The sequence below is a fragment of the Botryllus schlosseri genome, chromosome 6, assembly GCF_051294905.1.
Source record: "Botryllus schlosseri isolate E-star chromosome 6, Bs_hap1, whole genome shotgun sequence".
Taxonomy (NCBI): Eukaryota; Metazoa; Chordata; class Ascidiacea; order Stolidobranchia; family Styelidae; genus Botryllus; species Botryllus schlosseri.
This window is the reverse complement of record NC_137241.1, coordinates 13,973,600-14,045,688: the sequence shown is the minus strand read 5'-3', so window position 1 is coordinate 14,045,688 and position 72,089 is coordinate 13,973,600. Positions and strand designations below refer to the sequence as shown.

Genomic DNA, 72,089 nt, shown 5'->3' with positions numbered 1-72,089 from the left:
CTAAAAAGCAGAAACTATATTTCATGTCCTTTGTCCATAAAGCTTCAAAGGTTATCTGCTAAAACATGAGTATCGTTCAAAAAAGCTGGATTTTCCAGATTAGCAAGACACCTAATGGGCTGCTAAATTACGATATGATTGGTAATTGCTATATTGCGAAACGGTAGCTTCAAACGTTATGGTGGGCCATATTTAGTGCGATTAAACATTTGATATGGGAGACAATGCGGTGTGAGCGGAACCAAGCAATCCGGCACCTAAATCATATTCACTGATATTTTGCTGAAAACATATTTGTCACTCCGTAACTACTGTGCGCGAAGCACAACAAAATTTCTGGGCTTTACTTGACCTTTATGGATATTAAATGTTGGTACTCCGTGAAAACAGCCCAGAAATTCCTCATCCTTTTTTTCGTATTAGGGGATTAAACTTGACAAACTGAAAATAGCGAAAAGTAAGTAAGTAGATCACAAAATATTACGAAGTAGAAGTAGAAGTAGAAAAAATCAGATCCACTTGAGTAAGTACCAGAAGTAGAGGAAAACTACTCGAGTACTTCAAAAAAGTAGAAGTACTTCGTTACTGACCACCTCTGGTAGTTTCTGAAATCACCCGCCACCCTCCTGCCCTAGGCGATGTAAAAAGGAGGCATGCACACTGAATGAAAACTAAAAGAAGATGGTATGAAAGGACAGGCGACAAAAAGACATAATTGTGATGAAACATGTCATGAGGGACAATGCAGTGTGAACAGAGCCACGCAAACCACTACCAAATTATACTTTGCTTTACCTAATTTTTGTGAAAATTAAATTCTTGTTGGTACGCCGGGAAACAGCCCCAGCATTCCTCAGTCTCTCCCTCTCTCTCTCTCCCTCTCTCTAATTAAAGGGGCATGATACTTCTACTTCGGTTCGGTTCGGTTTTATCAATTCACAATTTTTATCAGTCCACTACAGGGACATCTAGAACTTCCCTTTTAGAATATCCCTGGTTCAATACACCACAAGGGAGGTGACGAAACGACTAGGAGTATTCTATGGAATCAGACACCCAACTTGACCTAGGCGATGTAAAGAGGAGGCATGCACACTGAATGAAAGTATAGAAGATACTATAGAGAAAGAAAGCGACAAGAATAGGGTGGCATGTCATGGGAAGCGAGATCGATAGGTCAGTCGTGGCCCGGTAATCTTGAGGATGGACTGTATTTATTTAGTAGTAATTGCTTGTATTTCGACTTGAATGTGGACATGCCCGTCGACTGTCGGGTGGCCGGCGGGATACTGTTCCACACATCAGGTCCGGCATATTTGATAGAGCGATGATCTTTTCGGTCTATCATATGATATTTGGACGACATGGATGCGCGTGTGTTGTACTTGTGCGCTTTTGATTCCGAGTTAAAGAAGTCATTGAAATATTCGTGGCGCCGACGAATAGCAACGACGATAGCATCGCAAATAAATACAACAAAGGTTTATTATCGTTCTGATGATCCGTCCGTTCTTGTTAATGACTAGAAATTTTACGGCTGACTTCACTCCAGGCAGTCGAGTCGTTTTGTATACCATTTTTGTGAGACTGGCCGCCGACCACTGTGATTCTGCCAGAAAATGCTTACGTCACATTTCCGAAATCGCCGAGTCATTGTTGTCGCAATGATTCACTTGTGCTAAAATCAAATATTATAACCGGAAAAACAATTTCGCGACAGTTTTGGAGTGCAAACGAACTGAAACACACGAGTTTTATCACTAAATGGCGCAAACGGTATGATCAATACAATATGTCATCGAAACTTGGAAGGAGTGCTTCATTTTACAACCGCCAGGTAGTAATTATGGCATCTAAATTTTCAGCCGTTACGTAATCTACGGAGGCGGACCTACTTCTATTCTCGCCTGTAGCCGAAGCATCAGAGGTTAATTTGTGTTCCTTCCCCCATGTTTGACTAGTTCTTACGTCAAGACGCCCGAAGTAAGACTCCACAAAAGATTATATGTGATATCGAGCAGAAAAAAAAAACAAATAATAACGTTTAACGAAGACAGCCTATCCCACACTGTTACATCGGCCAATTGGCTTTAGTCGTTGTTTGATTAAAATACCATAATATGTAAATGCAACATCTTCTTGCCGGTTAACTACATCGCATTGCACACTATGTGTCTTGAGCACATCAGAATATAAATGATTACGATTATTGCGATCAACGTCATGTTCGTGTTTGGTATAGGTCGACTGTAATGCCGCAATTTATAAGTTATTCAATAAACAATAAAAACAAAAAAATGCAATAGCGTTGCTTCTGCTTCGGGCATTTTATATATTCGCAAAATTATTTCATCGTATGGTTTTACGTAGCCTACTTTATGAAGATCAAAACGCGCGATTTTGCGTCAAATACGACTTTTCGTCAAATTCGATTTTCGGTCAAATCCATTTTTGGTAAGTTTCAATTGACAATTAGGACACTCGAATTGTAATGTCGTGCCCTCTGCTTCGGATATGTTACATATTGGGATAAGTATTAAATCATCATGTTAATGACATTATCAAAAAGTTGAGAAATTGCGTACTTTTTTAAGATCAAAATGCATGATTTTGCGTCAAATACGACTTTTTGTCCAATTCGATTTTCGGTCTATTTCAATCAACGATTTGGACACCCTAAATGTAACGGCGTGCCCTCTGCTTCGGATATGTTATATATTTCGTTAAGTATTAGATCATGATATTAACGATAATATCAAAAAGTTGAGAAATTGTGTACTTTTTTAAGACCAAAATGCATGATTTTGCGTCAAATACGAATTTTCGTCCACTTCGATTTTCGGTCAGTTTCAATCGACAATTAGGACACCCTAAATGTAACGGCGTGCCCTCTACTTCGGATATGCTATATATCTGGACAGGTATTACATCATGATATTAACGATAATATCAAAAAGTTGAGAAATAGTGTACTTTTTTAAGATCAAAATGCATGATTTTGCGTCAAATACGAATTTTCGTCCAATTCGATTTTCGGTCAGATTCAATCGACAATTAGAACACCCGAAATGTAACGGCGTGCCCTCTACTTCGGATATGCTATATATCTGGACAGGTATTACATCATGATATTAACGATAATATCAAAAAGTTGAGAAATTGCGTACTTTTTTAAGATCAAAATGCACGATTTTGCGTCAAATACGACTTTTCGTCAAATTCGATTTTTGGTCAGATTCAATCGACAATTAGGACACCCAAAATGTAACGGCGTGCCCTCTTCTTCGGATATGGTATATATTTCGATAAGTATTACATCATGATATTAACGATAATATCAAAAAGTTGAGAAATTGTGTACTTTTGGAGGATCAAAATGCATGGTTTTGCGTCAAATACGAATTTTCGTCCAATTCGATTTTCGGTCAGATTCAATCGACAATTAGAACACCCGAAATGTAACGGCGTGCCCTCTACTTCGGATATGCTATATATCTGGACAGGTATTACATCATGATATTAACGATAATATCAAAAAGTTGAGAAATTGCGTACTTTTTGAGAATCAAAACGCATGATTTTGTGTAAAATACTACTTTTCGTCCTGTTCGATTTTCCGTCAGTTTCAATGGACAATCAGGACACCTAAAATGTAACGGCGTGCCCTCTGCCTCGGATATGTTATATATTGGGATAAGTATTACATCATAATATTAACGATATTATCAAAAAGTTGAGAAATTGCGTACTTTTTTAAGATCAAAATGCATGATTTTGCGTCAAATACGACTTCTCGTCCAATTCGATTTTCGGTCTATTTCAATCAACGATTTGGACACCCTAAATGTAACGGCGTGCCCTCTGCCTCGGATATGCTATATATTGGGATAAGTATTACATCATAATATTAACGATATTATCAAAAAGTTGAGAAATTGCGTACTTTTTGAGCATCAAAATGTACGATTTTGCGTCGAATACGACTTCTCGTCCAATTCGATTTTCGGTCAGTTTCAATCGACAATCAGAACACCGAAAATGTAACGGCGTGCCCTCTGCTTCGAAAATGTTATACATTTGAATAAGTATCACATCATGATATTAACGATTATATCAAAAAGTTGATAAATTGTGTACTTTTTGAGGATCAAAATGTACGATTTTGCGTCAAATACGAATTTTCGTCCAATTCGATTTTCGGTCAGATTCAATCGACAATTAGAACACCCAAAATGTAACGGCGTGCCCTCTGCTTCGGATATGTTATATATTCGGATAAGTATTAAATCATGATATTAACGATAATATCAAAAAGTTGAAAAATTGCGTACTTTTTTAAGATCAAAATGCATGATTTTGCGTCAAATACGAATTTTCGTCCAATTCGATTTTTGGTCAGTTTCAATCGACAATTAGAACACCAAAAATGTAACGGCGTGCCCTCTGCTTCGGATATGTTATATATTCGGATAAGTATTAAATCATGATATTAACGACAATATCAAAAAGTTGCTTAGCCGTTGAGAAATTGTTACAATGCCGGCTCAGATCTCCAATCATTAATTCCGAAGTCGTTGGGATTTTACTTAAAATAAATTTTACAACGATGTCGCAAAAAATGCCATCGTTGTATACATTCAACTGGCGTGACGATCCGGCAAGTTCTGATGAATGAGCTATGTAGTCCTGCGATTCTCGGAATGCTTCTGTCATAGTCCCATACCTGTGACGAAATGGTGATCGGAGCTCATGATACTCATCTTGCTTTTTAGATTCAATCAAAATAGTCTCGCTAGAGTCTGAGTGTGCGAAGTCTCTCGGGAACGAATCTATTCCGTCTACATTGCTTCGATCTTCTTTCATTATATGGTCGAAATGATCATCAACAAAAGTTGACGAATATCTGTAAAATATGAATATATATTCGAAGATACCATCACTGAATGACACATCATTTGCGTACCATATATGTAGGAATATGGGGGCACATATATGTGAAGGCTTGTGTTCGTGGAAAGGACGTATATTGTTTATTTTTTTGTCCTTGATGTTTTTGCAGCATATACACCGACTCATGATACACATACACACGATCTGCGCATATGTATACCATGAGTGCATGAATGTGTGAACTTAAACTTTTGCAGAAATGGTTCTGAGTGATCAGAGTGAACTTACGACGCCACGCGGCATCACATCACTAAGGTGGGTACGGGTAGAAGGATTTAGGTTTGTGATTGATCCTGTGAGGGATCCAACACGATGCAAGAGTAGACTATACTATAGTTTCGAGAAAATCTTCACATTTCTGAATTTTGTTTCTTTTCGCAAGGACTAACTTTTAAATTAGCAACGTTCGCAATCTTACTTGCAATTTGTAACGATGATGAAACTTTTTACAATCGAGTCCAATTCTTCAATGGTTTTCGCTCGAAACATTTTGGAAATCCAACACATGGCATGTGTTTTGAGGCGCTTTTTATAATGTTTGACGATCATGACTTTTGCAGCTTTCATGGCATGTGCCAAGCAATTCTGAATAAATGGCAGTTTAAGGTCATTCGCATTTGGCATTCCAGATACTACGCGATAGCAGCGGACGTAATATTGCAGTCTTGTTTCGTTGCAAAACGATCTTAAAATTGCATTCCACATTGCAGGCGATCCATCGATAATAATCCTTAGCGGAGCTGATTGAGCTCCGGTCAGGCGAAATCGTTCAGATAGAAAAAAATTCAGGAACTGTGAGATAGATATAGAGTCGTGACTTTTTGTAATGCAGGAAGCGATAGGAAGAGAAACTTCTCCTTTGATAGGATTCCGCACCAACAACGTATAAATTTGGAAGTCTTCGCCTCTTTTCAGGCTCCCACTGGCGTCGCAATAAATCATGTCTATCTTACATAAGGTATTAAACGCTTTGATCCCGAAAATTGTAAATATAATGATTTGCGGGGGATATGTTTGAATGGATCTAATAAATCTTGTGGAATCCGCCTCTTCATCCTTCATTTTCTCCAAGTTGACGTACCATTCGCGTTTGACATCAATTAAAGTCTGTTCGCACTTGAGTTTTCGAAGTACGTTGGAGCTTGGCACGTCTGTATGGTAGCCGAGGATCCTCTGCTCAGCGGTCAAAGTATCGTACAACTCGTTGTGGAGCGATGCCGGCTTTCGGTGCTCCAGTTTACTTCTGATCATTTTCCGCTCGCTTCCGCGAACTGGACGTGATCGTACGCATTCTCCTGTGTGACAACGAGTTCCGTCGATAATAATTCTCCCTTCAACATCTGGACAATTTTGACGCTGCATAAAGGTTACACGATACGTAACGTAACATGTTTTGTGCGAGCAATACAGATTTGCATTACCGACTTCATAACAGTCACTCCCTCTTTCGTTGACGACATGTCGCAAATAATGATTGAGAAAGGCCGGAACGCATTCGTCGTACAAAGATTTTATAGGGTCCAGAATAACATTCCTGTACTCGTCCTTATCGAATCTGTTATTATCAACACCGACGATGTATTTCCATTTACTTCCCTCAATATTAAAGTGACCTTCGATTTCAATTGTTTTAGATGTAATAAGGTCGAATTTGCTGCTGGTCATTAATGAGCCAAGTCCGATTTCCCCTTCGTTATCCGACAGTTCATCAGAGAATGATTTGTGGATCTGCGCAATGCCATCATTACACGATGGAATCTCTTGTACATCATGAATGCTATCGGTTTGAGTCCCTTTTGTCAATAGCTCCACCGATGAGGTACAGGTACCGGCATCTTGAAGAATCTTTGATTGCATATTTCCATCAACACGGTGGAATATTCCTGATCCTGATTTGGTATGTACGGCTACAGTGGCGTGTTGGCACAGTAATGGTACTTTTTCCCACTTTCCCTTTATAAATTTACGCAGATCAGTGCCTTTGAAAATACAGATATCATGAAACCACGACTCACACGTGTCACATTGAACTAGCTCCTCCCCGCGCCACTCTTTGCGACACACACAGTACCTCTGACCAGCAAAATTTGTCAACTCATCAACTTGTTTGGAGTTGTGTTTTTCAACAATACAGCGGACATCGACGTCATCACTGGTTGCCACATCATCTGTTTCGAAACGAGACATTCCTTTGAGAGCATTCTTTATCTCCACGTCTTGAAGTTTACTGAAACTACGCAGAAGTGTTTTCCGCTGCGTCGTGCTTTTCCCTTTACAATAACTGCAGCTATCCAGAAAATCATTTTGGAGTTTATCAGTTCTTAGTGATTCTACTCCATTACGATGCAGAAAATTAGCTATAGTCCTCACTAGATATTTCTTTTTGGTACTTAGCTGCTTGATACTTGACTGCTTGGTAGTTGACTGCTTGGTACTTGGCTGATGGGTACTTGACTGATGGGTACTTGAATGCTTGGTACGGGTAGAAGCCCGACCCATGACCCTTGATAGAACAACGCTTGCAACATACAATTCTTAACACTGCACCGTATTGGTTTTGCCAAGTGACAACACTTCTTCTTCATATAGTTCACAAGTTCAAATGACATGACGAGCTGGTTCATCAACTAACGTAATTGTGGCGCGGGGGCCCTTAATAATCTTCGTGTCTACGCCGCAAAATACCAATTATTGATCGTGAACTCAATTGACAGCCATTATAGTCGTTAGCTACCGAGGTCGACTCAAGAATTCCAACTTTAGTGTTGGATGTTCATCAAGGCCCCTCCTCGCTATCTCATCAGTGTAATCGGTCATATTCGGACCGTGCTACAAGTCGGCAGCTACGGATTAAAATGAACAAATGGCCTTGTGTAAATGACCATAGTAGTTGACAAACACCATGAACACCCCAAGTAAACAAAGACAAACCATATTGAAGATCAACCTATTACCAACGCCGAAAAGGCCTAATATCTCGAAGCTTTGCGTTTCATTTCGAGCGTCCTAATTGTCGATTGAAACTGACCGAAAATCGAATTGGACGAGAAGTCGTATTTGACGCAAAATCGTACATTTTGATGCTCAAAAAGTACGCAATTTCTCAACTTTTTGATAATATCGTTAATATTATGATGTAATACTTATCCCAATATATAGCATATCCGAGGCAGAGGGCACGCCGTTACATTTTAGGTGTCCTGATTGTCCATTGAAACTGACGGAAAATCGAACAGGACGAAAAGTCGTATTTTACACAAAATCATGCGTTTTGATTCTCAAAAAGTACGCAATTTCTCAACTTTTTGATATTATTGGTAATATCATGATGTAATACCTGTTCAGATATATAGCATATCCGAAGTAGAGGGCACGCCGTTACATTTTAGGTGTCCTGATTGTCCATTGAAACTGACGGAAAATCGAACAGGACGAAAAGTAGTATTTTACACAAAATCATGCGTTTTGATTCTCAAAAAGTACGCAATTTATCAACTTTTTGATATTATCGTTAATATCATGATGTAATACCTGTCCAGATATATAGCATATCCGAAGTAGAGGGCACGCCGTTACATTTCGGGTGTTGTAATTGTCGATTGAATCTGACCGAAAATCGAATTGGACGAAAATTCGTATTTGACGCAAAACCATGCATTTTGATCCTCCAAAAGTACACAATTTCTCAACTTTTTGATATTATCGTTAATATCATGATGTAATACTTATCGAAATATATACCATATCCGAAGAAGAGGGCACGCCGTTACATTTTGGGTGTCCTAATTGTCGATTGAATCTGACCAAAAATCGAATTTGACGAAAAGTCGTATTTGACGCAAAATCGTGCATTTTGATCTTAAAAAAGTACGCAATTTCTCAACTTTTTGATATTATCGTTAATATCATGATGTAATACCTGTCCAGATATATAGCATATCCGAAGTAGAGGGCACGCCGTTACATTTCGGGTGTTCTAATTGTCGATTGAATCTGACCGAAAATCGAATTGGACGAAAATTCGTATTTGACGCAAAATCGTACATTTTGATCCTCAAAAAGTACACAATTTATCAACTTTTTGATATAATCGTTAATATCATGATGTGATACTTATTCAAATGTATAACATTTTCGAAGCAGAGGGCACGCCGTTACATTTTCGGTGTTCTGATTGTCGATTGAAACTGACCGAAAATCGAATTGGACGAGAAGTCGTATTCGACGCAAAATCGTACATTTTGATGCTCAAAAAGTACGCAATTTCTCAACTTTTTGATAATATCGTTAATATTATGATGTAATACTTATCCCAATATATAGCATATCCGAGGCAGAGGGCACGCCGTTACATTTAAGGTGTCCAAATCGTTGATTGAAATAGACCGAAAATCGAATTGGACGAGAAGTCGTATTTGACGCAAAATCATGCATTTTGATCTTAAAAAAGTACGCAATTTCTCAACTTTTTGATAATATCGTTAATATTATGATGTAATACTTATCCCAATATATAACATATCCGAGGCAGAGGGCACGCCGTTACATTTTAGGTGTCCTGATTGTCCATTGAAACTGACGGAAAATCGAACAGGACGAAAAGTAGTATTTTACACAAAATCATGCGTTTTGATTCTCAAAAAGTACGCAATTTATCAACTTTTTGATATTATTGCTAATATCATGATGTAATACCTGTCCAGATATATAGCATATCCGAAGTAGAGGGCACGCCGTTACATTTTAGGTGTTCTGATTGTCGATTGAAACTGACCGAAAATCGAATTGGACGAGAAGTCGTATTTGACGCAAAATCGTACATTTTGATGCTCAAAAAGTACGCAATTTCTCAACTTTTTGATAATATCGTTAATATTATGATGTAATACTTATCCCAATATATAGCATATCCGAGGCAGAGGGCACGCCGTTACATTTTAGGTGTCCTGATTGTCCATTGAAACTGACGGAAAATCGAACAGGACGAAAAGTCGTATTTTGCACAAAATCATGCGTTTTGATTCTCAAAAAGTACGCAATTTCTCAACTTTTTGATATTATTGGTAATATCATGATGTAATACCTGTTCAGATATATAGCATATCCGAAGTAGAGGGCACGCCGTTACATTTTAGGTGTCCTGATTGTCCATTGAAACTGACGGAAAATCGAACAGGACGAAAAGTAGTATTTTACACAAAATCATGCGTTTTGATTCTCAAAAAGTACGCAATTTCTCAACTTTTTGATATTATCGTTAATATCATGATGTAATACCTGTCCAGATATATAGCATATCCGAAGTAGAGGGCACGCCGTTACATTTCGGGTGTTCTAATTGTCGATTGAATCTGACCGAAAATCGAATTGGACGAAAATTCGTATTTGACGCAAAACCATGCATTTTGATCCTCCAAAAGTACACAATTTCTCAACTTTTTGATATTATCGTTAATATCATGATGTAATACTTATCGAAATATATACCATATCCGAAGAAGAGGGCACGCCGTTACATTTTGGGTGTCCTAATTGTCGATTGAATCTGACCAAAAATCGAATTTGACGAAAAGTCGTATTTGACGCAAAATCGTGCATTTTGATCTTAAAAAAGTACGCAATTTCTCAACTTTTTGATATTATCGTTAATATCATGATGTAATACCTGTCCAGATATATAGCATATCCGAAGTAGAGGGCACGCCGTTACATTTCGGGTGTTCTAATTGTCGATTGAATCTGACCGAAAATCGAATTGGACGAAAATTCGTATTTGACGCAAAATCATGCATTTTGATCTTAAAAAAGTACACTATTTCTCAACTTTTTGATATTATCGTTAATATCATGATGTAATACCTGTCCAGATATATAGCATATCCGAAGTAGAGGGCACGCCGTTACATTTAGGGTGTCCTAATTGTCGATTGAAACTGACCGAAAATCGAAGTGGACGAAAATTCGTATTTGACGCAAAATCATGCATTTTGGTCTTAAAAAAGTACACAATTTCTCAACTTTTTGATATTATCGTTAATATCATGATCTAATACTTAACGAAATATATAACATATCCGAAGCAGAGGGCACGCCGTTACATTTAGGGTGTCCAAATCGTTGATTGAAATAGACCGAAAATCGAATTGGACAAAAAGTCGTATTTGACGCAAAATCATGCATTTTGATCTTAAAAAAGTACGCAATTTCTCAACTTTTTGATAATGTCATTAACATGATGATTTAATACTTATCCCAATATGTAACATATCCGAAGCAGAGGGCACGACATTACAATTCGAGTGTCCTAATTGTCAATTGAAACTTACCAAAAATGGATTTGACCGAAAATCGAATTTGACGAAAAGTCGTATTTGACGCAAAATCGCGCGTTTTGATCTTCATAAAGTAGGCTACGTAAAACCATACGATGAAATAATTTTGCGAATATATAAAATGCCCGAAGCAGAAGCAACGCTATTGCATTTTTTTGTTTTTATTGTTTATTGAATAACTTATAAATTGCGGCATTACAGTCGACCTATACCAAACACGAACATGACGTTGATCGCAATAATCGTAATCATTTATATTCTGATGTGCTCAAGACACATAGTGTGCAATGCGATGTAGTTAACCGGCAAGAAGATGTTGCATTTACATATTATGGTATTTTAATCAAACAACGACTAAAGCCAATTGGCCGATGTAACAGTGTGGGATAGGCTGTCTTCGTTAAACGTTATTATTTGTTTTTTTTCTGCTCGATATCACATATAATCTTTTGTGGAGTCTTACTTCGGGCGTCTTGACGTAAGAACTAGTCAAACATGGGGGAAGGAACACAAATTAACCTCTGATGCTTCGGCTACAGGCGAGAATAGAAGTAGGTCCGCCTCCGTAGATTACGTAACGGCTGAAAATTTAGATGCCATAATTACTACCTGGCGGTTGTAAAATGAAGCACTCCTTCCAAGTTTCGATGACATATTGTATTGATCATACCGTTTGCGCCATTTAGTGATAAAACTCGTGTGTTTCAGTTCGTTTGCACTCCAAAACTGTCGCGAAATTGTTTTTCCGGTTATAATATTTGATTTTAGCACAAGTGAATCATTGCGACAACAATGACTCGGCGATTTCGGAAATGTGACGTAAGCATTTTCTGGCAGAATCACAGTGGTGGCCGCCGCCTTTACGTTTGATCTGAATCCTTGCGGCGGTGGTTTTGAAGGTTTCTAGTAGTGGTAGTGGTGACTAGGCGAATGTACACTGGTACTAGTTTGTTTACATCTTCTCTATGTTATGATATTTTGACTCTTGTCCTTTCATGATGAAATGACAAATACGATGTCTTGTTCTTTTGAAACCCTGACTAATTTGCGGTCAAAAGTCACTGTGAATAATCACATGGCTAAGGATTGTGACAAATCGAGACATGTTTTGAAAAAATTGATTAACCGCAGCTCCCTGCTTCCTAAACCATGAGACCTTCGTGGATACCGACTCAGCAGACAATTGTATAAAATTATGGCAACCTATAGGCTATAAATGGTCCATAGACGAGTGTTGACATGCCGGATTGGTACCGGGTGGAATTGGTGGTAACGTCACGCGCAACTTTCCGTTTATTGCTTAATTATTCTATGTAAGAAACCCTTCTTTCACGCGCAACTCATTGCCGAAAACCACCACTGTTTCCAGTCTGACCAGGTTGGAATGGTGGTAAGTTTAGCGCAATATATTTGGTGTGCTAAGACATACAGTTACCAGTGTCACACCTGTGTGCAGTGAGCAGAATCTTTGGTGTGCAGTGTGCACGAGACACAAATTCCAAACTATTGAGATTGGTACAGTTACCGCGGTCCCCTATGGAATCTCGGCTGTTTTTTCAAATGAATCCAGCGTGATGAGAGCTTTTCTGCATAGACTAATTCAGTAATTGAACAGAAAGTTCTGTGTGACGTTGCCACAAATTCCACTCTGGCCACGGTATTATTATGTTTCTGTCATAAAGTTAAGATGTAATAATCTGATATTGTGAATCCTATAGAAGGATTGGAATCGTTTATCGCAATCTGCAGGCAATACCACATGGCTGTAGTGAAATTTGCCCAGCATTGAGTCTTAGTGAACCATTGTCAGTTATCACATAAGGAAGAGGGTTATCTTATGCTGGTGCTGACAATATAGTTTGATCATGCCTCATCATGGCCCATGGGGAATAATTACTGTCGAACTCGGTTGTTGAATTGTGATTGTGAAGTTCACATATGAGCTTTCTGATACTGCAAGTACATACATTTCAGCCCCATGTTCCCACTTATGTTGTTCAGTTCATGAAATTGTTATCAACCCATGGCCATATGGTTTCTCGGTCAATTTTTCCAAATAAATCCTGCGTGATGAGAGCTTTTCTGCATAAAATAATTAAGTAACTGAACAAAAAGTTCTGCGTGACGTTGCCACCAATTCCACTCTGGGTTATCAACCAAACATGTAGCTTATACTTGAGCCAGGCTTTATTTTATAAAATTCTGACTGATGCTGGCAATCAGGAATTGGCGGAATCTATATCAAATAAGATGTGACATAGAATACCCAAGAAGACATTGAAAACAAAATTATGAGGCAGTACATGCGGTGCACCCTGGATTAGACTGGTTTATCATTGTAGTGCAAACGTCCCCAAACTATAGGGGTTGTGGCCCCAATGGGGTTGATTGCCTACTCTCTGGGGTCACGGAGACGAAAATGAATTACCAATGGCGACTTATAGAAGAATGTCAATATAGTGGATGCTATCAGCGGCTCATTTCTGAACATTTTAGTTCGTGTTTTGAAATAGACAAAAAAACTACTGTGGACCTGGCAAACAATCAGTCGAAGCTTCATTTAAAGCTCTACCTACTATAACGGAAGGATGTTGTGTGGTCATTAATATGATGATTAAAGTGTGGAGAGCATAGAAGCCAATACTACGGTTATATTTCATTCCGGCAAAATTACAAGTGACCGGTGGTGCGATATGGTAACAATATAATATATACCCGGGACGTACCACGCACACGTAATAGTCACTCAGATGAACATGTAGTAATAAATTTTAACCAAATCGAGAGGTGGGGTCCTGAAACATTTTCAAATAGAAATCTTGGAGACTCCTGTTGTAGTGATAGTGAGTGAATAGGCTATTCAAATCGATACAGGTGCTGTTGATAGGTATGGTTGTTGGAAATTAATAATGTTCAGTTGTATCTCCTTTTTCTTTGTTCGGTTTGGTAGAAATTCCTCTGTGAATCAAGATGATCGATGGTCTTTAACTTTATTATTCGAAGATTTTCAGCTCACTGATATCATGATTTATTCTAAATAAGTTTACTTTAGCATGTGACTTTGATTCTACGTGCGGGACATTGATATTTCTTGAGGCTGCCTGTCCATGCTTGGTTTACAAAAAGGAAATTTAGGAACGAAACAATGATAAGATCGATAAGAAATAGCTTCCGAAAGAAAAAGAAGCCAAAGGCCGCCACAGAAAGTGCTACTCCTGCAGAATGGCAACAAGATGAGAAGACGGTCCAGTCAGGAAACTGCAAATTTCGTGTCAAAGTATGTGGACGAAGTCTCGAAGTTATACTTCTCATTGCCAAAATAACTGTATAGATCAGTGGATCACAACCTGGGCGATATCGCCCCCCCAGGGGGCGATTTGGCGGTCTAGGGGGCGAAAATGACGAAGGGGGCGATAGGGGGGAAAATAGACGAAGGGGGCGACGGGGGGCGAAAATAGCGAAGGGGGGGATAGGGGGGCGATGATGCATCAAAACAGCTGACCTTTTTTTTTTTTTAGTAAACCCACGGTAATTTAGTTACAAAAGTGTCGAATTGGGCTTCGAGCCGAAAAGTTGACCTTTTTTTTAAATTTTTTTAGTCAACCCGCTGGTGATTATAGTTTGTATGCCTAATTTTCGGTACACAAAATCTGGGGGGCGATGATCGGTGTTGAACTTGAAAAGGGGGCGATGGGTCGAAAAAGGTTGGGAACCACTGGTATAGATGAAGAAATTTTTTTACTCAAAATAATCAATTCTTACTACCCGACTTGAAATATTAGTATGTCGATAAACGACACCCAAATGGTCTTTGAGTTCAATATATGTTTTACTAGAATGGATGTTGTATTGACGAGGATACGAGTACTCGATTGGCCAGCCTTACTCGCAACTGACCAGTTAGTCACTGAAATAAATGCCTCAATGAACCTTTTTCGGGCACTTGTGTACTGCATGTTAGACTGTGTTTCAAGTGTTTCCATGGCTATTTCGATGGGAGTTTCCTACTTCGAAACAGAATTTGTAAATGATATCCGACCAGTTGCTGATTATTTCATCAAACGAATCTATGAGATGATTGAGTGATAGTGTTGAGCTTACCAGTTATCCATTAACGGGTGTGCTTCCCGTTTATGATAGTTGTAATCATGCAGTCTGTCAATCGGTTGGCAGTTGGGTAGTTGTTTCAACATTGTTTGATTGCGATTCAATTCATAATAGGAAAACACAGATTCACACAAACATCACACCATGAATGCATATATTCCGAACATTGCTTAAAATTAGGAAATGTTGCTCTGACAGCCTTCTAAAGATCATCAAAAAGCACTGTCGACGCCTTGCAATCTAACATTAGCTGTTGAGTATGTCATATTTCAAATCAGTCGACACTGATTGTCAAAGTTATATTAATTCTATAAGGAAGTGTATATGCGAGTGGGGGCGGATACGATAGATAAGTTGTACCCAAGATGAAGTTGTGGAGCATGGCAGCACCCCGGCCGCTGAATATTGGGGCCTGTCAAATACATACAGAAACAATCGTAATAGAAAATCACGGCAACTGTTATTTAGCTTAGATTCCAAGTTGGGTATGAAGTTCTATTGTGACACAACCCATAACCATGTATTGGTCAAAATCCGTGAAGTGACCAGCTGCGTCATATTAATTAATAATTAATGCAGCCTAGTGGCCTGCAACTTGAGTTTATCCACTTGTGTGACGCGAGGTTCCTTTTTATTCTGTTGTTATAAATAGTAAGAGCGCATTTTTGGAATCGGGTGCCAGATCACAGTGTTTGACTGGGATTATTTCAAACGAGACTGCACTGCATTATGTATATATATCAATATATATATGGAGGTGCGATTATCCTGATGACACATGGAAGTATTGGTTAATGAAGAAGCCTAAAATCGAAACCTTGCCTCTGTCACACTCTCTACTTGTGTTCTATCCATTGCAATATGCTGAAGGTCTGTTTTGTGTGCCAAAGTTCTTTATCATAGGTAATTATAACCTTGCCATGCTGTCGCAACTTCATGATAAATTTTTACATTGCAGTATCTTGGATGTATCGAAGTTCAAGATTCTCGGGGTATGCAAGTTTGCGAAGGAGCTGTAAAGCAACTTAAAGCTGTAAGTGTTGTACTTCTTCTCTTCTTCATCGCTACTTGAGATTTTGTCATGTTCGTCCACTGATATGAGTTGTTCTGGATATTTTCATTGCAGTAATTTCATCTGATGTCTTGATGCAGTAGTTCTGTGTGCTCTAGTTTGTAAATTATATGAAATGTATGTCGAAAGTACTGGTTTTTGCATGAAAGCCATTTTTACTCCCTATGTTGTAATCATTATGTCATCGCCTGTGTATCTAGTGCTTCTGTACAGGATGTTTGTTTCTGCCTCACATTATGTACAAAAATGTTGTTAATAATTTGCCAGGTCTTCAATCCCTGGTATGAACTCCCTTTGATGCAACCCGTTGGAATATTTCATTGATACCAGTTCGACACGTACAGAGACATAGTCCTACACACAGCTCACACACTAGCGTAGTATTCACGCTGTCGCTGTAAATGTAATGACGCCACAAGCTCGTAGTCCGGTAAAAGTTTAGGTCAGTGATGTGCTTGTCATTGACTGCGAATCACCTGACGAAATTTGTCAACTACCTTGTCTCAAAAGACTCTAATTTACTGAAATGCAGGAATTTGTAATGAGTTGATAATGTACTGTTCAATATAATGGTTTCAGTTGCAGCTGTTACTTTTCTCGACAAGCTCCAAGCTTGATTTTTATTGGAATTTATTCAACATGACCCAAAACTCGTCATAGTTGTCACAGAATATAGTGACAGAAGACAGATAGTGTAAGATGGATTGAGAAAATTGTGCATGGTGCGGAAAGTTTTATGGATTTATCAAATAAATTTCATCATAAATATTCTTGTGCCAAGTCAATACATGCAAAATGTATTTTTGCTCATGCTAAGCTTTGCTGTGATCTGAAATCATCGGTGTGAGCCAGAAGACTGTTATCATTTTGGTGGTTGAACATTTTTGCAGCTAATTTTAAAAAAAAACGTAGCCTCCATTGATCTTGAATATGAACTGACATCAGCCTGTTGTCCAATGAAATATCCAGTGCTTTTCATCAACTTTCTACTGATTGTCTTGTATAATAATTGCACAATTGCCAATACTTTTAGATTACGGCCACACAGATTTTATGAACCGACACAGTTTCAATATCGGTGTCGTACACTCGAGAAGAGTATGTCATCAATACTGTTTACCCAATAGCCTACCAATACTTGGTAGGGCGGGACAATATGGCTGACTGTAATTTCCTGAGTATAACGTAGCAGAATGCTACTCGTATACCACCTGCTACACTTGTGTGCACTATATGTTCTGGTGTCTGGACCACTGATTGTTACTAGAAGTATGTAGAAAATTAGCTGCTTTCTACTTATCTGCAAACAGAATGTTTCTGCCTCGCCGATTGCATTACCTTGAAAAAATTCGCTGATGAATTTATATGTTTGCATTGCTTGTTGTTAATTAATTATGTTTTTTGGGCATTGATTTCAATGTTTAATTTGCTTTATGGGGCATCAGACGATTTTATTATATTCAGGAACTACGGAAGCATAGAACTGCCCGAATGTTCGGAAGGGTAACTGAATTTTAGAACTTAGCGCTACTCAAAACTAATCATATCGGCTGCATCACAGTACTGTATCTGCTAGTATTGCATGCACCACTAGTAACCCTGTGTTTGCATGCATTTTCTGCGCTAATAGCACTTCTTGTACCATGTTACCGGTGCACTCTTCTTATCCTCGATGTGGTTACGTTGCATGCATGTATATTATGTGTCTATCCATCCATACCTCCACTACATCGAAAGCTTTATATGCAAGGAGCGATAGTACTGTTGTAAGGCTTGCTGATGTAATATGGTGAATTGTTGGTCACTGGGTCTTGTTGATAGCGACTGAACATGCTTAGGGCTGACTGAAGATGGAATCGTTTTCTGAATACAGTCCACAGTGTTTATAACTGAGTCCATGATGAAGGAGTATTGATCTTATGATAAGTTCCATTGTTGAAATAGCATTTGACTTACCAGGCAATGTCTTTGTCTTGCTAGGTAGGCATTTGTATGTGTATGATCTGACAGACTAATTACATATGATGTTGTTGTCAATAGCACATGATACGATTTCAGTGGAGTACAAAATTTAAGCATATTTTAGTATCTTTATCAATTGATTGAAATATGTGTTTGATATTGGTCAATGGTCACCAACTCACCATTACATTTATTTTTCTGATTCCAGAAGAGGCACATATAGAGCACTGGCTTAAAACCGTGTGCCTTGAACTCTTGGATTATTCAAGCATAGGGAAGCTGTCTCAAAGTTATTTCACAGCTGGTTGTGTGTTGTGAATTGTCATAGTAGGCCTACTTCTTCTTTTATTCCTGTTCTAGGACATCACTTTTCGTGAAAGAGAGTAAGAGACAATATAGTTGGTGTATTATTCTCTGAAGTTGGCCTGTTGTGAAAAACTGAAGGTTTGGGTGATCATAAAGTCTGTTAAAGATTGTCTGGTTGCAATTATGGAATGGTGAATGGACTTTTAGCAACATATATGTCACCAAAATTTAGAAACAAATTTTCAGTGAACATAATAACGTCGAGCATAGTCATTTTTATTTAGATTCTAGCAGCTCATCTTGATGTTATTCTGGAATAGTGGTTAGCATATGTATATCACAGGGGAAAATCAATTCCTCTTCCCATCTCTTAACAACAATATGTTTTTATCAGTAGGCTATTGGCCATTTGTCAATTAAAATGAGTTGCCACAGTAAAATATTTCATCCCTGACGGCCACTCTATTTACGCGAGCTATGAAGTTTTAGCAAAACTGTCTCGTGATTTCTCCAATTAAAAAATACAAATTAGTTTATCAAACATTTTGCAAATTATAGTTTTGAGGACCTCCTCAAAATGCTCTGTGGACCCCCGGTTGAGTCCTACTGTTCTAGCGAGTACCATAGAGTTACAGCACAGTTACAGGTACATTCTCCAGTGGAATCACAATCTGTAATCTGTAGTTGAGGCAATATCTTGATATTTTGCACTCCAGATTGCATAAAACCTATCAACATCAAGTGTCTACTTTCATTGATTCATATCATCATATGCAGCTATAATACATTATTAGTATGTTATTGATGGTTTGTTATGGGTAACATAAGTGATTTCACTTCCTCGATAGAAATATCCTACAATACAGTTGCTTAACAAGGATCCTCACTTAATTTACGGGTATGTTGTTGAATTACGTTAACTTGTAGCTTAAGATCGGTCTCACACTCAATAAAACCGTCATATAATTGAAAAGTGCATACCGTAATGTTACCTTTGAATTATTTTGATAAAAAATACAGCTATGAGCTCCGACATGATTGTGATCAAAGCAGTTTTATTGAATCGCTAGCATCTAAAATGATACCTGTACGGCTGTACCTGTAGGCAATATGTCAACGTTTTGGAAGGTCAAGCGGTTGTGGTAGGAAAAGGGGCCAAGTTTACCACTCAAAGCTCCCAGTACCAGAAGTGTAATTCTGTAGGATTTCTGAATATCTTTCACTGTAGGCTACGTCACTGGGATTTTGGTGCACGTTACTTCAAGCTTGTTTTCTCCTTGTCTGGTAGGATACTTTTCTTGTTTACTAAATTCCGGACTTGAATGGTGTCAGGAAATATTGGCAACCAGTGCTGTTTTGTAAAATTGTTATATTTTTGTCAATCTATGTTTGCCAAATAGCCTACTGGTTTTCTACAATTTAGCAAGGTGTGATTGATGATCTTTGAAGAAGCCTATTGTATCCCTTTCATGGTGAATAGACTTGGGAAAGAGAGTAACAGCTAAGGAATTTAACTTTTTACTTTCTTACAGATAGACTTGAGATTTGTAGCAGCGATCATTAATAATATGTGCTTTATCTTCTTAGAATTACAACGTGTAGGAGGCAGTAAAATCATTTGCATGCACTTTTTACGACTACCTACTTACCTAATGTGATGTCGTGATGATAATATCTCTAGAGTGTGGTGTTATCATTCAGTCTATAATTGAATGGGGCTTCGTAATTGTACAAGTCAGAGGTGGTTGGTCTTGCTTAGAAGTTCTAGAGTGCTGTTAAACCAGCTCTCAAATATTTGGCCAAGCGCTATTCCTATTGTCGATAAATATAAAGTTTTTCACTGTTATGCAAAAGATATAAATCGAAATTTTCAAATTTCCATGAAACGGATATAAATACTCAACTTTCTGACAGGATGAACGATGTCAGTAGCAACTTGACTTTAATGGCATCTTAGAGAATTCAAAACAATTGCCATAATGTGCATAGCCCTGTGATACATTCCAAGCACTGAAGCCGAATATACATATATATATATTCAAATACATTACTTGTGTAGTGTATCAATGTAGATACGGATCTAAGTCTCAGTAGTTGGTTTTCACGTTGATTTAAATTAGTTTTGCTCACTTTGTTGCATTATGTGTAGTTGAGACTACAATTTTGACGTCTAATTTTCATATTGGTTCCCAGGCCTTATCTACTGTGAACTCTTTCAAAAGTCATGCGCAGGATATGTTTCCCAACTTCAGACTCCCATGCAAGCTGTGCCATTAGTCATATATATCTTTCCAATGTGTAATAGCCACTCCCCACAATTGAAATTATTACTACTACCTACTACTAGAACTGTCCCTCCCATCAACTTGAATGTCAACACTGACTACATCCCAGCATGAAATATTTCCTTGATATACCTGTCATTTTTTGCATTGTCCAAGTGCTCAGAAGCTAATCCCTGGTCGATATATCGGTGTAGAAATATTGCATTTATCAGCAAAAATATTTTTGATCGGTAATGTCAGTTCAATATTCTGATAGCAGTCTAACTCTGCTCAGAAGCATTAGAAGTAATCATTAGTAATAGCACTATAGTGCATAGAGACTACCAAGCTTGTAAACAGTCTCTACATTAATGATTGACTGAACGTGACCATTATTATACGTTTCCTCAGCATAAAAAGAAGAAGATGAAGGCAATTTTATATGTTTCTCCGGATGCGTTGAGAGTCGTTGAAGACTCCAGCAAGGCGCTTCTTCTGGATCAAACCATTGAAAAAGTATCGTTCTGCGCCCCAGACCGAAATGACAACCGAGCTTTCTCTTACATATGTCGTGATGGCACAACCAGGAGATGGATATGTCATTCGTTTCTGGCTATAAAGGATTCGGTGAGTCGACTATTCATGATTTTGAGCGCGTTGATCCACAATGATTGCACATGTGCTGGGCCACTATCACTCAACTGTTGTGGGAGTGAGGTCCGCGAATCTCGCAATAATATTTTCCTGTATTCTTGATACAAGAGTGTCTGTAGCCAACCATTCTGGTCTGTTTCTTTTGAACATTTATGAGAAACACCATGAGTCCATGACACTTCAGGTTCACGCAGTAGCCAGTGGCACGACCTCTTTGTGAGACTCATAAAACGTTGTCATTGCATTTCTCATAAATTTCTTAAATAGAGGTCGTGCTACTGGCTTCTGCCATTATATAGCATCAAATAGAATTTTCTGAATATCAGGAAACACTCTGATGTTAATCAGAATGAGGTCATCCGGATCATTTGTAGAGTGTTGATTAAAAATAGGATTACCATGGAACGTATTAATGTCAAGACTACCCTGCAACAAGGGATTTACATCTGACATACTGTTTCTTGGTTGAACTTTTTTATATTTGTGGCACTGGCATTATTCAGTCCATGCGACATTATGTGACTGTTAGAATTGTTACCAATTGTTGAGGCTACAGGGTGAAACCGTATTATCCTTGTAATGCCCGTAATGATGGGAAATTCTGAAATTGCTGTGAATCACGTGTTCATTTCCCTGAATCTAAGTGAATTGCCAAATCAGCTCTAAAGTAGTTTCCCCCCCGACATGTCTTTGGTAATGTGGAAACTGCGTCTCGTGTGAAAAGCAATTACAAAATCGTGAGTGTTATATGGAATGTTGTATTTGGACTCTTGAATTTGAAACTTTTGTGCATGACAAACTCTAGCAGTGTGTCATAAATGTGTCACCAAGCGCATATCCTAACATAAAAACTGTTTTTGAAGATCCCTAAACAGTGAGACCTACCATGCATTACACACATGTCAGGATATATGTGATACAGCAGCGTTTATGAATATACTGCACATTAATATATGAATAGCTTTGCAATACCACTGGTCCGAAACTATTGGTTTTCAACTTTTTGAAGACCTGGGGCTTCTAAGTAACCCGGTGTAGTGCCTATACCTTTACGTGAGTCAATATGAATCAACTCCTGACAATAGCATGCTCGATTGACCCTGATCCCAAACTCAAGTATGTTGTTTTCACTGTAAGAACCGGTTTCAAATTTCGGTCCAATACGATACTGTTGGAAAATCTAAGACAGTCATGCCTTTTTGAAGGCACTCTCAACTTTCAGGTTGATTTGTAAAATCCCTTATGCAAAATGCAATGTTTTGAGGTTGCTTAGCAATTAATTATTTCAAATATTCCCTTTGCAAATCCGCAATCCCAGATTTTCATGTTGCTTAGAATCGATCTCAGATCGTCAGTGTGATATGTTTGGAGCCAACTGTTTGAGAGTTATATTGTTGCGGGCTAGGGAGAAGTTCAAACTAGTGACTAGAGCAGCGGTCGGGAACCTTTTTCGTCTGAAGAGCCATGTTGGCCCTATTTCTTTCATTTCAACTCCCAAAGAGCCATACATGTGGATCCCTTGTTACGTCATAATTAAAAATTCGTGACATCATGGTCGTACTAATTCGAACTCAGTACACGGGATTCGTCGTGGGCGCCATATGTTCTCTGTAAAAACTCGTAGGCTACTAATCATCCTGTGATAGCGCAAATCATCGTAACTAGCCCAGAATTTATAATAACCGATATTAATTTAATATAACTATAGCCCTGATTCCGAAAATCTAAGAATTGATCGATTTATTAATTCTTACAGTATTCGGCGGTAACATAAATGTTGCACTATACGCCTACGTTAATACATTTTAACAACAGTAGGCTACTAGTAAGCTATGCCGAGTTACCAATGAAAAAAGTGGATAGCGCAGCGTTGATTGTAATTTGGATTAGTAATTAAAATGACGCTTCCCCGGCAGCTCACTTCTCGGGGTAGATCAGGAAGACAATGTGTATTTGAAGACTAGATCGTCTAGAGACGTCCCCATGTCTGCTATTCTCTCATTAACCAACGTACCGGTATGGTGCAATCCAAGATTACGCAGCGCGCGATGACCGGTACATCGAATTCGCGAGGGGAATCGGTCGCTGGCGCTACAGCAACTTAAATTTGAGGATTTTGTAAATGGGTCCGAGCCCTTAACCCTGGATATGCCCCTGTCATGACATCTTGAATACATGTTTATGCTGCCACGGGAATAATTATTCTAGCGGTTATTAAAATTTACTAATACGTTGCTGCAATATCGATAAAACTAAGTACAAAATTAAAAATATGTCAAAGAGCCATATCTTATATCCAGAAGAGCCATATATGGTTCGCGAGCCATAGGTTCCCGACCACTGGACTAGAGTATGATAAATCCTCCCTTTGTATGGTTGGCCTGTTTTTCTGGTTCCGTGGTTTGATGTACTTTTTCCAAGTGTCTGAATCATTTTCAATACATCTCAACTTTATTGTTACGGAATAGGTGCAAACACTGAGTAATGTAGTTCAGCCATTCATGACGATAAATTATTTCATGATAGTCTTCTCAGCGAGTCATGGATTTACAATGGATTTTATTATGCTGTAGCTTTTTTCGGTATACTAATGTGAAGGGAGTACTCCTATACCTTGCCTAATGCCTATGTTTACGCTACTTGACTTCGTTCTTCCTAATTTCACTGCCACCTCAGCAGTTTTGAAAACTCCAGCACTTAAGCCTATTCATTACCGGCATGTTTTATTATGTGGACAGTAGATCTGTTTTGATATCCATCGTTTGTAAAATTTTGTATGTTCCAGCCTTTAAGCACTGCTGTTGTCGCTTTCAAGATCGGCAGTCGAGATTGACAATATCACCTTCCATGACTGAGCTGGTGAATAATTTATATTTGCAGCCCAATGCAAACAGGTCACCCCGTAGCCTATATAATAATGGAACAAACCTATAACGTAAGGTGCATTATTGCCAACTATCTCGATTCGCAAACTGAGGCTTCATTCCGTGATCCTGTTATTTTGCTGTTCTGAAGATCCAAGAAAACAATATTTGGTCTCGGACCAATGGTCTGGTACTAATCTATCATCGAGTGTCTGATCGTAGAGCATTTCCTGTACTAATTTCAAGTATTGTTCTTCAGGGTGAGCGCCTAAGTCACGCGGTGGGATGCGCCTTTGCGGCGTGTCTGGAGAAGAAGCAGAAACGGGAGCGGGACACTATCGGCGGCACCACGATCGGGGTCACGGCGAAATACGAAAAAAACAAAACCATGTTTACGAGAGAAGGGTCGTTCAGGCCTAAAATGCAGACGGAAATCGACAACGAGAACAAGAGTGGATCGTCAACTCCCATTCTGAGAAGTAAGTTGCATCGTATCTGATAACATCATCCTAAAAATGTGTGATATATTTGGCTTCTTACACGAACTATACATTGATCGACTGGCAACATCCATACAGTGATACACTGATACAGTCATCAACTCATCACAGTTCTGATTGTTTCTGCCAGACTGTCGCGTTTCCTACGCATATTTGGCTTGTGGTGACTATGAATAGAACTGTGTTGGTGGTATGAAGAGTCTTGTTCATTGCTATGTCAGATTGCGGATAATAATAATTGTAAGACTCTGTTCCGAGAACTGATATTACACTGCTGGCACGGCTCATTATTTGCACTTGATTGTATTTTGTTTGAAACGCAACCTGTTACTTGCTTTGCCATCGGTTTTTTTGTTAGCATTGCTATGTTTGTCTTGCGGGGTGAGCGATCAGTGGTGCTGATGCTTTGGATTGTGTCTGGTCCAAACATGTGTGGTCAACACTTGTCTCTAGCGATGCGCACCTGATGACTTATAATATTGTGTTGCTATACTGGGTGTGGGTAACTTATCAGTAAAATATATTCCATCAATATAATGAAGGAAGCCCACCCGCGGTATGTAGCATGGAAAGCAATGGGATTGAGGAGCTTAGTAGTGCTATTAAAAGTCATTGTGACGGTCAATCATTGATTCACTTCGGAGTGGGTTATGATTGTGGATCTGGGAAACTGATTCCGCTCCATTTTAAATAAGCTGTCGACAAATTTCGCAAGGTTATGTTGGATAAAAACATAAGCAATATATATACAATACGTGTATGCATTAGTATAGTGCACGTTATGATTGTGTGATACTCATATCAAGCCCCTCTGGGTTGCCTCAAATTATTTTTTCACGTTATTCGTATTGTCGAGCAAAAGCTGTATGAAAAACAATGTTCTGTTATTGGAATACAGTTGTTTATCCTCTATCACTATGCGATGATGCACTATAAGTAATTGCCACTTGAATAACCTTGCGATATCCTGTATCATATATGTTGATTCTAAGTAGATATGTTACTACTTTACTCTGAGTCATGTCAATATAATCTACATACTTGGATAAAGGCCAAATGCTAGTATCAATTATTCCTAATAGGATGCAAAACCTGGCTGTCAATAGCGTGTTAAGATGCAAATTTGCCTTGAAATGTTATGGCAGAATGCAATGTAGGTTCTTGCAATGCCCCATGCAATGCGTCTGTTTTTCATTGCATATGCTATTCATGGCCTCTGTTATTATAAGATGATGATTCATTTTTCATTGAATTAGATGCTACAGAAATTCCTGTTGACGTTCACAACCCCGCCGCCGTACCAAGGCCACACGCTCCTTTGCATTTGATAAGGCAGGCGTCATTAAGGTGAGATATTCTGTTTTTCTGAATGTACCTCGGAAGGCTTGAATTTGACGACTGATTGTTTCATTTACATCAACCAGGAACAGTATATATGAATATAAGATTTAGGTTATCGAAAAATAGTACATAAAGCTTAAGCCTTCTGTTTGCATGGATTATTCGAATTTTCACGCCAGTAACTTCATATTTAAACTTTGGTGATAGGATTGTTTTCAATTTTCTGTTAGTGTGCTGACTATGACCCGTGACTAGTGCCAGCCAAAAATCTTCCGGTATTTCAATATGAACGTATTATGCAATTGTATACCGTATTTCTGTAACACCAAGAGTCACTTTGTATATAAAATGTTTCAATGTTTCTATTGTGGTACTTTCTCCTATATTTTTGATTGCTAGTGAGGCCATTATCGGCCTTTTCTGCCTCATGTCACCTATCTCTAGTGATAAATGTTCCGCGCATACCAATAGCAGTTCTGGCAATCTATTTGGGAAATGATTATCTGAAGATAATCTCTATTCAATCCTTTTCATGATGCTTTATCCCTACAGGGAGAAGTCAGTGATGTGCAAAATTATGCGAACCCGCATTCGATAATGAGCAATCTGTTATTTGTCGATGAAATAAAATCAATGTTTGATATTTTTGATATCGATATAACTTGAAATTCTGCATCACCATTAGATTGTTAAAGGGTTGGTTTGCTGTAGAAAACCTCAAATTGAATACATCCTGAAGAATTTTTGTTGGAATAGGAAGTGTGGATGGGCGACAGCCAGAAACAAAATTTCATTCTGTCGAATATCCTCTGGCACCCAATCTTTCTTCAAGTGATTCTGTTAGCAGGAATACACATATAGCAATGATACAGCTACCAACATCTGATCTACCCAATGAATATGAAAATTTATACTATTGTAACGCAACCAAATTATTGGACTTGAGTGAAAATGTTTCAAAAGAGTTGTTGGCCAAGGAAAATGACTTGGTTTGAAGTAATAATTTAATAATCCATTATCCATATCTCAGTGGTAATACTCAGGAATGAGATCCCTGCTTATATGAATTGAGATGAGTAAAGAGGCTTAACTTGCATTTTCCTGGTCGCTAAGTGGATTTAGCATGTAGATATGTCATTCGATAATATAGGTTAAGGTTCGGCAGCCTACGGCCCGCGGGCCGGATCCGGCCCGCGACCAAGTAATTAGTTACCACAAGAATACGCGCCGTTTCGTAATGAGCTCCAATCTGCAGTGCAGCACTGCTTGGAAAGAATGCGGCATTGCTGCGATATAAGTATACTACGTCGTATTAGTCTATTGTTACGCCATAAAACTGGTGCGAAGGCGGTTGACTAGTAGCCTATCTCGTACTAAAAGTAGGAGATAGAGAATATCTGTAGAGTAGACTAGACCAGTGCTTATTAAGCGGGTGTATCGCGCAACCAAAGGTATACCATACTTTTTTAAGGGTTTGCCACTCTGATAGGGTGCGACAATAAAGGTTCTGTTCCCCTGCTTCAAAAACGCAATGACAAAATCTCAAACTTTCCGTTTCATTATAGATAACTAGCCTCCGTATAGGTTAGTCATCCGCAGTTTAATTCACCAGAGGACATTGTACGCCAAGACAACAAACCTGAATAGTGTTTTGGATTCAGTGGCGAAAGCTGATTTTGGTCTCACATACTTAATCACCGACAGATAGCCTACCCCATATATTACTAGAAGCAGAGAATCAATATGGCGATGTCCTGTATATCTGCAATGTTCGCGCATTAAGTTAAGCAGCTATGCTTGCACGAGTGTATGAACTGAGAAACGAATTAGCAACTTTCCTTGAAAATACAAACATCGTCGACTCATAATCTTGTCATCGAAATGGGTATCTAATCTTGCTTTTGTAGTACATTAAACGTCACATCTAAACAAATTGAATTTGCAACTTCATGGGGAAATAACTGAATACATAAGATGTTGAGGCGCATTCGAAACAAAACTGTGACTGTGGGAATTACAACAGTAAAAAGAAAATTATGCTCACTTTCAGATACTGGAGGAGAGTAAACCTAGTACCAGCACTATACATTTGTAACTGTGATAGGAAATTTAGTTACTGAATTGCCACCCGCTTTTCCGACATTCATTCTGTACAAAATAAATTCTGACTATTGCTCAGTCCTCCGTTTAATGTGAACGTCAATGGCATTGCCTGAAAATTTCAGATGGGCCCTTTTGAAATGCGATGCATTTGAATTGAATGACAGATTTCATACAAAGAGTCCGTTATTGAAATGGATCTTTATCCCAGCCTGACCAACAATGCAAAAGAAATGGCATCGACTTTTGGTAGCGCGTACGCATGTGAACAATAGTTTTCAACAATGAAATTCACGAAGAGCAAGCTAAGATCCCGTATTCCAACGCCCATTTAAAATATCGTCTGATTCTTGCTTCATCTGACTTGTTACCAGAAGTTGAAAACCTTTCACGAAGCGAGCTTAGTCAAGTGTCACATTTATCCTGCGTTGTTGAAGTGTAAATGCATGTGTTTTGCCCTTTTTGTGATTGGTGTGATTGAGATTGCATCAATGTAGGGTACTATACCGACGTTAGCGTTAAATATAGTAATAAGAAAAATTCCGGCCCGCCAAAAAGTTGTGCACTCGGAATTTGGCCCGTGACTAGCAAAAGGTTGCCGACCCCTGATATAGGTGTACGTCTATGTATGTAGGGATTCATTTCGCTCCTAATTATAATCTTCATGATTATCTTTTAGGAATTTCAGTCATAAGAAGAAGTTTGTTGAGGGTGATTTGAATTCACCATTTAAACGCAACCTTTCTCTTCGTGTCAACGAACTCCCCTCTACTATTTCAAGGCAGCAAGTCATGAATCCAGGTATGTCATATTCGTATTGTGCTTTGTGTGCCTGTTCATGTTTGTGTGTTTGATTCTCCTGCCTCATAAAGGGAAATGTAGTGGGATCCCTATTGCAGCCACAGCAACGGCATAACTACCCCAAAAACCCTGTGACGATATGATTCACGCAAGAAGAATTCAGTAACCGCTTAACTAACATACCTATGGCCATTTACAATTAATCCTTTTAATTTAACAATCGCCTTTGTATGATTCACTCTGTTACAGAGATTCAAATGTTTATTGGAACCGATTAACCATGCAAGTGCACAGCCGCAGCAGCTTCATGTATAATCGATTTTGTTGCCATAGAGATGGATATTTTGTCGTGTTTGCTCTATTATGTGCACTTTTGGACTCGTCCGGTACTTCAATGCCTTCGCGCTGAACTTTCGCCTCCGCAGTAAGCCAGCTTCATAACAATGTGATTCTATGTTTAGTGCCCGAGGATGAACGAGAGGCGGAGCTATTCTCGCAATTCAACAACGGCGATGACCCTTTCACACAAGCGCCACCTATTTCAAGGCCTGCCCCTCCCAATGGTATTGCTTTATTGTGCTGTGACCCAAAGGAATTAGATTGATGGAAATTCAAGTTTTGTCTGGAAAATTCCTTTACCGTTCACTTTATGGCGAAAGTGTGGCGATCTTTGTTTGAGCCTCATGACATCAGCTTTTAGAGAACTGGAGAACTCTCCGTCTGTTGAAAATAGGACTATCAGTATGAAGATACATGATTAAAACGGTCTGTTAAGGCTCATGAAAAGCCTATTGATCAATGCAAGTTTCATCGGGATGACTGTGATAACAACACAGAGCTCTTGTGTTGTAATATTCAATCAATTGATCACATCTGTCTCGTCTGTATGGGCTTGATTGGATCGATTCTGGCTGATAATTACACAATTGTTGTACATGCTCGACAACACAAACTTGGCTCAATTACCAGAGATCGTGCAACAGGCCAGATCTATGCTATTTCTTTTTCGCCCTCATCAACTTTGACCAAACAAGTCTTATTGACGAGGTTTTATAAACGAGAGAGTGTAATGTCATACAAATAACTACATTGTCCAAAGTTATCGCACATGCTGGGGGAACTTTGAACACGGCTAATTAAAAATTTACTTTACTTATTCATGACTATGAAGATATTGGATTAGTTAATTCTAATCCTTGCTCCATTGCCCCTGGAAACAAAACTTCACTTCTCTTTCCAAGGTTTGAAACGAAATTGTAAAAAATTGCCCAACACTCTAGTAGGATCTGTTGTGTGAGTAATATTGGTTTTATGTAAATTCACCCGATCATTGAATCGTATGTTATCGACTTGAAAGATGATGAACCGTTTTTTAATCCAATTAAATGTGCCGATATTTGTAAGTTTTGTACTTTCATAAGTTTTTTTGACTTCCTGCGATATAGGTTATCACAAACAGTAGGCAATGTGGCGCAGGTGTCACAGTCGGAAGTGGTCAGAAATGATGTGTGACGGCATCGTGAGAACCTTGTGAAATAGCCATCACGGTAACTTCTGAATATATTTCCGAAGATTGTACCTATTTGTTGCGGCATTGGTGTGTAGGTCTCGAAGACGCATCTAGCGCTGCAACCACCGTTCAACTCCCAAAAGTATGATACACCTCGGCTAAATCTCCCTCTCTAATCTACTTACGTCAGTACTTGTCAGACCTTTTATTTTTTACGTCCAATTGAAGTAGTTTTAGCACGTCCTAGGAATTGCTAGTTTTACTTGTAATCAAGAAGAAATTCATGGCGTTACTTCTACTTCTGACTGAGTAGCGAAGCTGATTAATTTGACCGCCTCTGCTCACCTTCACATATACATGCATTTTAAAATTGTACCTCGTTGCCTTGCTTAGTAGCCGACGCCTCGACCGTAGATGCTTCCTGGAAATATACCCTTCAAGTCTACTTTTTCTGTAATTTATCGACGGTAACTTGATTTCCAGACCTCCATGGAATTGGCGGAGCCAACGGCGCCAATGGAAACGTATTCCCGGCCGGCAGCCTGAATTCAAAAGTGACATCATCGCCGGTACGAGAAACCAATCCGTGGGCCAGCGACGTCACACAGCAACAGCACCACAAGAGAACCCCGTCACAGGCGGATCAGTGGCTTTCCGGACTCGAATCCCAAGCCCGAACTCAAGCCTTCATGCATCCGCCCACCGCGTATAACCCCATGTTGCCTCAGCCGGCGCCGGGCGCTTTTCCCATGCAGACGGCGTACCAGCCGATGGGATACGGTCAGATGCCCATGTCGCATCAGCAGACTGTCCCGCAGACGTTTCCTATCGCGAAAAACCAGCAGATTTATCAACAGCAGCAAAACGCTTTTAGGGTGAATATGTAGCGGTTGGCGCTTGTGAACTGCACAAGCAATCGCAACCGCCGATCTGTTTGTGAACTGCATAATTTACGGCAACAATGATGTATGTTGAAGAGCCTAATCGTTTACACTAATATTGTGGAAGTTCGATTCAGTCTGCATGAAGTCAGGATATCCATTGTAAGGATCTTGCCTTTACATGTCCCGCTGTGTTCTGATCGTGGAGGAATTACCATTGGTAGCAATAGATGAACATCGAATGCATGTCGTTCAATGGGAAATAGATTGATTACAAAACCATAGATCCTCTCGTAGTGCTTGGCAGCAATTTTTGTAGCATCACAAATTCAAGCTCGCCGGACATTTTTTGTCTCAGACATTCTTGTAGGGGTTGGCTAAGCTTTCAATGAATTTCTACAGTGAAATCTACGGTATTTAACAATGGAACACTGTTTTGGCTGTGGAATATCTAGTCTCTATTCCAACTTGTACAAGTTTGTTTCATGGCAACACCGTTTCATGCCAGTCATCATCACGGTACGGTGATGGGTTATCGTTTTTCTTTGCTGTATCGGGAGCCTGTAGTTCTGTCAAACAATGCACCGTCAAATTAAATGAACTTCTTTTTGCCAACCTTGCTGTGCCATGCTAGCCTTCGTTGACTTTTTTTATGTACTGGGAGACTACTCATGGTCCGGAATTCTTTATCGCTCCACTGCTCCTATCATGCCATTGATATTTCGACCACACGGCAACTAAATCTCGAAGGCTGGTCAGTAATTAGGACAGTGCGTGGTGCTGGTCTTGGAAACAACCTTGTCACCGGTCCAAACGCCTGTTTGTCTCATGTTATATATCGAGTCCACTGCTTTTACACTGGTTTGAAATCTCTTGAAGGGACATGAAGTGTTGAGCACTCGTGCCATCTATGGGCCCATGTCCACTGTCAAGTACGACGGAAAAGTAGATGCTCGTGTCATTTCCGAGTTTTAATAAGTGTCAAAAAGTACAGTAAATAATATTCTATACGCCGGAAACTTTCATGTTTGATACATGCAAAATAATAGATGGACACTCCGTCATTATGTTGTCTCTACTTCTACCATGGTACTACTATATTACATGCTGGAATATTGTGTCCCTGACAAAACCGCCGCTGAAATTTCATGCCATGTCACTTTTTCTCATCAATTCCAGCTCGCTATATTAACCGATTAACTTACAGTTTAGCTATTTTAATTTCTTTCTTTGGATTGAATGGCTAACTTTGTTTATTTTCGATTCCTGAAATTATTTACTCACTCTACAACACGGTGCATGCCTATTTTACAAACTTTTCCAATCCTCGAATAATTTTGACGAACCGCACCAATTAACTTTCTATTGAATTAAGATGCTTTGATGGACTGCAGCTTTATGTGATTTCGTCTGTCGAAAGGCAGATATTGAACCCATAATCTTGGTTGGCTTATCGCAATATGGTAAGGCTCGATATACCTTCACAAGATTAGATGTGTTTCAGCCTGTTACTTCATGTAAATTTTGAACTCAAACATACGGGTACGTAGTGGGTTAGACAGTTTCCCCAATCATTCTGCAATTGAGCATTATATACCGAAAGTGGTTTCTTGTAACATTCGACCGTATGATATGTGGTCTTTGGTAGGTGTTCCTTCTTTGAAATTTCACGCATATTCCTATAATCTTCATGTGGACCTAACATTGTATGTGGGGATACTTTCGTGCCAACAGCGACTATAATATTATTGATCCAATTTAGTTGGGGATTGGTGATAGCATGTTAATTTCTTGTGTGTTATGCTACTCCCTGCCGTGACTTGTGATGAATTGAAAATCATGCCCTTATATCGATCAAGCATACAGATTTTTAACCACCATGCTGCATATACCAATATGCCATGCATCGGTCAGGTTGGGCCAGATACCTAAACTCTGTAAAATATTATGTTACAAATTTTTATCTACAAAGTCAATAGCTAGAGTATGATGTCCATTGGATATTGGTGACTTCTTAGATTTTGCCGTTGTGTCAACTTTCAACTCTGCATGTAAACGTTTTATTTTTCAAGTCGATACAGTCTGGTTCTTTGAATATGTATTTTCAACGGTATAGCTTGCGACATTTGCACGAACCGACAGAGCAGTTATGCTTTGATATGCGCACTTTTGTACATAAAATAGTGTCACGATTGCTATGTACCATATGCTTTCCAACTCCTTTACTTTTAGGCAATCTGTAATATTCCTTACTGACTTTGTAACTGTTGCCTGCTTCCACCTCCGGTAGACTGTAACTTGGAAGAATTTTAAAGCTTGAAGATTATATGTTTCGTAACGCCACTGATATCTATAGGACATTTTTTTTAAACTTGATAACACTGGTATCTATGTTTTGTGGAATGCATTAATCTGTGCCTGGTGTCATCATCAGCTAGACTTAAGTTGGAATTTTAACACATGGGTGCATAGTTGAAGGACGCCCACTGTACCATTGATTCAAAGAGCGAAACGTCGCTTCACTTTGGCGCATTATTTCATCCGCTATAGCAGCAATAAAATCATTAATTCTTGTGCGTGCTTGGAACTGTTGATGGTTAGAAGTATGGTCTCAGCATTGAAATTAGTTGATGCCTTTATAAGTTTAGCAGTCAGGTTGGTTTCAAGTCTGTCCACTGGCAGGTATTCATATAGCTGGGCGATATCGAGTACTTGAGTGATTCGATTGTGGATCAAGTATAAAGCTTCGAATCGAGTATTATATTACCACTAATTATGACGTCACAACAGTATGAAAGATGTGGAGGGTACAAATATGTACCTTTCGTGCAATCAGAAAGGATATAATGTTTGTTCCACACCGCATTAAAGGTAATTTAGTGATTTTTCGACCTCATCTGTTTCGTTGCACTTTGTGACAATGCTGTGGGTCGGTCACGACTTCATACATGTTATTTCCAGCAACGAGCTTAGCTTATTACTATTACTTATTACTATCATCTAGACCGGTGGTTCTCAACCGGGATTCCGCGACGCATTTTCAGGGGGTACGCGAAACCTCTAAATTTGCAAAATGATTTATAACCTAATATCAGGGAAATCGTGAGGCACTTTCGCTTCATAAGTGCAAAACTTCAGGACTCACATCAACAGAACGGGGTTTGATATGAAATATACCGTACCGTGCAAACTCCTTTTAATTGCCAATAGCTCACTGATACTAACATTGCTGCTGAGAGATGTTATGTTGGGGTTTGTGCGAAGAAAAGTTAGAGTACTAAAAGATCAGTCAGGGTGACTTTGAAATGTTTGCGCAAAATTGGGATTTGAAGTTCTTTGTACCCGCAAAATTGGAAACAATACTTTGGGATAGAAATTGCAGACTATAAATTCCTAATCCGTCCCTGCAAAGTTATTGAGACCTCGCCACGAAATATATTTTCTTCTGTGATACGCAATATACATAACCACCATTCTAGATTTTCGAAAATCACTTTCTCAATATTGGGGCCATATGTTGCGAATATATCCAAAGATATCGTCGGAAGCTTTTACGCGTTAATAGTATATTCGCGACCACCTATCTTTGAGGAAACATATTTTAGGCAGTCGTTCATATCAAATCACAGGCGTGGATTTTCAAGCCACGGCCACGTATTTCAAGAAATGCAGCTACAGAATTCGTTTTGAAATATTAAAAGTCCACCGAATTACGATATATATTATGGTGATATTTCAGGAAAATACAGTTTTTCCGGTTTAGCACTCTACAGTTAATGTGTGCACAAGACTGATGACGGTTGCATGATAATTGAGTTAAATTTGACTTTACCTTGAGTCCATAAGCGCGAAGTTTCAGCCTATAATGCTAGTGCCCGGCGTTTATCTTGATCTCCCAACGTCATACCATAAACACTCCTTGTAAGTGCACTTGGTGCCATTTCACATATTAAATCGCTTCATTTTCAACGTGTTCTCGTAACACGTGTAGCAAAACAAATCTAGGTCATTGCGACACTGTCTGTCTAGCTACATCACTCATTTTTTTAACATACGTAAAACAATGATGGAAATTTCGAAGGTTTCGTAAAAACGGGTGTAAAAGTCGAAAATTGCGATTTTTCAAACGACTATTCCGAGCCCGATCGGTTCGGTTAGTCTGTACAGCAAATGGGGAGATCGCTTATCGCGTCGACACCCTCGGGTGGTCTCTGGGACATGAGGTCGCCGAGCATTAGTGCGCCAAAGTGTATTGTCGGTAGTGTCCATTCTCGGTAATGGTCATTCTCGGTAATAGCATTCTCGGTAATGTCCATTCTCGGTAATGGTCATTCTCGGTAATAGCATTCTCGGTAATGTCCATTCTCGGTAATGGTCATTCTCGGTAATGGTATTATCGGTAATAGACATTCTAGGTAATAGCTTTCTCGGTAATAGCCATTCTCGGTAATAGCCATTCTCGGTAATAGCATTCTCGGTAATAGACATTCTCGGTAATAGCTTTCTCGGTAATAGTATTATCGGTAATAGACATTCTCGGTAATAGTAATCTCGGTAATAGCCATTCTCGGTAATAGTCATTCTCGGTAACAGTATTCTCGGAATTGTCCATTCTCGGTGATGTCCATTCTCGGTATTGTCCATTCTCGGTAATGTCCATTCTCGGTATTGTCCATTCTCGGTATTGTCCATTCTCGGTAATGTCCATTCTCGGTATTGTCGTTCTCGGTAATAGCATTCTCGGTAATAGCATTCTCGGTATTGTCCGGATACGGGTGTGGCATGGAACAAAAGTTCGGTATGTGATATGGAAATTTCCGACTATGGTATGGAATTTATTTTCCATATTTTGGCAGTTTTGCCAGAACCAGGACAATGATCCAACTTTTGATTAATCAAATCGATTGCATACGTCAGAAAATCGATCACTGACAGGTCTCTGTTCATATCTCAAATTGCGACTCAGAGTCACCCCATAACCCGGGTGACATCTATTTGATGAAAACAAAAACGCTATGCCACTCGCTTATGAAGGAAAATAAATAATGTGAATGGTAAACATGTGATCTGCTGTCGCAAAATACTTGATAACTGTAGATCAGTGCTCTTCAACCTTTTTCGTCAGGGTACGCCCATTTAACTTTTACTCAAAGCTCGTACATCCCTGACCACATATTACACTGATTCAATAATGAGCCTAATCCAGGGGTCGCATTCCAGCGTAGAGTCGTGATGGCCCATCATACTCATGTTAAATTGGCTAACAGGAACTCCGCGAGGCAGAAAGCCCTTGTGGCACTCTGTGCCATCACTGAATTCTTGAGATGTTAACTACTAGTTGTAGAAGCGGAACGACCCGCAAGCTTACTATGTACCATAATCGCGAGTATAAATGTCAAGAAAAGGTATTGAGAGTCGGTTTCTAGTCGCGCGGAGCGCGAAAATTTTCCAACCCCTCGAATGAATTTCGTAGATAATATTGGTAGTTTCACATATTACTGCAGTGTCAAATATTTATCCATTCTCAGCCTACGCGGTCAGATTAACCGGTAAAGATTATGGAGGGGTGTCTTCGAAAATTTTGGGCACACTTCCGCGGCTTTTATTATTTAATTTGTCGCATAGGCCTATTATTATTTCTTGAACTTACATCAAGATGGTCGGTATGGTAGACTTACCATATTTTGGAAATCTAAAAAGAGGACACTTTTTCAGAAATTTGCACCGGAGTAGAATTCTCAAAAACCGGTAAATTTTTCCCACTTTGTGATCGGTTGACCGAAAAAAAAGGTCATCTCCGCTCAGAGCTCAAAATACCGTTATTCTCTTCACACTACCCGCCGTAGCTTCACTTCTGTGCTAATTTGCGGCATATCACTCGCAATTTGCTCTAAATCTGACCTAAATTTTCAAAAAAGAGGACAAAATCTCAAAAAAGAGGACAAAAGGGAGTCCTCCGAGGACACTTTCAAAAAAGTCAAAAAAGAGGACAAATCCTCTTCAAAGAGGACGTATGGTAAGCCTACGGTATGGTAAAGTAAAGAAAATATCATAAATCGCCCAAACGTAGGCTATACCAGGAAAATCTTCGTTCGTGAGACGCACACGATTACAACTTGGTGTTTGTTCAATGTTCATGAGGCGCATCGCATTCCTCTGCGTTTCACAATGCAAGGACACTATTATATTAAAAACGAAAATCCAAGTCACCCTGAATCGGCTCAGCGTGAAGACTCTCAGCGATTTGAGTACCAATAGTCGCTATAGTACAAGTTTCCTTGGCGGTTAATGTTATTGCGCCAATGAGTAATGACGCGTGGAGATGGTTAATTTTGCTTCTTATACGTAGGCTAATGAAAAGTAGCCTATTTGCCCAAATTACGAGTAGGGATGTCGCCTAGAATATAGTGTTCTTCGTGATGAAGTGCGGCGAACAACTACAGCCGAAGAACCTAGCTATACCATAGTGTGTTATTTGCTAAGACAGGCTGCCTAACGACGTCATGGCACCAATTGAGTTGAACAGATGTTTTAGTTAAAATAGGGTTACCACTAGGGATGGTGTGAATCTCTGAAAGGTTCTGTGTGAACGCGAACGTGAACCTCATGACGTCACGTGACGTTATTTTGCTATTTCCAGCCCTACATTTCTGTGAAGTGATGGCCTATATTTAAATGTAGGTTATAGTGTAGGGCCTACGTGTATACGTGCGTACACGATACCTATCGACGACTCGGGCCACATATTGCCACAATGCTGAAGTACTTATTGACGTTTTTAACGTAGCCAAATGTATAAACTGTGGTAATCAAATGATATAATAATCCCATAAAATCGCTATCTTCCGTCGACTACTTGCAAGGGAATACACGCTTACGCCTTAACGGACTAGGCCAGAACGGACAATGTAGTCGGCGTCTGAGTATTGCTACGTTGATATTGATAAGAGTGTAAAACGGGTTTCTATACTAGATGCCGATATTACCCCATTAACAAGTTATACAGCAGTAGCCAACACCCCAATCGCACGGATTTGGTTTTTATGACACAACAAACAAGAAGTCAACATATTGTCCCCGTACGCCTGGTAGATTTTTTACATCACACAACGATATCAATTTAATTGATTGGTTGAATGAGCATCATTCGCCGACTGTGGTGTATTTCACTCTGATGTCGTGTGATTGCGGGTCAAGCTCACAGCAGAGAGTCACTAAATACCAGAGGTGGTCAGTAACGAAGTACTTCTACTTTTTCGAAGTACTCAAGTAGTTTTCCTCTACTTCTGGTACTTACTCAAGTATATCTGATTTTCGCTACTTCTACTTCTACTTCGTAATTTTTTGTGATTTTACTTACTTACTTTCGCTATTTTCAGTTTGTCAAGTAGAAGTAGTTTAATCCTCTAATCAGGAAGATAGCCTGAGGAATTTCGGGGCTGTTTTCAAGGAGTATCAACATTTAATTTTCATAAAAGTTGAGTAAAGCTCAGAATTTTCGTCGCGCTCCGCGCTCAGTGGATACCGAGTAACCAGTATGATTTCACGAAAGTTTCGGTGAATATAATGTAGGTAGCGGGTTGGCGTGGTTCCGTTCACACCACATTGTCGCCCTTTACCCATATGAAACATTTCATCACAGTATATATATATATGGCTCATCATAACGTTTGAAACCGATGTTTAGCAATCTAACATTTCCCTATCATATCGTAATCTAGCAGTCCATGACGTATCCTAATCTGGAAAAGTGGAATCTGACTTTTGTTAGTTTTAGAGATGTTTTAGCATACCACCTTTGAAACTTTCTGGACTAAAGACATATGAAATACATTTCCCGCTTTTATAATTAGTTTTTAAATTTCACTTTCAATTCCCAGTATCATATATATTTGAGTTATAATTGATATCAGTATAAAGCAAGTGTAGTAGGCTAATACCTTTTATTTCCGGAAATAAAGCTACACAATATGGCATTTTTACGATCCACCATATTTTTCATTCACGTTTTCTAATCGCGCAAAGTGTTTACTCCGTATCCTATACAACTTCTCCGTATTGCTCTTCGACTAAACTACGGGCCTTGTAACATGGGGGAGTGCGCCATACCATATTTTCCAAAACTTGCTGTTCGATTAAACATAGGATTAGTATCGCATTTCCATATCAATATCATCATTTTCATCCCATTATGCGGACGAATGCTTATGCTGTCGAAAATTGAATACCTCGGGATATGCATCAATATGATTTCAGCTCGTCACCTTCTGGCATAGCTCAATTTGCACCAGGGCCGGCCAACCTTTTCAGCCAAAGGGCAACATTCGATTGACGAAATATTGCGCGGGCCACTTACAGCGCGAAGCGCGAAAATTTTTTGAAGTTCATAGGTCAATAATATTGTCACTTGACTATATTGCAAGCCTGTCGTATATAGCCGGGCTAAGTTTGCGAGAAATTGGCTATTCGGTGCATGGACATATCGGTATCGAAAGCTGCGACCAACATGCGTCAATCTTTCCGTCCCTAGGTTCCATAGTCAACGATCTTACTGCGAGCGCAAACGCAGGTTGAACGACACTTTGTCTCGTAATCGCGAATATAGTTGGACTCAATCTGATACATCAGGCGTTCTTGCATTTTCACAAAAAGGGCAACAATATTAGAAACAAGGAATCGAGTGACAACATGTTGCGCTAAGCTTGCAGAAAATTTTTACTTTTGATAAATCTATCGCAAATTATTCTGCTTTATTGTAGTGTACGAAGATATACCAATATGTGACTGGCTGATGGATCTGTCAATGCGTCGGAACTGATATTCTAGTCATCACATCTCAAGTGTTGCGGCCAAACTAATCAAATTTTTGGTTGGCCTTGCAATTTCACAATCTGAGCAATCCATTTTTGATATTAGAAATTTCGGAAATTATCTCGCGGGCCACATGTGGCCCGCCGGCCACGGGTTGGCCGGCCCTGATTTGCACCTTTTGACAACCCACGCGAACAAATTACGATCGTTTTCACAACTACTTACTTACTTGAGTAGATTTAAAGTCGGTGAATTCTACTTCTACTTCAAGTAGTTTTAGGTTGCTTGTGGAAGAAGTACTTCTACTTGTACTTGAGTATATTTTTTCGACGCTACTTCTACTTCTACTTGAGTAGCTTTCTTGACTACTTTGACCACCTCTGCTAAATACTCACAAACGGAAAGATGGATATTTGAGCAAACTTTTGTAACAAAGCTAGTAAAATTTTTGAGATTGTCAAGGTGCATGGTCCTTTAGTGTTGTTTTTTTTGCTGCCAGCGCCAGGCATAGCGTGTCACGTAGTCAATAATGCAATAAATTTTAACCAGAGATGTTATAATTAATGAAGTGAAAATTGTAATATATGAAAATGTTCACGGTGCAGAACCTACCAATAAGGTTCCCTTGTGAACGTGAACATCTAAATTTATGAGGTACACACACAGAACGCGAACGTGAACCTCACATTCACACCATCCCTAGTTACCACCATACGTCCTCCTTAGGGGGATTGGTCCTCCTTTTCAGGCTTTTGAAAACGTCCTCCGATGTCGCCTAAATGTCCTCCTTTTGGGTAATTCATCCTCCTTTACAGCTTTTAGAGCTAAGAAATGGAAAATTCGCGGTTCGAACGAAAGTGACGCCTTTTTTTCTTTAATCAACCCAACCACAAATTTTACCCCACAATTCTAAGTCTGAAAATTTTGAAAAAGTGTCCTCCTTTCCCGATTCCAAAATATGGTAACCCTAGGTCCTATAGCTTGAAACCATCTTATCATGTTGGAGTTTTAGGCGAGAAAGTACAATACATATGGAGACGAGAGTCGATTTCTGAATTTAGAACTTGTCGCTACAAGATTTAAATTTTACGTTTGTTGCGTGTAGGGCTACAATATTTTGCGATCCGAGAGGAAACTTTTCAAAAAGTCTAAAAGCTCCAGCACCGGAAAAAAGGTCCTCACTTTGGCTCGACCCCCTTTTGCCGATTTTGATGTGACACTTACGTTCGCTGCGTGGCGGTCGATCGAGTTTTTGATCGAATTTTATATAATACTTTTTCTAGAAAAAGAGGACAAATTCCTGAAAAAGAGGTCATTTAGGCGCCTTTCGAGGACACTTTCAATTACTGAAAAAAGAGGACAAATACCCTTCATGACGTATGGTGACCCTATTGTTGCGTCGTTCTTCTTTTGAATATTACAATGAAACCGTGACAGTAACCTACAACACGCTGATGTATGTGCTGTTGCGTAGGCTATTGCATGATCACTAAACGAAACATAGTAAATTAATTTGCTATGTTCGGCGCGCTGTCAGCCAGCTTCGTCTTTTCCCAGATTGTTCTCATCCAGCCATCCGTTCGAAAAGGCTGCCGACCGCTGGTGTAAGCAGGAGGGGTAAAATGCCGAAGCGGTAAAAAATGGAAGAAATAGTAATATTTCAAAGACTACTCCAAGTCGTTTCGATACCTGCCTATCTTCTCATTGTAGCCTACATATCTCAATCTTGTGGTGTACCTATCGGAAAAAATGTTAATAATAAACTGAAAACTAAAAAAATGACAGGAAAAAGATGCCTTATTTCGTGTTCAACTTGCGAGGAAGTAACTGCCAGGGTAATAATCTTTCGGAACCAGAACAGATCATTTAAAATTGCTTGTCTAAATACAGAGGTGGTCAGTAACGAAGTACTTCTACTTTTTTGAAGTACTCAAGTAAGTTTCCTCTACTTCTGGTACTTACTGAAGTAGATCTGATTTTCGCTACTCCTACTTCTACTTCGTAATATTTTGTGATCTACTTAATTACTTTTCGCTATTTTCAGTTTGTCAAGTAGGTAGTCATGGCCTACTAAAAACACGGCCTTACAGTCTGCCTATTGACCTGAAAATTAAGAGGCCAGTTCTGAAAAAGTGTAAATGTCACGGTTATACCTACGCAGATGGTAAGTAGCGCGCAAGTCAAAATCACAGTGGATTCTGACTAGGATTTATTGTGTTAAGATGATGGAGTATCGTTTTAACAAGGAAATAATTAGTAGGCCATGAAGTAGTTCAATCTTCCAATCAGGAAGATAGCCCGAGGAATTTCAGGGCCCTTTTTACGGAGTAGCAACATTTTTATAAAAGTTTAGTAAAGCCCAGAATTTTCGTCGCGCTTCGCGCACAGTGGATACGGAGTGACCAGTATGGTTTCACATTGTCGCCCTTCACCCGTATGAAATAATTCATCACAGTATATATGGCTCATCATAACGTTTGAAACTGATGTTTCACAATCTAGCATTTACTTATCGTAATATCGTAATATTTACTTATCGTCATATCGTAATCTAACATGTCCATGGCGTTTCCTGATCTGGAAAAGTGGACTCTGACTTTTTTGTTAGTTTTAGAGCTGTGTTAACATACCACCTTTGAAACTTACTGGACTAAAAACATGGAATACGTGTTCTGCTTTTAATCGCGCAAAGTGTTTACACCGTATCCTATACAACTTCTCCGTATTGCTCTCAGACTATAAACTACGGGCCTTATAATATGGGGGATGGCGCAATACCGTTGCTATTTTCTAAAACGTGCTGTTCGAGAAAACAGAGGATTAGCATCGCATTTCCATATCAATACTATCATTTTCTTCACATGATGTGGACGAAAGCTTATTGCTTATGCTATCTAAAATTGGATACCTGCTGGTATCCCAGCAAACACATGATGGCAAGCGGATATCCGTTGGATACGCTGTCATGTGGCCCACATTCATCCTACCGCCATCCGGTCGCACCGAGAGTGTCGACTCCTGATATCATCCAGTGGGTGTCCACTGACCATCCATCAAGTCATTTCCTGGCCACTGCATATGCATCAATATGAATAAAGCTCGTCACGTATCGCATAGCTCAATTTGCACCTTTTTACAATCCATGTGAACGAATTAAGATCGTTTTCACAACTACTTACTTACTTGAGTACTTTCAAAGTCAGTCAATTCTACTTCTACTTCAAGTAGTTTTAGGTTGTTTATGGAAGAAGTACTTCTGCTCGTACTGGGGTATATTTTTTCGTCACTACTTCTACTTCAACATGAGTAGCTTTCTTGACTTTGACCACCTCTGTCCAGTGTTGGGATGACTCGAGTCATTACTTGACTCGAGTCAGACTCGAGTCACCTTTTTCGTATGACTTGACTTGACTCGAGTCACTTTGCTAAAATGACTTGACTTGACTTGACTCGGCGTATCAAAATTGTGGATTGACTCGTGACTCGGAGCAAAATTCACGAATCAATTTCAAGTCATCAAGGGATCGGTGTCGATAAAAATCACTGTATCTTGCATATGGTCGGATTGCTCGCGAAACGCTCGTGTAACCCCTGAGAGCGACTATAATCATTCAATGATCGTGCGTTTCACTGCGCCTCCACTGTTCTTTCACAAATAAATTGTCCGCAAACGAAGTGATCGAAGCTTATAGCTTACGATGTCGTAAACTAGTATAGTAAAGTAATGTAATAGCAAAATGTATATTTCTGTTTTCTGTTCTTACCTTATAACCAAACCTCTTGCTTTATTGAAATTGAATTCGAATATAGTTTATATTGGCATCAACCATTGGCGCAGGCTCGAATTGTATCATATCAATTTGTAAATGGGTGATGTATTGCATCTTAAAAATTCGTTTCTCTATTCTCTGTTTTGGCTGGTAAACTGAGGCTATGCAATTACTTACGTAGTTTACCAGTTCTACGTATATGTGAACGATACAGCGCCTTCTTGGGTGTATATTTAACTCTATATTCGTTCATTGGTTCAGAATCAATGACCACTCAATCTGTATTTCAGGCAGCTAGCAAAATCCAATGACGTAATCATGCCTCATACTTCGGAAAGGCAACTTGACTTGACTTGACTTGACTCGAGTCACCTCGAAAAATCGAGTGGCTTGACTTGACTCGAGTCACCTTCGAAAATCGATTGAATGGACTTGACTCGAGTCAAAATGTGCAATGACTCGAAATGACTCGTGACTCGAAGGTAAAACACAAAGGCAACGCATACTCCAATGCCGCCAAATCCGCCGGTCTTTACCAAATGATCACCGAGCCTACACGCATAACCCAAAAGTCAAGGACTTTGATCGAACACACATATACCAACTCGCGCGACATGGAAATCATTCCATTTGTCATTTCGGCAAAAATCAGTGACCACAACCATATTGGTTTTCTATCACAAGAACAACAAAGGACACCCCCCGAAACATATCACCTCTGCAGACGACGAGAGTTAGTGGACGAAGAAGCGCTCGATGATGCCGCATTCAATCAATTTAAAACATCAGCCATCCCCCACATCTCGGTAAACAACTTTGACGAAAAATTTGTAGAGTTTATGTCTGCTATCAAATCACTGCTGGAACAATTTGCACCTCTACAGCGCCTTTCGAGAAGTCAAAGAAAATTGAAGCGAAATCCGTGGATGACCACAAAGCTGATTCAACTTATCCGTAAACGTAACCGGTGGCATAACCGAATAGACACCAAGAACTGCCCAGAACATGAACGAGAAAGATTTCGACGTTTCAGGAATCGCACCGTGCATCTCATTTCCAAGGCAAAAGCAAAGTACAATGAGAGATTTTTCAACAGACACATAAAGGACACTCGAAAAACATGGTCAGGACTTGACCCTCTCCTACATCGGAAAAAAGGCCATAAGTCTGTTTCGGAAATTGTGAATTCGGATACCGGAAACAAACTTTCAGACCCGGCGGCCATCGGGAATCACTTCAATGAATATTTTTGTAACGTAGGCCCAAATATTGCTTCTTCTATTACAAAACCTGTGTCGGCCAGGTCAGAGGTGAGATCGATATCCCAGTCAATTGTGCTTGAACCTACGACCAAATACGAAGTAGAAGTAGCCATCCACAAACTGAAATCGCACAAGGCCGACGGCTATGACCAAATCCCATCATGGTTTTTAAAAATGATAAGCCTGCATATCGGTCAATATATGGCCCATTTTTTCAACTTCATGATAGAAAATGGAGTCTACCCAAGCTATCTAAAAAAGCCAGAGTAGTCCCTGTACACAAAGCCGGTGATAGAACTAATGTCACCAACTACCGTCCGATATCCGTTCTCCCATGCATCGGGATTGTATTCGAAAAGTTGCTCCTCTCCTGTCCTCATTCCTCGCCAAAATGTCTGTCATTTCCCCTCAACAATTTGGCTTCCGAAACAAACACCAAACCGCTCATGCCCTCCTAACAGTGGCCGAACAGTACTATGATATCTCAGAGAAGCGAAATGTGGGATGTAGCATTTTTCTCGACCTAAAAAAAGCGTTTGACTGCGTAGATCATAAAATTCTCATCTCGAAATTGGCGCGTTACGGACTTCAGGGCCCACAACTTGAGCTCATGAAAAGTTACCTCACTGGACGCCAACAAATGGTTGCGATCTCAGACACCTGTCCTCTCCTCACCCGGTGACCTGTGGTGTGCCCCAGGGCTCAGTACTTGGACCGGTCCTTTTCACCTTATATGTCAACGACATTTTTGAAACCTCCTCATTGAACACCACACTGTTCGCTGATGATACTCACCTCATCTCTTCCGCATCTTCGACGGCAGAGCTAGATGCCCTGACTGGTGACCAAATGCCCAAAGTCCATGAGTGGACGGCCCAGAACAACCTTTGCATGAACGCCTCCAAATCGCAATTGCTGACAGTTAATTCAAAAAATAACCTAACCGTTAATATCGCTGGTCAGCCCGTTTCCAACACAGATAATGCCAAATATCTCGGAGTTTTACTGGACTCGAACATGTCCTGGAAGAGTCATATTCAGTCCCTAGAAACTAAATTATCACCGAAGTGCGGCCTGTTCTACAGCCTTGGGCGCTTCATGCCAGCATGGGTTCTTCTGATACTCTTTAAATCCTTAATCCAATCGAAGTTACATTATGGCATCCTCTGTTGGGGGGCTGCCAGTAAAACTGCACTCAAGCAACTGCAGAAACTACAGCATAAAGTGCTCCGAATCATAGCTAGGGCCCCAAAGGGGCCTGGCTGCCCATCCAATAAGTTGCTGCTGAAGAGATTCGGCGTCCTAAACATAGAAGATATGCGGAAACTAGAAATCGCCAAGTTTATGTATCAGTTTCACTGCGGTCGTTGCCCCGAATATTTCAATGACTTCTTTACCTCCGAATCAAAAGCGCACAAGTACAACACACGCGCGTCCATGTCGTCCAAATATCATATGATCGACCGAAAAGATCATCGCTCCATCAAATATGCCGGACCTGATGTGTGGAACAGTATCCCGCCGGCCATCCGACAGTCGACGAGCATGTCCACATTCAAGTCGAAATACAAGCAATTACTACTAAATAAATACAGTCCATCCTCAAAATTACCGGACCACGACTGACCTATCGATCTCGCTTCCCATGACATGCCGCCCTATTTCTTGTCGCATTCTTCTTCTATACTATCTTCTTTACTTTCATTCAGTGTGCATGCCTCCTCTTTACATCGCCTAGGCCAAGGTGGGTGTCAGATTCCATAGACTACTCCTTGTCGCTTCGACATCTTCCTGTCTTTTCATTGTATCGCAAATTTGTGGTGTATTGAACTGATAAAATTAGGGACGGCATGGGGCGCTGGTAAAAGATCCCTCTTGATGCTATATAGAGCATTGATACGTCCTGTCATAGAGTATGGGATGGTAGCATACTTCTTTGCCCCGAAGTGTCACCTTGCGAAAGTCCAAACAATCCAGAACCGTGCACTACGTCTCTGCTGTGGGGCGATGCGAAGCTCACCTATATGCGCGCTACAAGCTGCTTGTAATGAGATGCCGCTCAGTCTTCGTCATATCCAGCTATGTCTCAACCTCCGTTGTAAATTGCAAACGGTGCCATCGATGATTCCGTACCATGAACAGCTCATAGAAGGAACTTGGCACGAGATTTATCATCTAACAAACCCCAACTTCAGAACATTTAATATAATCACACAGATACCCTCACTGCGAGCAGTTAAACTGCATACCAAGCCAACCTCTCTTCCCGCCCCATGGACCGCGCCGTGTCCAAACGTCGATCTCGAACTCTGCGAGACTATATCGAAGTGCTCCACGCCACCAGTTATCCTATCTAATAGCCTGGATTTCATTTTTGAAAAATACTCAGGTTTCCTAACGATGTACACTGACGGATCCAAGACCGAGAACGGTGTTGGCTACGGCCTGTTCATTCCCGCCCACTCCGTTCAATTATCCAAAGCGTTACCGAGTGCTTATTCCAGTTATTCCGCCGAATTGAGCGCCATTCTTCATGCCTTGAAGTGGATTACAGAACATGGCTCATCGCACTCTCGGTATATCATTCTGTCAGATTGTCTCGGTGCCCTCAAATCTATTTCAAATGTATCGCGAACACAGCTACCGTGCAGCACCAACGCTATTTTACTAAATATTTTCGAATCCTTACTTCAGATCACCAATCAGCGCCTCCATGTAACTTTGGCTTGGATCCCAGGACACAGTGGGATCTCGGGTAATACTCAAGCCGATGAACTTGCTAGGACGGCATCGTTATGCCCTCCTCCAACCGATGCAGCGACAGTTTCGCTACCTGAAGCCAAGGCCTTAATCAGATCCCTGTGTGTTGACCTCTGGCAAGAACAATACCGTTCTTCGGACACCGGGTCGCACTACCGTCAGTTCCAAGAATCAATCCTCGCGCCTGCGCCGATGCTCTCCAATCGTCTATTCGACTCCATCATGTTCCGGCTCCGCACTGGACACTGCAAGCTGAAGAGTCATCTATTTAAAATCGGTTGTGTTCCGTCCCCCCTTTGTGAACGTTGTCACGTACCTGAAACGGTGTACCATTTTGTTATTGTATGTCCGGAATATCAATTTTATCGCAGATTTCTGCGCGACGAGTGTACTAGGCTCAATCTTCATTTCACTTTGTTTCACGTGTTGTCTAACCCAGCCTTATCGCCCGCTGTTGCTGAATTTGTTCTATCAAGTGGTAGATACATCTGAGTGCCGTTGTCATGCTGAGTGCCCTTTTCTTGAATTTTCTTGAGTGCCCTTTTCTTGATTTTTTCCTGATCTTATTTGCGTCCGTGGCACACAAGACCTTAACAGGTGATAAGTGCCACTGAAAACCTTTAATAATAATAATAACTGATAAAATTGCTAATAAACCAATGATGATGATGATGATGATCCCAACACTGTCTCTGTCTAAATACATCAGTATGGTGTGGTCGCTATACTAGATTGAACTTCTAGAGTTCTAGATCAGATTAAAGTCCCGACAAATTCTTGTGCTGCATTTGTGTATAATGCAATCGACTTGTAGCCAATGACGGATAGGGTGTGGGGAATTTGGCGAATGTATGCGTAATTGCGTATTGCATAGCCTAATTGATCAAATCGGACGAAGTGCAGGCAAGAGAGAAAGGGAACGCCAGATCCATTTTATGTTAGATAAGCCTAGACAAGGCTATTCGTTGAGAAACAATGAGAAGCACTCGATCTATCTGACAGAAAAATCAAATTATGGTTAGGTATAACTCGCAACATCAGAAACAAATCTAAAATCCGTCGTGTGCGGTCTATTTGACCTATTCTCTGGGAGGCTATTATACATACACCATAGCAATATAGATCGCATTTATGCATACGCTAAAGAGTTTCTATGACCATGACAATTTTACAGCGTAGGATGGTTACCGTAGGCTACGGTACGTCATAAATTTGATCTGCTTATCTTGTGGGATGATAAAATTAAACTGAACTGAACTGATAATGGCATGGAAGCAACCCATCCGGATATAGTGCATTCTTCTTCTTCAGTTATTTTTTTATAATAAATTTTATCATCAATGATGTGACCGCATGAAAAACAGGACAAATAGTAATTTACTATTGACTGCTATACATTACCAACGCCAATAGGTTTGGTGATCTTCTTATCATATCACAAACAACAATGCGACAGGAAGCTCGCTACAACGAAAACAACATCTAAGAGCCCTCCAGCGGGATTTTTAAAGTTGGGTTATTTTGCTGACTGTAGTAATCCCACAGCTGATTGACAGGTTTGTGCTGTGGTAAATTGAATACCGGTACCACGGACTTACAGAATAGTACATTTTTGAGTTGATTGTTACGAGATTAGGAAATTTTCTACTTCCTTGCTTGGTCTACAAATCGAATATTCATTGCAGTCTGCAAAGCTATTGCACGGTTAAACCCGAACCAGAAGGATGCGAAAGGCCAGTAAACCCCCAATGTGCATGAAGAGTCCAATCGGTGAGTGAAGCTGTGAAGCAGTTACGATCACGATACTCATATCGCAATCCATGGTCGTTTTTATTGACTTCGATTGTTTCAGGTGGACAATTTAAAGCGACAAACATATGGAAAGATCTTGTCAATCACTTGTATGAAAATGCAAACGTTAAGAGGAGAAGAGTCCTGATGAAGGCGCATAATAACTGCTTCAGTGGTATGGTACAACTTCTCGAACATTACCGAAACTTTTGAATTGGCTTTTAGTACTTGCGGATACCATAAATTATCGATTTTATGAACAAGCATCAAGTCTCGCTGCCAGATTCAACCTACCAAGTTCTTAAGAATTATGAAATATCTCCTGTTGATTATTGATGCTGGATTCTCCAGGGAGAGATGATTTATTGTCTTGTTGAATTATTTATAAGTTTCCGTCTTTGACTAGTAATTAAAAGGTCATATCTATATTGAGCATATCAAATTGAATGGTGATGCAAAAAATAATGATGCAAATGTTTTATTGTAAAAACATGTATGATTTTTTGCCATGCTATAGGCCTAGCTATACATAATAATTTGGACAATATTTTCAATTTCAGAGGACTTTGATTGAACAATCTTTGTACCCATTTACGTTAGCAGAACAATGTAAAAAGGTATTGACTTTATTGTCCAAAACTTGCGATACAATCCCTCGACTGATATTTCCAGGTAGTAATGCCGTGGACACCTTGCTGAGCTACGTCCAAACGAACCCCAGTCGGTTTCCAAACACCAACACCGTAACCCGCGAGAACATCGTTCGGCTGTGCCAGAGCTTTCTGGACGCTTACGTCTTCGAATGTATCAACGCTGGCGACGACACAGACAGGAAAACAAAGTTCGAAGACTCCACCTCGAGACTGTATCGATTCATTTGGGAAAATCGTTCCCAGTTCGCCGACGACAGCCAACCGACTAGTTCGTCTGTCTGTCGAAACCGGGAAATGACGACGGATTCCGCAAAAGATGTCGAAAGCTTACCTGCCAAGTTTCGCAGTTTGACGACAACGTCGCTGCGCACCGATTCCGCTCTGAAGCACCGTACGGCATTCTCTCCTTTCAACGGGAGAGGACGAAAAAAATCAGTGCCGGTGCGTAGCATGAGCGTGTTACACGCGAGCGATTCGGACAGTGAGAACAAACGGCCAAGTTCTGTGCGGCGGTCTCCTCGGTTAAAAAGAAGGGCGAGTTTCGTCGGGGCTATGATGAAACGTTCCTCCTCGGATTCGAATATGCAAAAAGACGTATCGTCCGGGTCGGCGTGCGAAAGCGAGCCGAAGAGGCAGAGTCCCGGCGAGCATCTGTCCCGAGGAATGCTGCGTCTCAGTCAGAGACTTTCTCTGAGGAAACGGAATTTTCGGTCAGTAGCAGTTGACGTTGACCCAATTCAAAGTAGGGGCCGGTAATGGCTGTCATGTGGTACTTGTAATTTGTTAGAAAGGGGTTACCATTGAATTTGGCACTTTGCGAATTCGGCTCATGGCGTCCCCTTATCCCAATCCTACCCCTACCGTAACCCGAATACATTAATACATATACATAGGAAGCGCCGAGTGCAAAATTCATGTGTTGTACATTACAATTCACTCTCATATTCAACTTGAACATTCATTCACTAATTTATATATACAATATTGATGCACAGCTTTCATTATAATATAGTAACCCCATTGAATCATGTTGTAGATTTAGCAATAATGAACAGACAAAGCGCAACAAATACTTTTACTTATCAAATTGCTTGGATGATGCTCGGCCACTTATTCCAAAGTTGATTAAGTGTAAAAAAAGTACGGTAGTTCAAATGCTGCCCACTGTTCTATTAATGATACGCTCGAAACGAAATACCTGAATTCAGTGTTTAAGTAGTTGATTAAATGTTCATTGTAAACTGTTGACTCGTTAGTCATAGCTTGAGAATGTTTTAGCAGACTATGGCTCTGTACCACTACATTTATTTATTCCTGTCCCGATTGTTCCAAGCGTGCATAAATGCACTGCTTAGGACTGTGATTCTCAGAAATTATTGGTATTGGTTATTGTCACTTGCCATTCGCGTTCTCGCCTAGACGATCCAGCCAGTCGACCTTCAACCTTGAGCAAAGTTGCGTCATCCAAAACGCAGCAGCAGACGAAGAACCCGACATAAGAGGCGCGTTCATGAGAAGAGATTTCCGACGTAGAAGTGGAAAGTCGACGGTGCCGAGTGACGCTTGTGACAAGGTCAAAGTGCTTAGTAGCAGACCCAGAGAGAAAAAGTTAACCGCTCAAGGTTAGATAATGCGTGATTATGTATTTTTCACACCATGCCTATATTTTACTGGTGCCCGTTAGGGAAAGAGCTACACATATCTAGGTCGCCCAGCAGCATGAAAAGTTGTTCAGTGCATAGATATTATCGATATAGGCCTACATCGCATCTCTTGAACACGAAAGCTCACAATTACGATTTTGTATGGTAAATGGCAAGGTTAGAGATGTCTCCATTCAGAGTTGGAATGACCATTGCAATAGAGCACGGCCTTAACGTTTCAGTCCTTATCAATTTTCTTTCAGAACAAGTAGCCTGGCATGGTAATCCACAAAGTTTATCAATTTTCTTTCAGAACAAGTAGCCTGGCATGGTAATCCACAAAGTACTATACAATTATGGATCGATTAGCAGCATTGAAGCACATGCCTTGTGCAACAAAAATACTTAGGAAAACAGTCTAGGATAAATTGCCAGTCGAAACTGGTCATAATTGTACTTTATTTTGCAATGAGATTGTAACGAATCATAATTCAAGTATCGGTGGTAGTCATTGACATCTGGCGCCTGTAATTACTGAGATTGTGACGCTATACTGTCAGAGTGTCAGCAAATGATGCCTTCGTACTGTCCTCTGGCCTACTGCGAATTCAATATCGAATGGTTACAGGAATTTTATGGGTAATTAAATTTGATATGTTTCAGAAACATCTCATGTGAAACGCGAGAGTGTCCGGGTTCGTCTTCTTCAAATTTTCGATCTTCCTTTCGTAGAAACTTTGGTGATCTCTCCTACTTTTGACAAGAAAATGCTTACGTCCGATGGTTAGTTCACTTAGTTGGATTTGTGGTTAATGGTACGGATGGAATGAGCTTGCTTGTTAGGTGTTTTAGAATAATCGCAAATTATCTCTCTAATTCTGTTATAATTTACGCCTGCTTAGGATTATGATCTAAATCTATTTGATATTTACGATCTATTGCTGATTTGCTATAATATTGAATCTATTTACTCCCTGTACACCAAATATCAACGCGGCTCATTCCTTAATGAATTTATTTTGTACCATTGGACATTGGGAACGGAGTTTAGAATGTAATTCACAGGACGATTTGACCATAGTTCCGTTAGTTATTGTGAAGTATCGTTTCAATAGCATTGTTATGAAATTATCACTCTGTTGCTTTGCTATTCGTTATTACATTACAAGTTTGTCTATAATTGCAATACCGTACTAATTATGCCGTAAAATGCCCCAAAACAAATGTGCTGGCTTTTAAGCATTTCAGGAACACTTGAATGTACTTCTAGTTTCGCTCTACAAATTAAACCTCTGATACTGAGTTAATATATAGGGTGCACTAGTTGCCTGTCATATTCCTATCCAATTCATATTGATGTTGCTACAACACTCTTGTTTTTTTATTACAGAGCGACAACGGATCAACCGTTACAGTGGGATGAATTACAGTGAAGTTGCATCGGCATATGACAAGTGCGTGAATCAATCCAATCAATTTTACTTATCTATACTAGAGTGTGCACATTAAATCAATTAGGAAAATGCTCTACGCCTCTGTTGTCGATGATTGATCTTATAATAGGTAAAAATGATCTGGACTGTGTGCTAACATGCGCATTGCACACATTTCTATGTTACCCACCGGGTTTGCTAGGATGAGATTGGATCATATGATCATTAAGGCACGTTTTTGCAACTTTCTTTTACAGCTTCCTAAATATTCAGAATTTACATAGTATGCGAGCAAGCATCTTGACGACATAAACACAAACATCAGCATACATAATTCACGCCATACTGTTTATGTGTCGCTCCGGCCGATCTTGATATGCACCTATATTTATCAGCAAGGACTCTTGGGTGTTCAACGCGCTGACCGTCTTGCAGCACATCCCCAACAGCTATAACATTTTGAAAAAATTTGCGAAATTGCCGAGCGAGAAGAAAAAGTCTCAGGTGAGTCGATTTTTCAAAAATAGTCCCTGTCCCAAGTTTGTATTGGCTGTAACTCGGCAATGGTAACATTCACTTCCCACTTTATATTTTTCCAGCTTTATTTCGCCATCGCAGATTACTACAGGTCACTACCGCGTCCACTGTTTGATGAAAATTATAACCCAATAGCGATGGCAATTATTGATCTACTGGGTAAGTCAACTTTTGCAGTTATGTCCACCGTTATAGTTAACATAGGAGTGACAAAGAGTCGGTAGCAGGGAGAATTGATGCATTTGTTCACATGAATACTACTGTATGCGATCAAACTAGTCGCAAATGCTATGCAAGCAGAAATAATGCTGCAGAATCTCACACCAGTGGGAGAGAAAGTGATGACATGCTAAGACATGTATTGATTGGCGGCAAGGAAGCTCAAGTTATTAATCATCACTAGAATTAGTTTTTTATGATACATGCTAGACTTGATTTTTAAGAGACCGTTGGACAACTATTCAAAAAGCAAAATGCACCACTGTAACGGGATAACTATGTTCTGATGATGATATAATCGCGGGCCTACACACTGCCTGACGGTCACAATAATAACACTCATTGAAGTTGTCCACAATTTTTTCAAAATTCGTATTTTACACATGTAAAACTGTATGAATTTCCTGTTGCAGAATCAAAGCCGGTTGAGAAAATCATCGAACCGATGCAACTCTTCGTCCATTTACTGCCCGACGCAAGGTTGACTGAGCTCCGTCATCTCTGTATGTTCCTGCATGCGGTTTGCAACCAAAAACAAATCAAGCTCTCGCAGGTCATCTTTAGTTGAACTCTTCCAGAAAATCGATTTACAATCTGCATTATTCAACCGATCCCGTAGCCTATACCATGGTTCCTGACTAAATTGGTTCTACAGTATGTTCTTTGCAATTCATTCACGCATGACCAATTGACCATGCACATTGCTCATGTTGATATTGTATCGTTAGGGAGTGTTAATATTGCAAAGCCGATTTTAGCTACGGGGTCACCCTATTTTGGAATCGGGAAAGGAAGACACTTTTACCAAATCAGAAAAGTTAGGGTCTTCACTTTTGTTTGACTCCCGATTTACCCACTTTTAACTTGAATTTAGTGGTGTTGACTGGAATAAAAAGGTCATCACTTTCCATCGGCTCCCGAGTGACCCGCTCGATCGTTCGTATTAGCTATTTTTCGTCATTTATGCCCATTTTCAGTCAAATCTGTCCATTATCATAGCTGTAAAAGCTGTAAAGGAGTAAAGAAGGACGAGTTGCCCAAAAAAGAAGACATTTAGACGTCCTCGGAGGACATTTTCAAAAACCTCAAAAAGGAGGACGTATGGCAACCCTAACTTTAGTGAAAGCCGTAGTGGTGTTTGGGCGAAAGATCATCTTCCAATCTTCATCACTTTGAACCATTTTTATGGTAAATATAATCTATTTCGTTAAAGTTGTGATCAACCCGTGGCGTTGTCATGTTTATGGTAGACAAACATTACTGACAAGTTGAACTAGTAATTAGGGCTGGGCAAAATCGAGTACCTGAGTGATTCGATTCTGAATCACGTAAAATGCTTCGAGTCGAGTAATCGAGTATCACTCATTATGATGTCACAACAGAATGCGATATATCAATGTTCAAATATGTTCCTTTTATGCGACCACAAAGACCTGTTGTCCATCACATGAAAGATACTTTGGTATTTTTCGACCATGCCGATTTCATTGCACTTGGTGACAATGTTGCGGGATGATCATGTCTTTGGAAATGAGTTATTTCTGGTAACGTTCGTAGCTTTGTACTATATGTTTCGTATGCTCCGATACGGCCAGTCAAGGTTTCAAGGCTTCGACAGTGAATATTAGTATCGAAACTATAATTCTCGTTGATAAATTACCTTGCAGTGGCGAGGAGAGTATAATTTCAGTACTCGAAAATACCGTATTTTACTACTCGACTCGAATGATTAAAATTAATACTCGATTCAGATTCGAGTACTCGAATCATTGTGCCCAGCCCTACTAATAATATGTGATTTGCGGTCGAAATAAAGATGCAGATTTCACTTGTCCTTATGTAACGAAACTCTTAGAGGTGCCGAACTTCAATATGTAATTGATTAATATATACAATTCATATTGAAATAAACGCAAATATTTCCGACTGAAACTCCTAAGGGGTAATCATTGGCAACAAGTAGAGAATTGAATAGAAGTTTTTATAGCCGAAAATATTCTGGTTGATTTCAATATGAATACATTATCCATTTTTCCATCTGTATGACTTCTTAATGAGTAATACTCTAAAACTTAACTTTTGAAGCTAAATACTCCACTCTGAATCGAATCACCCAGGTAGTTGATTTTGCCCAGCACTAGGAGACTCAGTCTTCATAGAGACTTACAGCACCATCACCGAGGTGATGAAAACAGCCACCGAAAAGAAGGGAGCGTCAAAGATTGATATTGCAAATTAAATTACCATGGCCTATTTATAATAGTAACTTCTTCACGATGTTAGTATTATCGCCTTGGCAGAATATTCTGATTGGTTCCTTTTCCATGCTCAGGAAGGTAGCAACCAGGCGGCGGTTATTAGCGCGTTCACTTCAGCCATATTGCGAGTCGCTGAACCCACACACTTGAACAGCGGGTTCGACGGTGTCAAGGGTCTGGTTCGGTTCACGATTCATCACCACTTGCGCGTTTTCATGCTGCCGGCGTCGATCGAAATCATGATTCGAAGGAAAGTCGATTTGCTGGAGCAAGGAGACATCGACAGTCCTTCTGTGGTTCCTGGTGAGCTTAACATTCCACTCGAGAAGATGATCCCTATGCATTCCACCAACGGTCCGTGGACATAATAACATGCGACACTTGAGCGTTTGGGAAAAATTAGGGGTTAAGGCCGGGAACGGTTTAGATTGAGGTTAGGGTTAGGGGTTAGTATATATATACGTGTTGATTTTGGGGCTAGGGTAAGATTTGTGGTTGTGAAACCACACGGCAAAATGACGCATGCTAATCTGTCGTTTTTCATTGTGTCACATGCTCATATGTCAGGCAACCCCCACCAACGAATGTCTGATTGTAAAATTTGAAGTGTTGATTGCGAGTATTTTTGACTTTAAAAGCCGGTAAAGTAAACTTTAAAGTCATGCAAAAACCGTAGCAAAGTTGGTCAGTATTGAAGTACAGCTACATTTTTGAGGAACTGAAGTAGATTTTTCATCGTTTTTTTTAGACAAGTCTGCTACTTTTTACACTTTCATATTTTTGGCAAGTAGACAGTAGTTAATATCACTTTTATGTGTGAAAGGGAAGATACATCTTGCAATTTTGAAAGTACGGACCTCTGATCAACTGCTAAAAAGTATATGAACCCTCGACCAATCTGGTCGTTTTCGTATTCTACTTCCATTTCAAGTAGTTTTGCATGTCTTATAAGCTGCTACTTCTACTTTTAATTATTCATAAATATTTGAAAAAGTTAGTGCCAACGGTGATAACCTTGGACCGCCTCCGCACCCTTGTAACCAACGTGAAATGTATCGATGTATATTTTGCCAGAGATGGTTGGAAGAATAGGTTATTTCACTTGAGTAGAATAAATCACTCTAGTAGAATCAATGCTGTATATTACTACTCAATTGCTGGTAGAAGTAGCGGTACGAGTTTATGTCAAAACTATTTAGAGTAGAAAGCAATGTGTCTCAAATGCTAATTTGGTAGTATCCTGTTGATTATGTAATGCAAGTACGTACTCAAGCTCTTTAAAGTAAGAGAAGCACTCACCACTCAGCTGCTTCTTACCGTTCTCTAATCGACAAAACACAAGTTTGATATATGTTGTACCTTTTCTGTGTAAAGGGGGGGGCTCTTGAAGTATGGGTCGCGACCCGAACATGGTCACGAAGGGTATAAATTTGTGCCATAACTGTACCAGCGCAATCCTTTAGTTTGTATATAATATTTCCTGAATCACATGTCACAAAAAAATTCGTCGCGTAGCCAATAAGCGAAACACACCAAAAAGTGGTAACAACAATATGGCCTGTTCATAAAAATATGACGATCTTTGGTTTCATGCTATGACAAGATTTGTCTAACGTTGACGTCTCTGTAAAGTTCAACTGGCGTGGTTGATACTGGGGTAGGGAAGAGCGACGCCATAATTGCTGCACCCCATAACTTTTTTGAATATGCATAATTTACAGAGAGGAATCCCAACCGTATCCGTAATTGTAAAACAACGGTATATCGCCAGTATCACTAATGTTTTAGTGTGGGGTTGCGCGGGTGCGGGACTACTGGCAGGAAGTTTAGACCAGCATGCGGCTGGACAAAATGCGATGCCATCGAAATCAGGCGGCCGTAAAACCTTGCATGGCCCAAAATGACCGATTGGCTGATTGGCCAAATCCTTCGATATTGATCCGTTCGGTCGGCACCGAATAGTCCCGTCCTTGTAATTTGAGCCCTGCCATACAGACGCGGGCCCCCCAGGAAAATAAAGCACTCCGATTTGAAATCGCGTGCCTCAAGACGTGTTTCATGGAACTGTGTTTCGTACAATTGGTTGTCTGCAACTTATTTAACTCATACAATTCCGGAAAAACGTAGTATAGCGACATAAAAAAATACAATATTTCGATGTGCGATGTTTGGGTCGCGAGGTGCCAATAAAACTCAGATTTGGGTCGCGGTCCAAAAAGTTTAAGATTCACTGGTGTAAAGCTCCAACAGAGATATCTGTGGGTTTTGCGACTCGTGTCACTGCTGTCGTTAGCCAGTTCTTCAACAAAACATCATCCTCACAGTATGCTTGTATTCAGATTCAACTTACTGCCCGCAGATGACGAAGGCTGAATATAATGAGCAAAAAGAGGATTTCACTCAGAAAGAAGTTTTTAGTTTGTACAAAAACATCGAGGAAGACAGCCGTCTTACAGCTAAAAAGAAAAAAGATTTGCTGAAGAAATTAGCGCGACAACATCCTAATATTTTCCAGTCGACAAACGCCAGTACAGGTAAAACACTTATCATTAGTCAGCATGACATGGATATCTTTGCTGACCGGGTAAGGCTGTTGTAACCTGGTAATAAGCTGTCATTCAACTGAATTATGTGTGGATACTAGCATTGTAAAGCATTATGGGGGTTACAGCAATATGGAGCTTGTCCTCTTCAGTGTAACTTCACGTATTATTAAGATATCTGTATGCTGGTATGGAAATCTTTCGATACAGCCTAGCCAGTTGGACACATCCGTATCACCCACATCCGTATCACCCACCTCTTTACGTACTTTGAAGCAACCGACGGCATATTGGTTAGGGCGCATGTGTATGATATAATCTAAATCAGTTCTAGGGGTTACGTGAAAGGGCAATTCTTCATCAAGAAATGATAAAACCATATTAACCTTTGAGAATGACGCGGAGTGGGACTGTGATACAACTAGAATGTCCCCCGACCCCGAGGGTGCCCAAGTGTCTTCCAATCCATCCTCTCTTCATTTAGAGTGCAAGATTTGTCTGAAGAGACAAAACTGACGTGGAGGTTCACTAAAAATATATGGTGTGGTAACCCTATTGTTTAGTCGTTACTGATCTTATTTTCGCTTGGAATATCATGGTCAGTCATTGGCTTCTGAAATGTTGGGGGTACGCGCAACTGACAACAAAACGTGAAGGGGTCCGGGATCAAAACAGTTTGCGAACCCCAGCTTTAAATGAAATCCAAGTCAAATGCAGACTTCCCTAATTCAGATCAGGCCCATTTTTGGAATGTGCTTTTTCCTCGCCGTGAAGGTGTCAATCAAAATGAATTCTTGCTTTGGTGCTTGTTTTTTATAGAAACTTGCAATAATGGTTTGCAGCACAAGGTTTTTCAATTCGAGCCTTGAAATATTTTAAATTCACTTCCACTAATCTCAACCTCGAATTATTATAAGCTCAGAAACCTCCAATTATCGCGTTGCAACGTAGGGATGTTGTGATGATGGCGTTTTTCACTCATTCCCCCCCTGCTGCAGGTAAATCTTCAAGAAAAGATGGAAAAGATCTTGCGAAACAAAACCGTAAACGAAGCAAGAAACGTTCTCCCGTTACTAGATCTAAAACTATAGATACCGACGTCAATTTCGCATCAATACTCTCGACCAAAGGCAGCGCGCGCAAGACGACTCCAACCTCTAAATTGTCACTGTCTGCCAAAGTTCCGCCGCCGAGCACAGATCCGCTGGCCAGACGTCGCAGCAGCAGCGCCCGTGGCGAAGTGTTTGTGTAAATCCGCTTGTCTCTGTATATCGAGTCGTATGTCTGCATCATGGTCACTTTTTTACTCATCTATCATGGATTCAGGCTTATATAAAATATCCGTAAAGACATACATTTAACTTGTCATCGCGATTACGATTTTTTCTAATTTTCACAAATGTTGGTCTCGAACATGAGTCGTATTGTGCGAACTGTTCCAATATTGCAGCGCATAAGAATTCCTATCCCCGCCCTAACTTGGAAGGAAGAATACTGTCACCATGATCTTTGCATCTGTTGAAAGTTTTTTTTTATTACAAATGTCATAAGTGCGTTTTTACATTATGTCACAAGGATATCAAAGATGTAGAATTGTGTAGTCGCACATGTCGTTTTGACACGAGACGTCAAATCGTGGAACTGAAAAAAACTAAAGGTTTATTATAACTGCAAATGTTCGAAAATATTTAAATTCTTGTATTCCAATTGCTTGAAAGAGGGCAACACTATTCATTTAAATGAATTTCTTTGCAGATGCGGCTGCTTTTACCATTTCATGATTCTTTTTGAGCTGTGAATTTCATCAGTATTTCGTTCATTCTTTTGCTGCAAATACATTATTTTCCAACTTGTAATAATATCGTTGTTATTCTGGTGACATTGAAAGTGCATATACGGCTTATCAAAAGTGAGGTAAAATGTTGGATGCTTGGCATGAACGGTAACTTTGTAATAGCCTCGACTATTTTAAGTCGGGCATGGAGCTTCCGAGATATGATCGGAGAGTTTCGGTGTTAGCCTTGATGAACTTTGCTCGAATAGTGTCTTTCCGCAACCTTTTGTGGGCTTCAAACCTGTGGCATCCGCCGAAAGAATAGAAGTAATCGCCGCCAAGACGTCCTTTCACCCACATTACATCTATGGGAGGTAACTCTTCACCAGAGTTATGATCCGTAATCACTCTTATCATAGCTTCCACCTTCTCTTCGTCGAGTTCCGAAGGAAAGGGCCTGATCAGAACTCGAAGTGGAACACGGTGTACCTCTGCGTCGTCATTTGCGTGTATGCTAGCCATTATTCTCCCTCCCATAATCAATAATAGCAATATGATGTTAGTATGCTGAACCATCACAAAGACTAAATTGATACTATAATTTTAGAATCAGTTGAAAATCGGCAAAAACGCTCAACTCGTCTGCCGAATTCGCTGCACAACGCAGACGGCAGAAATCAAAACAACTAGCTGCTACGCCAATGAGGTGTGTCCATTGACGTGACACTCAGCGATGTAATATGTTCTTGTTCTATCAGCTGTCTCGACATAAATCAGTGGGTGTGTCTTGTGGGCGTCGTTGTAACAAAAAGCCTCCATTTTTGCAGTTTAGCTTGAATGGTCAAAATGCGGGATAAGCATTTGGAACGTGGGACTATAGAGACTGTAATCTATAGTGGGAGTTTCAAAATTGTTGAAAGTTATGACGGAAGACACTTTTCCAACAGTGCTAGAGGTCCGCTCACCCGCTTGACGCCAGGAGAGAGCAGTACAGGCTTTCGTCAAAAGCACGAAGATTACCCAGAAATCTGTTGAAAGAATGCTTTAGTGGTGGTTGCTATTTCTACACCTATTTGGGCAACGATGACCGGTACGAACCGGCGGTATCGCCGTCGCGGAAGGGATCGGCGTTCTTTCGCGTATCTGTCGCAATGTTTGCTCTATATTCAGCGCAGAAACGTGTTTCGCTCGTCTAGTATTCGTCTCTGAATCAGCAGTTCGCGAGAAAAGGATACTAAAATATAGGAGTAGGGTTGGTGCTCGCACCTTGCAAATGGGTAACAAATCTTGCAAATGGGTAACGATTTACCTTGCATATGGGAAACAAATCTTGCAAATGGGTAACGATTTACCTTGCATATGGGAAACAATCTTGCAAATGAGCAAGGACTGATTTCACCTTGCAAATGACCAACAACACGGTCGAAACACACGACTTGGTGGGGTTATCCGCCAACCAGTGAAGCAAGACCCAGATGGGTTCACCCCCCACAAATTCAGCGAAAATCAAATCCAAATTCGAAAATCCAGATGTTCATCCAAAACTGACGGACGTTAATTGGTGCAGCCATATGACCCCTCCCCACCACCAATTCGGATTGATCCAAATCCAGATTTCGATCAAATCCAAATCCGAAAATCCACATCTTGATTCAAAACTGACGCCAGATGTAGTTGGTGCTAGCATATGCCCCCCACCAATTCAGCGAAATCCAACTCCAGATTCTCATCACGATTTACCTAGAAATTCATCAGAAATCCAACGATTTACCTTGCAAATGGACAAGGTGTGCCCTTGCATATGGGCAAGAATCTTGCGAATAGGAAAGAATTTACCTTGCAAATGGAAAAGAAATCTTGCAAATGGGAAAGAAATCTTGCAAATAGGAAAGGATTTACCTTGCAAATGGGAAACAAATCTTGCAAATGGGAAACAAATCTTGCAAATGGGTAACGAGTTACCTTGCAAATGGGAAACAAATCTCGCAAATGGGAAAGGCTTTACCTTGCAAATGGGTAACGATTTACCTTGCATATGAGAAACAAAATCTTGCAAATGGGTAACGATTTACCTTGCATATGGGAAACAAATCTGGGTCTTGCTGCAGTGGTGGGCGGATCACCCCACCATGTCGTGCCTTTCCCATTTGCAATATTTGTTTCTATTTGCAAGGTAAAGCCTTTCCCATTTGCAAGATTTGTTTCCCATATGCAAGGTAAATCGTTACCCATTTGCAAGATTTGTTTCCCATATGCAAGATAAATCGTTACCCATTTGCAAGATTTGTTTCCTATATGCAAGGTAAATCGTTACCCATTTGCAAGATTTGTTTCCCATATGCAAGGTAAATCGTTACCCATTTGCAAGATTTGTTTCCCATATGCAAGGTAAATCGTTACCCATTTGCAAGATTTGTTTCCCATATGCAAGGTAAATCGTTACCCATTTGCAAGATTTGTTTCCCATATGCAAGGTAAATCGTTACCTATTTGGAAGATTTGTATCCCATATGCAAGGTAAATCGTTACCCATTTGCAAGATTTGTATCCCATTTGCAAAGTAAAGCCTTTCCTATTTGCAAGATTTGTTTCCCATTTGCAAGGTAAGTCCTTGCCTTTGCATAACTGATGGATTTATCGTCTATTACAAGGTAAGTCCTTGCCTTTGCATAACTGATGGATTTCAATGTAAATCGTGATGAGAATCTGGAGTTGGATTTCGCTGAATTGGTGGGGGGCATATATGCTAGCACCAACTACATCTGACGTCAGTTTTGGATAAAAATGTGGATTTTCAGATTTGGATTTGATGGAAATCTGGATTTGGATCTATTCGAATTGGTGGTGGTGGTGGTGGGGAGGGGTCATATGGTAGCACCAATTGCCGTCAGTTTTGAATGAGCATCTGGATTTTTTAATTTGGATTTGGATTTCGCCGAATTTGTGGGGGGACCCATCTGGGTCTTGCTCCACTGGTGGGCGGATGACCCCACCATGCCTTGTGTTTCGACCGTTGTTGGTCATTTGCAAGGTGAAATCATTCCTTGCCCATTTGCAAGACAGTTTCCCATATGCAAGGTAAACCGTTACCCATTTGCAAGATTTGTTTCCCATATGCAAGGTAAATCGTTACCCATTTGCAAGATTTGTTACCCATTTGCAAGGTATGAACACCAACCCTATCGAAATATAGGACGAATCCATTTACTAATCATCTGGCGAATAAAGAAGGGAAGGGCCATGCCGCCTTCTCGCAGATCCTTATGAGCAAGCTGCTGCTGCAGTGAATACCATGGCATAAGCCAGTAGGGAGAGATTAGTGATTGTATGACTAGTTTCCAGCGGCTCATTTGATGCATAGCCTGCTACGGAGGACTTCCAATGTCTAATGCTACAATATCATTTCGTTAATTTGGGCCCATTTTCGTTCTAGCAACACATAAAGTCTATCGATTTAAGAGCACACTGTCCCTCGCTGATTCAATTTAACATGTTCCCTCAAAGCCAACGTGTATGCTTACTTGAAGCACAGTAGCCTAACTATTCTATTTATCCATTGCTCTCGAACACCAATGGGCAAAATCAGTGAATCAGTCCATTCTTATTCTAGCCAGTACCTAATCCGTATTAGATTAACTGTCAATGTTGCCTCCCGAACCCCTTTCAGAAAGCCACTGTGTTTTGTGCCACGCTCAGCATACAAGGTAAGTTGACATATTTTCTCAAATGTATCAGTAGTCGAGTAGGATACTATATCTGTTATATTCCATGCATCTTGTGCTTGCTTCAATTAAGTTCTTGATGCTATTCAACCTTTGTAATACTGTAGGCTACCGTATTGTCACGTTGCACTTGTCTTTTAGGTGAATCTTGTGTTTCTGCCGGACTCTGTTTGTGTGTGTGAGGTTTCGACATAATTTAAAGCGACATAGCCACATATTTTTATCAGGTATGGTAATTATATGATTAGATTTATGAAAGCTTTGTATGTCTGATGAGAATTGTCTCATCTCATATATATTAACATCCAAAGATTATTATGATTTTATGCAGGCAGTGACAGGGTACATACCAACTGATTAGTTGCTATTGGGGATTTTTGAAGTTAAAATTCATTGGCTATTCCGTCTATTGCATTCAAAACAGTAGGCTATGTGCTCAAATATATTCCAACAGCATGAGTTCTTGTGACGAAAATGGAAACTACCTGGTTTCCCTGACCATGTATGTAGACGGGATACTGTATGCTTTGTCATATAACCATGAAATCAGTATCATATTCATTCCATGTACAAGTCTTTGGTTTTTCATTGATGCTTCTCGGAGTAGGCCAAATTGTATACAATGTACAGTTGAATGTATCACACTACCCACAAGGAAGTTCCTATGAATCATCCAATGGTGCTATCTTGTGACAAATCATTTTCCAAAACAAATTTTTGATAATTCTGCAACTTGTACTATTGTTTTAGTTCTCATTCAAGTTAGACTAGCAGACATGATCACTACACAATAATTTCGGATGAGTGTTTCTTTTACAATAAACCCAAAACCTCTGTAATGACGAATATTTATGAAACTTCGTGCAGCTAAAATTGACATGATCAAAGTATTGTCTGCCATAATTTCTTTAACAATGATTGATTAGAATTGTGACATCATGGTGAGGTAATCACATCATTACAGGAGGTTTTAGCAACAGTCAGCTCTTTAAATTTTCCTATGACTCTTTTTTTGTTTTCCTCTATTTTGTTCAACAACAATGATGCTGTTGTTCGGTATGGTAAAATCCAAACATCCATGCCAGTAGTTCCTTCATTATCCTCCATTATTATTCAATTTGTATGATTTTTATCTTCTGTTAGGTACAAGCTTTGAACTTGAAATAGCCGATCTTGGTATTGAGGCAAGTCCAAATAGCATTAACGATGCCTACGCATGTTAAATTAGTTATGGAATGTTGTTGTTTAACAAAAGTGGTATTCGACCAATAAGGGACATCTGAAAATTGCAATATTGATATGCTATAGTCTTTTGCCCGAATCGACCATTTATTAAACGCAGTACATATATAATAAATTTCTACCACTTCCTCCAAGTCATGTATACATGAAAATCTACCACCCGGTTAACTGTGTGTAAAATAGGCCTACGTATACTCTCGTGGACCCAAATTGTGGAAACATGGCATAATTGGTATTGAATAAAATTATTTGTAATCATATATTTGTGTCATATTTTACAGATAATCGAATGGGGTGAAGTTTTTGCGTTTTACGGTGCGATCATTTGAGGGGATACATTAGATCTGTTTAACTACCTCTGCTGTAGCCATTGAATTACTTCATAGCTTCAAAGTTTATTAACAAGGTGAGTGCTTCGTAACTGCAAATATTGATCACATTCTCAGTTGAAAATGTTACCATTTAAATTTTGATTGCAAATTAAATTTCTCAAATATTACCGGGCGGCAAATTCTGTGATCAATTCATGTGTTTGCTACATTGACGAGTTGGAATCATCTCCACTCTTGCATCGTTAAGTCATTATCACCTTCGCTTATGTTTGTATATATATATATATAAATATCAATGTTAATTCAGGGCAATGAAGTTAAAAGCATTACTAATAATCTGTATGTTAGTCCTGTACAACCTCGGCCAATGGATTGTGAAGATCTCTTACTAATCTTGTTGTTGTATTAGGAAGCAGTTACGGGAAGACGCCTATTTAGAACCGGTATGCTGTAATTGTGTTGTATCTTATCATAAATTTTCAAATTATTGTGTTTGAATGAGTAAATAGATTTGTAAGATCCACTTTCTCAGTGGTCAATCTTGTATTCATCAGCATTTCTCAGTTTCAGTGCCTGGGTAATGGTATGAATGAAACTATAATGGACAGGCTATGACTGTAATTGGCACAGTTTCTATAACAGATACAGTATCAGTTGCAATTTTTACACACTGCTGTGCTATGCCTGGTGTACTTATTATATAGCGAGTCAGCAGGATGATAAGAACATCAACTTCAAAATCATGAATAGCATGCAAGTAGAATTAGTTACCAATCCCAGTTTTGTGACTTTGCTAGCCTCGTTCATACTGATGCACTATCTACTCTCTGGCATTGCTGCTATGTTATTGAGGTGAATACTAAAATTATTCATGTAGCCCTATAAGCCCCAAGTTTTAGAATGTTAAGCTTACTTCTCTAAAAAGGCTGCATTATGTATGTGAAAATAGTGTATTTCAATTTCTGTGGATGTGATATTTTACTCCATTAACCATTAGTATCATAATTTTGTGAATCTTTTACTGAAACTTTGTTGTTATAGAAGTAGTTATGGTATATATATGTGGCAAAGGGAAGATTGCTATAGACTGACTTAGAGGTACCCTGGTCGAATTTGATGCAGGATTTCGATGCCTTTACGCCAAGTGTTTACTTGAGTATTTTGCTGTTATCCTGCCCAGATCCAACGGTGATTAATAAATCCACTATAGTGACCAGCGTAAATCAGAAATGATGCTGGCGATGTAGTACATAGTACAATGCCCGAATTACATCTTACATTAAGATTATACTATATGAGATAACAGAATCATGGGCTCACATGACTATGACATTTAAACTATTGTAATTGTGCACTGCGTAAGTGCGTAAATTATCAGAGCGGGAGCTTAATTTGGCATCAACGTCAATGCGCAGTCCCAAAGGACTGATTTTGCATAAAGAGTGGTAAAACATTTGAATCCCAAAGGCATGAGTATGCAATATATCAACTGGCAAATTGACAATATCTTTCTAGCAAAATACTGACAGCAGCAATCGAAGCATGGTTGCTGATTATGGTTTGTTGATATTTCTATATTTCTACTCTTCTCCTCTAGAAACATTACATATTCTCAACAGAAGGGCTTTTCAGTTTGAATTCATCCACCGTCCTTTTGTTTATTTGATGATTTCGTCAGCATCTAACAGTATTGTGTTATGTGGTATTGCAACATTATCTCTGTGAAACATCGTCTTATTGATCTTGAATAAAATTCCCCTACAAACGTGTGAATATTCCGCACCGGTATATGCGTACGTCACTAGTAAACCCCACAGTTCTCATCCCCTACAAGTGCAATGATTCATGGTGCGGATCTAACGGGCACGGGTGTACTGTTTATTCGGCGATACATCTCAATGAGTTCATGAGTGTGCTTCTTCAACACTCTGAAAGGGGTTTCAAAACCAGAACTGCTATCTTTTAGTTTTCTTTGCATCATGTAAGAAACATATGACAAGTCCTATGATTACAAATGTTTGCAGAATCGCAGTTGTTACTTTTTTAGCAGAAAACAGTGAACATATCATTCTTCACAGGAAAGTGAGAAAAAAAGAATGGCAAGGATGAACCGTCCTGCTCCTGTTGAAGTTCAATATAAGAACATGAGGTTTTTGATCACCCACAATCCCACAGACTCGACGATGGACAAATTCTTGGAAGTAAGCGTGCTTGTCACTTCGTTTGCTACTCGGTAAAATTTATGCCGATTTAATAGATTCCTGGTTCCTGCCAAGTTGTGGTGTTAGTCGAACTCAAACTTTTGAATTCGTAATCGGTATTTCCCCTGTCTCTGCGCTATAGAGCACTGTTTGGGAAATGAATAACAGAGGAATTGGAAAATTTTCATATCAAATAAAATTTGGTTTTCAATCTTCTCTTGTACTGAGCAGTAGTAGAAAACTATCCTATATAAGTTCTAACACAACAGTATTTTATGTCACTATCCCCTCCTGTACTTTGATACTGTTTTCCACAAATGTTTTAGATGAATTGTGGCCTGAAGTAAATGAATGTTTCCGTAGAAGTTGTCTATTGTGTGTGACTGTGTGGTGTTCGGTTACAGGTCACTTATTTAATATGACAAGAGGCAGGGATTTTTCAAAAATCTAGAGACTAAAATAACCAGTGAAGTACCAATAATATGTTAATGCTCATTTATAATTTTTAAAGTACGTACACTGTCAGATGCATGTTAGTATTATGATAATAATACTACTATCATTCCGTTTCTTTAATCTGATCTGCCTAAAGAGCATAACACCAATGTTCTCCCCTTTTTACTTCACATTCACACCCACATAAAATGTGCATGTAGAAAGCACCAGATGCCTTTGACCCCCCCCCCCCCGGATATTTTCCTATCATAACATACTGTAATCTACACAGTGCTCTGATGATATTCACCGAACCAAATTTCCTGACATTGCAAATTTTTAAGATGAGATATAAAGTAATGATGATATGTCTTCTTATGCTCATTCTAATTGGTCCACTGCCTTGTATGCTCATTTGTCAATATGATAGTTTAATGTGAAATGATAAGTGATCAACCAGAATATAACCTACCTCAACAGTTCAATGTAATTTGAGAAAGCAACTAACGAATTTGATCAGCTAAAGCGATGTTGGTGATGCATGAAAATCCGATCCCATTTAAATTCAATAGCCTAGTTTATCACTGTACAAAACATTAACAGTTGCAAAGGCTGTACACTTTCTATGCACATGTATGAAGAAATCTTGGATCTAAACTGTATCATCGATTTGAAAATTTAATATAGCTATAACGTTTGTCTGAACCAATTTCTGTTGGCTGGCGGTGTATTGATCTTTGCGACTGCTTGTAATTTGATGGATAGGGTGTAAAATGACCCCTCTTTCAATACTGTAAATCGCTTGTGCTGGGACTGGTTATCCGTGAATCGTGAATCGAAGCGGAAAGCATTTCTCACAAGTCATGTCGGTATGTTTGCTATTTTAAGAATCGCTTGTGATCTCCGCGGGCTTTGACGTAAACTAAAAGATGATCGGCAAACATTTTGTGGCACCAGCCGAGTGATTATTATCTGAAGCCAATAAATACTGTACGTGTTTTTTAAAAATTGCCGACAACGCAATCTATATGTGACGTGTGGACTTAACAGTCTTTCGTACAGTAAAGAAAGTGACATTTACAGTACAGCTTTCGTTAGACATACTTTTAACTCACTCGGGTACCCATAATATGATATTCAAATTTAAAGGTTACTCATGAGATGAGACTGCCCATTGCTTAACAATGACCAGTCATTAGCATTGAGTCAAGAGGAACTTATGTATCTGTAATGATTCAATTGACTGTCTTTGAGGCACTGCATTTCCGCCTTACAAACTGTACATTTATTGCAGTTTACAGTGGCAAAAATGATTGTGTCTGACCGTAAAACTGAACCCAAATTTAGTGTAGCTGGAGGCAAGTTCAATAGCATCACTTGGTAAATACATGTTACGCAATGGAACTCCATTATACCGTGTAATTCTGTCTCATTCATGTACCAGATATTAGCCTATCTAATGGAACTGTTCGTAATGGCAGTTGAAGGTTAACAAATAGGTGATATAACATATTTATTATGTACACTTGTGTAACCATTCCTTTCTCATGCCTTTTGCAGGGCACCAGCAACATTATTTCTATGATCATAAGTATGTTCCAACTAGTTTCACTATTGTATGGTAGGCTTTATTTGGATTTTAGAGTCATAGATGACGACTGATTTGACAATGAGGGTCATTCACACTTCCTGGTTTCTGTTGCAACATCACACAATGCCACCAATAACATTCATGATACTTCTATGTATGTTACTATGGTGTCCCTGTTGCAACAGTATTAGTGTCTGTATTTAAATTCATTGCACTGCCTTGATGTAATGTAGTAACTTGATAGTAGCTACAAATCTGTACCTGTGAGGTAAATCTTTACAGCATTCAGAGATAAAAGCGCTATTATGTTACAGAATGTGTCACTTGTACTCTGGTGGCTATTCAGTTATCTTTCCCACTTCGTTGCCAAACAAGACCAACCACTTTTGCCAGTAATTAGGGGTAGCTTGACGTCTTCTATTGGTCGAGTTGGTTTTTCATTCTCACATGAGCAAATCATTAATATTCAGGTCTCTAAAACATGCTTAAACCTGATATCCTCTCCACTGATTTTTCAAGTAAAAAGTCATATAAAAGTACTGTTCATGTTGCGGATTTCTGCATTTGATTCACATTTTTACCCGCTAATGACGAATAAATTTTCATGCATTGTATGTCCCTTGGGCCAGAAACCTTCAAATAGCGGGTCGCAAGACTGTCTAGACCAGTGGTTCCCAACCTTTTTCGACCGATCGCCCCCTTTTCAAGGTCAACACCGATCATCGCCCCCCAAATTTTGTGCACCGATAATTGGGCATACAGACTGTAATCACCGGCGGGTTGACTAAAAAAAAAAAAAAAAAAAGGTCATCTATCTCCGCTCAGAGCTAAAAATAACGTTTTTTCTCTCCAAATTGCTAGGTGGATGACTAAAAAAAAAAAAAAAAAAAAAAAAAAGGTCAGCCGTTTTGACGCGTCATCGCCCCCTTCGCTATTTTCGCCCCCCATCGCCCCCCTATCGCCCCCTTCGTCATTTTCGCCCCCCTAGATCGCCAAATCGCCCCCTGGGGGGCGATATCGCCCACGTTGGGAACCACTGGTCTAGACGGGTCATGGACATGGAGCATCTCTATCTAAATTGCCTGAAATATAAGTTAATGTCAAACCGGGCCCCGGTTGAACTTATGCACTTGTTCATTGTTTCTCTGACTATGTACTGGCACTGATTCCAAAAAGATAAGTTTTCTTCTAGCACGGGCTCTGGAAGGGCTCCGGAATCCGTTCAAAATTTAATTAGAATAGGAATATCAGTGTAGCGGAACATCGTGCGTTGTCAATTGTCACATTCGCAACAATCTGGATACGACACTAGTTAAGAGTTCAGCAGTGTTCAGTCGTCCACACCTTCATTTACTTACACTTTTGTATTCCGACTTTCGCGCTAAATTGTGCAAGAAAATATACAATTGTTAATCTGATCACCAATAAATGATTGGGTTGCAAGAACTTCCTTCCTGGCTAACCACAT

At 39.7% G+C, this 72,089-nt stretch overlaps 3 protein-coding genes across 4 annotated transcripts; 2 read left to right on the top strand and 1 right to left on the bottom strand.

Annotated features, from left to right (window-relative positions):
- Positions 1–14,252: 14,252 nt before the first annotated feature.
- Positions 14,253–34,220, top strand: LOC145441066 (protein numb homolog). 2 transcript variants are annotated; one of them, XM_080318844.1, is made up of 9 exons: positions 14,253–14,559; positions 16,348–16,422; positions 17,926–17,964; positions 21,405–21,620; positions 24,771–24,990; positions 26,268–26,358; positions 29,132–29,253; positions 29,715–29,816; positions 31,247–34,220. In XM_080318844.1, exons 1-9 carry the CDS (start codon positions 14,428–14,430, stop codon positions 31,648–31,650), a joined length of 1,401 nt encoding a protein of 466 aa, XP_080174970.1. In that variant the 5' UTR covers positions 14,253–14,427; the 3' UTR covers positions 31,651–34,220. The 2 variants fall into 2 exon arrangements, with proteins under 2 accessions (XP_080174970.1, XP_080174971.1); XM_080318845.1 differs by lacking the exon at positions 17,926–17,964.
- Positions 34,221–49,780: 15,560 nt separating this feature from the next.
- On the top strand, positions 49,781–61,784 carry LOC145440291 (DEP domain-containing protein 7-like). Its single transcript, XM_080317858.1, has 12 exons — positions 49,781–50,017; positions 50,100–50,213; positions 50,711–51,401; positions 52,111–52,313; positions 52,998–53,117; positions 53,725–53,788; positions 54,163–54,271; positions 54,367–54,463; positions 54,937–55,076; positions 56,856–57,084; positions 59,121–59,315; positions 60,323–61,784. Exons 1-12 carry the CDS (start codon positions 49,972–49,974, stop codon positions 60,574–60,576), a joined length of 2,262 nt encoding a protein of 753 aa, XP_080173984.1. The 5' UTR covers positions 49,781–49,971; the 3' UTR covers positions 60,577–61,784.
- LOC145441736 (sulfiredoxin-1-like) lies at positions 60,839–69,415 on the bottom strand. The gene is made up of 3 exons (XM_080319673.1): positions 69,309–69,415; positions 62,064–62,126; positions 60,839–61,699 (listed from the first exon to the last, which is right to left on the bottom strand). Exons 1-3 carry the CDS (start codon positions 69,413–69,415, stop codon positions 61,288–61,290), a joined length of 582 nt encoding a protein of 193 aa, XP_080175799.1. The 3' UTR covers positions 60,839–61,287.
- Positions 69,416–72,089: the final 2,674 nt, after the last annotated feature.

Excerpts from the sequence above, each read along its gene's own strand:
- LOC145441066 (XM_080318844.1), top strand. The coding sequence starts at position 14,428 with ATGATAAGATCGATAAGAAATAGCTTCCGAAAGAAAAAGAAGCCAAAG. Across the intron at positions 14,560-16,347 it reads ACTGCAAATTTCGTGTCAAA|TATCTTGGATGTATCGAAGT; the intron begins GTATGTGGACGA and ends TTTACATTGCAG. Across the intron at positions 29,817-31,246 it reads AAGGCCTGCCCCTCCCAATG|ACCTCCATGGAATTGGCGGA; the intron begins GTATTGCTTTAT and ends CTTGATTTCCAG.
- LOC145440291 (XM_080317858.1), top strand. The coding sequence starts at position 49,972 with ATGCGAAAGGCCAGTAAACCCCCAATGTGCATGAAGAGTCCAATCG. Across the intron at positions 52,314-52,997 it reads GAAAAAGTTAACCGCTCAAG|AAACATCTCATGTGAAACGC; the intron begins GTTAGATAATGC and ends GATATGTTTCAG. Across the intron at positions 54,272-54,366 it reads GCGAGAAGAAAAAGTCTCAG|CTTTATTTCGCCATCGCAGA; the intron begins GTGAGTCGATTT and ends ATATTTTTCCAG.
- LOC145441736 (XM_080319673.1), bottom strand. The coding sequence starts at position 69,415 with ATGAGCATAAGAAGACATATCATCATTACTTTATATCTCATCTTAAAA. Across the intron at positions 62,127-69,308 it reads AGAGCACTGTGTAGATTACA|ATTTCTGGGTAATCTTCGTG; the intron begins GTATGTTATGAT and ends TTCTTTCAACAG. Across the intron at positions 61,700-62,063 it reads TCTCTCCTGGCGTCAAGCGG|TTATAGTATCAATTTAGTCT; the intron begins GTGAGCGGACCT and ends CTGATTCTAAAA.